The sequence below is a fragment of the Pseudochaenichthys georgianus genome, chromosome 2, assembly GCF_902827115.2.
Source record: "Pseudochaenichthys georgianus chromosome 2, fPseGeo1.2, whole genome shotgun sequence".
Classification (NCBI taxonomy): domain Eukaryota; kingdom Metazoa; phylum Chordata; class Actinopteri; order Perciformes; family Channichthyidae; genus Pseudochaenichthys; species Pseudochaenichthys georgianus.
The window spans coordinates 5580405-5652493 of record NC_047504.1 but is presented as its reverse complement, the minus strand read 5'-3'; the positions used below and the strand labels follow the sequence as shown (position 1 = coordinate 5652493).

Sequence of the window (72089 nt, the reverse complement as noted above, 5' to 3'; positions counted from 1 at the left end):
GCAGTCTGGAAGGTCTACTATTGGCATTCAGCGCCACTTAACTTCCCACCGCAATAGATTTCCTACAGTATGCAAAGACACATACAGAGCGTGTTGCCAAGCCGTCCTCAGAATTGACCCCATCCAGTGGCACTGACCTCACCATTGTCGGCGCTCTCAGCATTCAGATTGTATGCTAATAAGGGCAGCGGATGGAGGGAAGGGGAGTCGGAGACATGCTTTGTTATTAAGTGTACGCAACACTTGAGTCGCTGCTGCTTATTAATGTTCAGGGTCCCAACACTTGAGCGCTTCTATAAATGTAGTTTGTTAGGAAGTATGTCTATAAAGGATGATTGTAAAAAAAAAAAAAGGTTAAAAAGATTAAACAGAAGTTTTGCCGCCAAATTTCACTCACCGCATTCATGTTTGAATACAAGATGCCTCCAGGTGAGTGAGAAAAAAGAGCTACAGGAGATGTGATGGAGGAGAAGAATTACAGAGAGAAAGATGAATGCAGGAGATCAGGACTGTGTGTGTGCATTTGGAAGGAAGCACGGAGGGAGGCAGATCTTTATTCTGTGAGCGTAGGCCGCCGAAGGCTTAGGGCGCTCTGTCCGCAGCACCTGAAAGCCTTATCCACAGGTGAACAATCAGCTTCATGAGCAATGGGCCCTTTAGCCTAAGACCACATCATCCTCCGGCCCGGTCACGCAGACCCGGGGTGCCGCTCGGAGCTTAGGAGATTAAGACGTGGATTTCGTGAATGAGGAAATGTATCATTCATAAAGCAACGTTTCCTAATGGTGTATGATGTCCGCAGCACGTTCTAACCATTTAACCTTTCGCTAAAATTATTCAATTTTCCCCTTAAAAGATTTCACGGGATTTTCACCAAGTCAAACAAATATCTGAAAAGATTTCACTCTTCAAAGAGTTTGTCTCTGGTTGATCTGATTAAATTATGTCAGTTTACAAGTTAATGCCATTAAGCCAATGATGTTCCTATATTATTCTAATCACTCATACACTATACTGCTACCCAAATGTGGATTCATCCGCAGCTGCAAATAGTCCCTCACAAATCCCCCTTCCTGATTGAACTGTTCCTTTTAAAAGCATTAATTTCCCCAAAAGGAGTTTCATTATGTCAATATTTAAAAAACCTGAAGATGTAAAACAGTCATTTTGGATGAAAAGGAGAAAAAATAACTAATTTCTAGGGTTTATTTAGAGATGAACACTCTTCTCTTCTTAGAAAAAAGCACCTTTTTCCTTTTGATGAATTAACTGAATCAATGAATCTTAAATACAGCTTAAAGGGAGGATGTACATTTTCTCCCATTTACACATTATACAGTACATGTCATCATTCAAATTAACCTGGTGTCATCTTAGTCAGTGTTTTAGAGACAGTGGGTTAGCCTTGATTTGAGAGCGCCTGTAATCAAGCTCTGTGTGCGGTTAATTCTATGTTCCATAATAAGCTTACATACATAGGCACACGATGACTCATAACACACACACACACACACACACACACACACACACACACACACACACACACACACACACACACACACACACACACACACACACACACACACACACACACACACACACACACACACACACACACACACACACACACACACACACACACACACACACACACACACACACACACACACACACACACACACACACACACACACACACACACACACACACACACACACACACACACACACACACCTCTGTCTCTCCACCTCGCTGTGAGTCATTAGCCATTCCAGACGCAGGGTGATCAGCAGCCAGCCTGGCCTGAGACAATTAGAGACCCCGGAGGTGGCTTCACATCACAATGAGCCCCGCGGCCATGATTAAAACATCAGCCGCTCGCTATGCAACGCTGACGGGAAGGGAGACGGAGAGAGATCAGAAAAAAAGATGAAGGGACTGAGAGTTTAGTTCTATCAGCTGTCTGTGTTCCTGATTAAAAGAGGGGCTTGTACATCATTTTATGAGCGGGAAGACACCATCAAAAGGGGGGTTGAGCTTCATTTATTCCTCATTGTACATAATATTCCCCACACACATACTGTACACACATCGGGGAATTGGAATCTGGTGATATTTCCGTTTAAACTCGTGAGATATTCACTTGCGAAACAGCTAGTGGATTACTACAGCTGCTATGTTGCTATCTCCTTTGACATTTGTGGCTTTGATTTGTATCTCAGTGAAGGGAGATTTAGATAGCAAATCCCTCAAGTGCTTCATTGAGCCAAGGTGCATACCATTCAAAAAGCATACAAAGACGGTCACAATAACTGGAACAGCACTTGGAATAGACGAGCTTTGAAGTAACCGCATCGTAATTACAAAGGTGTGTTTATGTCATTGAACTTCTTAACTTCTTAACTCCTTTACAGGCCCATATGAATACTACCATCTACATTAAAGGCAAACATCAATTTAAAAGTTACAGTGGCTTTTTATGTGTTGGAATACAAATTCAAAACATAGGTCATGGGAGGGTCCTTTTCAATATTCAGTTCCATGAACTTGATTGTGTTGTAGATCTGTATTTCAATGTCTGGAATAAAGAGAGGCCACACTTCTGTCACAGTATAAGGGCCCTTAGTGCCAGTGATTGACAACATGCTGCACAACAAGTACTGAATACTGAGTTTAATACACTGTAGGCCACACAAGAAGCATTCAATCATCAATCAAGGCTCGTCTTTATTCAGCTGGAAGGCTACATATCTATTTGTTTGCAAGCATAAAAGTCACATTCATCATAAATCTGTATTTGAAATGAAGACTATATGCAATGAGAACAACATTTGTATCACAAGTTTTCTGATTTGAGCAGACTTTGGTTGCACGCATTGGGCGAAATGCAATATCGGAACCCATTGTCGATTTTCTGAAGACGAATTAGCTTTGTGTTAGATTGTAAAACTTGTGAGATATCTTGTCGTAGTCTCAATATACCAACTTCATCGGACATAATTAGAAGTCTTGGCATGGATTTAAGTTAGACCAAATATTTGGTGGCTACAACCTAACACGGGAAATATTGGCCTTTGACTGCGGAGAGTATTGTCACCAGAATGTTAGCCGATGTGTTCTTAGATTGGATCCCCAGTGAACTCTAAGAACCCATTCCTACATGTTTCAATATACAACTCGCTAGTGTCTGTCATTAAATGCATCCCTCGAACTACATTCCTTGACTATTCACTTTGGTAAAAGTCTCAAATCCAATCATGTCTGATAGTCTTCAATGGTAGCCACTGCCGCACGTTCCTATTAGAAACCCTATTCCAGGATGATGGAAGTCCTGGAAAGCTAACCCTAGCCCATACCTGATAATGAAAGTTGTTTCCAGCTGCTCCAGACGCTTTACAAATGCTGGTGTTGTACAAAAGGAAATGTTTAATATGACATTTGAAAACTAAATCCTACATCAGAGTCCATGCATTCACATTCAATTACAATTGTGTCGCTCATGCATAATGCCCGAGCAAATCAATCTCTAGCTGCACTACTATCAGCCACACTTCCAACACTGGCTCCAGTGGAAAGGAAAACCAACCTGGTATTCCCAGTGTGGTCTGCCCCCGTATCCCCAGTCCTCACTGCCTGGGCCGACCCTCATCTCCCCCCTGCCTCCTCTCCAACTCCTGCCACCCCACCCTGCTCCGCCTCCCCTCCAGAGGCCTGGCTGTCCTCTGATCTGGAGCGACACCGCCACTTACCCAAGGCAGCGGTCCTCCCAGAGAAGGTTGAGCTATCCCAGAGTCCCTGTGGTGTGCAGCCCTCTGTCCCTCTGTTCTTATGGTTCAGTCTACATTGAGCAAAGCCACCTGGGAGTTCCTCTCCAGCGCCCGGCTAACGCACAGTGGTCCCACCGAAACCCCCAGCACGTCCGCTGTGTTGTTCTTTCGTGGAACCAGGGAGGAGGTTCAACTTGGGGAAAGATTACAGTCACTGCCGTGACTTTTCTTTATAAATCCTAAGATAAAGCAACACATAATTAGACATAAGTCTGCTGGTTAAACCTAAATGAAGGGAAGAGTAACGCTTGTCCAACACAATTTCGAATCTAATGTGTCCAGGTTGTGGCTGCCGATGCTGTCTGGTCGCATTTGAGATGTTGCCGCATCCCCTCCTGTTCTGACACATGCTATAACGGCTAATTAAATGTGATGGCTGGTATTATTCAATTCGGAAACAGTCGTACCTCAAAGAGCAAAGAAAATTACAAAATTGATTTGATGACAGCTAAATTGCAAGAGAAGGCCTTGATTTAACCAGCCAATGTAAATGAGTCCAATTTAGAATCGTGTAATGCGGCCGGGAGAACGTGGCGGAAAATGATCAGGCCGGCCAGTCACAGATATTAAAATGAATTATATCTAATCGGAATTTTAGTCACGCTACATTAACTAATAGAAAGTTATTAACATTTCAAGAGCGAGAGGAGGAGAGAAAAAAAAAAGCTTTTGCCTGCAAAATTAACAGTGGCTGGGTTGACCCGTGGGCCTGCGGATGTGAGCACTGTAATGACAGCATAATGGCATATTTACATTTAAAACCTCGCCGGCTCATATTCAGATTCGGAATGAGATGTTAAGTCAAGGAATATTTGGTTTGCCCTCGTGGCCTCTCTGCAGAGGGTTCCTGTGATTTCTATAGTTCAGTCTAACTTTTAATTTCCCTCACTATTTCTACTAATCCCTCTTTTTCTCATCCTGTCAATGCACGCTGTTTCATATGATTTCATGTCTTTCTTTGCCAACTCCTTCCCTTGTTCCTGTATTTATTCCCTTCTTTCATGTCTTCATTAGAGTAGATCTATAGAAATATTGCACCTGTGTTTGTCTTTGTCTCTCTCATGACGCGCCCAGCCTGTCATTAGGCTCGAAGTCCATCCCTGACAGCAATTTTACTTCTGGCAACAGAGTTTTGTATTTTAAGTGTTTTACTTTTATATTAATTTTCTTTGCTCACCAATATCAATTCAGTCGTCTTCAAGCCTCTCCGTTTTAAGTTCAAGGTCTGCGGAGAACACAGAGGAGTGCTTAAAGACGCAGTTTCATGATACCTGCCAGGTTTTGCTAATTTTCAAAGTACAGCGAATATCCATAATGAAACCCCCCCCCCCACCAGTCAGCCAAGGACAGCGAGGTATTCAAAGACGTTTCATCACTTATCACACACTGCCCACCGAGCCATTAGTATTCACAACATATTAGAAGTTTCATGGACATCATACAAGACGATTCAGATGAACTCAAAGCATATTCAATCCTTAATAAAGGCATCAAAATCATTCAGCATTCACAAGGTTTATTTTCATGACCGGGGGTTATTCAAATTCCTGTGTTTTTCAGTAAGTGAATAGAACAATTTACAAGCACACAGTGTGAATATGTGTGTGTGCATCTTCGTGTGTTATTGTTTCTGGGTTTCGCCGGAGTTGGGCTGACCTCTGGCTCGACACGTTCGGCGCCAGACATCAGCGCTCCTCTGCTCTCCTCATTTCCACTCCTCTGCTTGTCTGCAAGTGCTCTGTTCATCCGCGGCAAGCGATGAACATTTTACATAGGACCGACTGCCTTTTCTATAATTCAACGCAGTATGGAGGAGAGCAGGAGCTGGTAGAGTAGTGAAGAGATGTACTTAATGTTTGATAAAAACACTGTGGTCGTCGTGGTTTTAAGCGTTAGGGAGGGGTTAGTGTGTGTGTGTGTGTGTGTGTGTGTGTGTGTGTGTGTGTGTGTGTGTGTGTGTGTGTGTGTGTGTGTGTGTGTGTGTGTGTGTGTGTGTAGACACACAAGGGGGGGACTATATCTGGGTTCATGTGTCAGGGTCGAATCATAAAATGTTCCCTTTGCAAGATGGTATTTGAGGAAAACGTGCTCCTCGATGTCCTTTGAGGTTGACACTTTTTAGCTTTTGACATTCATATGATCCATGTGTGTGTGTTGGTGTGGCATGCACAGTAGGATCTGTGTACGCCTTAAAAAATAATAAAAAGCAACAAAGACCGTCTTGAGCTCGACGTCCAGCCAGCAGACCTTCCTCTCAGCACACCATCTGCTCCCCAGGTCACTAGCCCCCCCCCCCCCCTTACACACACACACACACACACACACACACACACACACACACACACACACACACACACACACACACACACACACACACACACACACACACACACACACACACACACACACACACACACACACACACACACACACACACACACACACACACACACACACACACACACACACACACACTGCCTGCGAGCTTGGTAACTGCTTTCAATATGCACTGATGTGTGACGCGCCAAGAGACCAAGCTCTGATTTTCTGTCTACTACAACTTCCCCCAACAGCCATTCTTAAAACACGTCTCTAAACTCTACCGCCCGGCTATTTCGTACATGTGTAAACACCTCACTCTAACCTTGGAAGCACGCATTTAACATTTCATATTCTGTACTAAAATACATCTAAAAAATACAAAAAGTATCTCCATGGAGCCAGGTTACAATAACCCTGTCTCCCACAGAAAGTGAGACTTTTTCAAGAAAAAACATTGTTGTATCCTGATAATATAATAAAAAGTGACTAAAATAATCTCCAAAGATGATAACATGTTTGCTTTTACTAAATTGTATCCTGAAAAGCGGACCCACAGAAAGTTGCTATCAGAAACAATGCCTGATGTGTTTTGGACGTAATCTTGTCTTTGTTTACATTAGCAAGCCTCGCTAACACTCAGAGCTAACCTGTACTGAAGCACATGTGCTATGTGTTTAAAAAGCAGGAAATAAAAAAAGGAACTCACCTTGTGATAAACCCGCAAGAGAAAAAGCATTTGAGCTCCATACTGTTTCAGAAATAATCTTTGATGTGGTTTAGAACAGGATGGCGTTTTATCACAGCAGAATTTAACTTTATCTCCGGTAGAATTCTGATCAGGCATTAGCTCCGCCTCCTCTTTTCTTCTTTTTTCAAGCTAAGGACACAAAATCCACGTTTCTCTAACAGGGCTGCAAAAGAGGTCTATGAGCAGTATGAGGCATGGCTACAATGGGTGATCCGTTTGGTATTTTAAGCAAAAAACTTCACAGACATGTTTTGTATACAGTAGGTACAGTATGGCCCTACAATATATGTTTCCAATATAGCATAATAGGTCCACTTTAAGTCATTAAATATATAGACATACATAAAATAAGTCAATTCTTGATTCAACACAGTGCACAAATACAATCTCATCATCCCTATATGAACTTCTTCGTACTTCGACAATATAAGTTTCCCCAAAAACGTTAAAATAATTGTAATTTGAGAAGAAAAGGACTTGGTCTCAAAGGAGGCGCTGTGTAAGAACACCAAACTTCTTGGTGCTGTGTTTCAGACTGTCAGTTGCTCGGATGATAAATGTGCAGACAGAGATGGAGAGCTCGTGTCAAATGCTCTCATATTCTGCTGCAGTGGTCCAATGCAGAGGAAGAGAAGCAGCCGAGATGTAAAGTGTTAAGTGCAGGTTACAGTGTCCTCCAAGCATGAGTCTACCGGTAAACATCTCTAAGATGTTCAAAGTAAAAATGTGTTTGTGGGATGATGCATCCTGCAGTCTCTAAGGTACGCAATTTAATTGTTGTTTTCTTGATACTTTTAGCCTGTAAAGAAAACTGGAATACCTTATATATCATTTTCTTTTGCTATCGTGCTGTGAGAGTTGGAGATGTATGCAGCGTGTTGTAGCTACTTTATATAATTAGCGGCAAAAAATACTCGATCAAGTCAGTGAGTGTGTGCAGCTGCTGATGTGTCTGTGTAGACTGGGGTTAGCATCAGGGCAGCTTGCATGTTTGTGTGCTAGTTTCGTTAGCACCCCGTGTGCAAAAAAACCGAACAGTTTGTCTCCCCCCACCACTTTACAAATGAAATCAGTGCTGTGAGGCGGTGGATTAATATCATAAGGAAGGCCAGAGTGGGCCATTAGAGTGGTGTAATGTTGCTCCGGGGCCTTGTGATGGATGGCCATCGGCGCTACGGCCCTATTTGCACACAGTCACCTCTGTGGTGGCCGCCATTAGCAGGACATGGGAGGTAAGGGCTAAGGGATGGTGCGAGGTGGAGGTTTTATTACAGAGGTGTGTGTATTTCCCCGTAAATGTTCACATTTCAGTGTATGCAAGCATGTGTTCCTGAAATGGTGTGTGTGGACTCCTCAGCAGACAGATGTTGCGCCCCCCCCCCCCCTCCACTCTATCTAACGTGTCTGTCTCTCTCGGTGGACGCCGGCAGTAGGCAGCAAACACACTGTGTAATTAAGACAAATTAGCCTGGATGGCAGCTTGCAATAACAACAACATATGTTGGGAGGTTTGTGTACAGAAGAATACAATCAAAATCACCATTAGCGAATCACTTATCGTAAACAGAATCACATTTCCCACCTAGGAGCTCTCGTGGATTAATAAGACGCCTTGATTCCTCTTAATTTATTTATCTCATTGCGTCCTCCTTTCATTTACGTCGCTGTTGCCTCTTTCTTTAATGCTTGCTCTCTTTGTTTTCCCTCATCTTGTTTCTCTGCCATGCTCCATAACTCAAGCTTTTTTAGTCTCGCAATGCAAGGATGACTGGCAGACTGACAATTCAGACATAAGTGGACAATGGCAGTTAAGGTGCAGTTGTTCATTCAATTCAGAAATGAATGATTTCTTAATTTTATTTCTTCTTTGGCGCTTCCCTTAGACTTTGCTCTTTTTTGCTTTCCATCTACTTCCACCTCCCATCGAAGTAGGTGCAGTGTCTTGCTGCTGTATCAAATAAAGTCCCAATTCAACTCAATAAAATATATTTAATCTAATGTCACGCTTTCGGTTCCGTTCATAATAGCAGTGATAATCAAAAACTCTCCATCCGTTGTGGATCTTGTACGCTAACATGAGAAACGATTCAGTAAGAAGCTAGTAAGCGTGAGCCAACGCTACAGGTGATTTCTTGTAACTTGGTACTAAAGCTACATTCATTCATTCATTCTTTCCCTCTTTGTTTCTCCACTCTTATTTCCTCCTCCGCCTCTCTGTCTTGCTCTATCGCGCTCCATGTCACTGCCTCTCCTCGCTTTTCTCTCCATCTCCCTAAACATTTCAAAAGAATGAATTACTTTAGGCTGTCACTTGGCCCTGGCCAAGAATTCATTTTTGTGGGTCAAGTGTTTCAAACTGTCATCTCTGACAGGAACCATCTCATACAATAACTACATGGATGGACCTTGACTTGAAGTGCTCCCCCCCCTCCTCCTCCCCCCTCTTCATATGCATGCTAAAAAGATCTCGACTATTGTTGGCGCAGAGAGAGGGAGGGATTGAGAGATGGGAGATAGAGAAAGTGTAGCCCTGAAAAGGGCGGCAAAGCGGAGATCAATACTGGAATAATAGATTCAACTTGACCACATGCAAAGTTATGTGAGGAGAGAAAAGGTTTGGAGCCGAGCGCAGGAGTACAGTCAGGAGAGCATGAATACAGTCACTTGACAACACACGAAGGCCTGTCGCTATGGCAAGGTTCTTCAAGGTGTGATTAACTAAATAAAAGTAAAAGACATACACTTTCATGATTCTTGCTCGAAGTGGTAAAGATGGCGTTGAAGTGAAAATCAAGCCTGTATGTGTGCGCGTGTGCGTGTGTGTGTGTGTGGGGGGGACAGCAGGGCTTCAATGGCATTGGACTTGAACAGACAATCTATTTACAGTGTGCTCAGGGGAGCTTATAAACAAATGTTGAGTAATTTCAGCCAGGAGTAATTACCCTTGCCGCTGACAAGGAGAGTGTGTTAGCACTCCCCTTCACCCTCGGCCCTGTCCAGAAGGCTTCGGGCTGGTGCAGAAACGCACACACACACACACACACACACACACACACACACACACACACACACACACACACACACACACACACACACACACACACACACACACACACACACACACACACACACACACACACACACACACACACACACACGGACATGCACAGATGCACCACGATGTAGAGAAGTTCCTCGCGTACGTGTGGCGTTTGTCCAGCAGTGGATACCAAAAACAGCTCGCATATTTCAGAACGGCTGATGAAATATTCCTGTCTGCTAAAATTGTACACTTGAGTTATTTATCGAGTTTATGGTAACTAGCGGCGGCTGATAACAGGATGCTAACTCTTACACATTTACCGTAAGACTAGGATGTTAACAACAATTTTAAAACTGTTTTTCTATTATAGAGTTATAGAGATTTGTCCAACACAAATGCAAAAAGCCATAGGAGATCTAAAATATTGAGCTTTTGTGACTGTTACCACGCTATCAGGCATACAAATGAGTCTGTCATCAGACAAATCCTGAAAATCACCTTCAAACCTTATTCATCAACACTTCCTAATACTCTTATTCAACTGATAAGCACCCCTTACATCCACAATTGCTGCTAATAAGGAATGAAACAATGTTGTCTTGGACAACAACATTAAAGCTTGTATTTGGCTCCCCTTCATTAGGATTCTGCGAGTGCGGTCATCAGGCCAACAGATCATATTATCGAATAAAACAAACAAGCAATCAAAGTCACATTCATTGCTCCATTGTTTTACATTTTAATCATTTGCAAGACTTAATTACAGGATTGAAATGTAACTAACGAACAGGCAAATTCATTTTCACCTTAACCTTTGAGGGGCCAGATGCGGGCTTTATCCCATCTGATCGATTATGATCTCGCGCCTCAAACGGAATGGATTCCCATGCAAATTCAGCCCGATCAATCGGCATTCCCGCAGAATCAATGAAACAGCTTTTCCACACCTTCGCGAGACAATGGTATGATTAAGAGATGAGCTGCAGAAATAACCCAACAGATTATATTAAATCTAAATAAAGGTGAGGTAGAGGTTTTTAATGTAACCAGTGCCGTGTGTAAAACGACAGCATGTCAAGGCGAGAGAAAAGGAGAAAAACTCCTTCTCAGCTCTTTCAAATCCAAATAGTGGAGCTTTTAAAGCTGCAGCGGAGCCCCTTTCCTCCCTCACCCCTGCCTCTGTTCTCCCTGCCTTTGATTCCTGCTGTGAGGGGGAGATGGGGGAGAGGTGGCTGCTCAGGCGGCGTCTCTTGACAACTGGGCGTTGCATGTGTTACAAAAACTATTAAAGGAGTGAGCAAAAATATGTGGGATACAGAGAGCCTGGAATTAGTCCACCTTATACAAGTTATATAAGAGTTAATTATCATGAGCAATGCCGGTGCAAAGAAGTATTATCGACCTCTTTTAAAGGATATTATGTAACATTTCTGCATACAAATACATGAAAACTAACTAACTATACTTTTAGCTCAGTTTTGTTCTCCATAGTCGAAAGAAGAATATCTGGCTTTTTAGTCGATTAATATTCCACTATATTCACTTGGAGTGGGTTTATCAGACGGTTTTGAAAACAGATGGGGGCTGGGCTGGGGGCTGCAAAACCTGCAAATGAGACCAGTGAGAGTGAAACGAAAGCGAAAAGACGCTTAAACGCACCCAAAAGCTAAGGGGAACTGTGAAGAGTTTCTATTATCATCTATACTTGTTTACACACACAGCCTATATTTAATTGTATTTAGTTAAACTGCCGTATGCTGGGATGTGGACGTTAAAGATGGTGCTATTTCATGTTTACCGTATAGATCTGATTTAATGATAATGAGCCTAATTTAGACCCCATTTACATGCAAACGAAACGCAAACAAACCGAATACAATATCAAAAAAGTCTTCCGTTCACACGAGACCGAGAAAGCGCTGGAGACGCTGTAGTACATATGCCGGGCCTGTAAGTGGCGCTGTACTTCTGCCACAAAATACACCAAAAGCAGCGAAGAAGAACCCGAGCATGGTTGCCCTTCTGTTTATGCCCCACGGTGGATTGAGCAACATGTAGTCCAGGTAATTCTCCATGTCCACTTGTTGCTGATGGTTGTGGTAGAGGAGCTGTAGATTTTGCACTAACATCTGTAGCATGGTCAGACAGTAGCTACTGACCATGCTACAGCAGTGAGCAGCAGAGTTGGGGAGAGGTGGGGCTATGGCTTAATGGTTATCAGGAAATGGTCATATAGGAGACAAGGAGCCGTTTGGCCCCACAGAGCGTTCCGTTTGCAGATATATCCACCTTGGGACCCGTTATCGTTTGCGGGGTCCGTTTCCGCATTTCCGTTACGGCCTCGTGTGAACAAATGGTCTATACGAAAGAGAAAAGTAGCGGATACAACCGTTTGCGTTCTCGTGTAAACAACACCTTAGCCTCTTAGCGACTTCATTCATTGGGAGTTTAGTCGCTACAAAGATTGTATTTGTATGTTGTCTTCTTTGTCTGAAAGAGGTCAAACCAAATCCAACATAATTGACCCAATGCTGTGTCATTGTAGAGTGTAAACTCTTTATCATGTCATTAAAACCCCTAGATTCCAAGCTAATAGTAAGGACATGATACTTTACAGCCCAATTTAAACACAATTAGTTTCATGTATCTCTGCCAACTCGAGCATATGTTTAGAAAACCTTCCCTCATGGTGGAAACTTGCATCAGCTGGGAAATGAAGCTGAGGTCGTCGGAGAGAAAGTCACATTTTCACATTCTACTGAACAATTACAATGTCACACTTCTCTGCTGTGTCCTCCGCAATATACAGAAAAATATCCCCCCCCTTTCCCGCTCATATCATTTGCATTTTAAAACATACTGTAGAATATAATGCAGAGTCCTTTGAAAAACTTTTCCCCAGCTGATATTATAAACTGGGAGGGTGGGGGGGGTTACGTTAAGCGCCATTGTGTAGCATTGTCCGAGGACTGCAGGAAGTTGTGCTTGGCACGAGGCCCAGAAGCAAGGTGAGGACAAACTCCACATCCACGACTCTGCGTATAGTGGTGGTGGGGGGTGGGGGGACGACGACATGTATGAACGGTCCCCACTTTCATCGGTGCCGAGATTTGGAAAGGCTTCACTTTGCACCGTCTCCTTAATTCTCCCTTAATTCATTTGTGCTCCAGATTCACTCGGCTGCTGGGATAACCTGGTAATGATAATGAAGTGGAGGGGGGAGTAAAGAGATAGAAGCAGAGAGGGTGGGGAGAGGGACATGACGGCACATGGCTCCTTCTCCTATCTCCCCTTTGACTGTGTTCCGAATGGATTTAGGGCTTTTCACTCAGTCTTTAAAGAGGAGATGGATCTTATTAGAGCCGATTGCTAGTCATAGGACGTTTTCTGCCTCGGGAACCCACCTTGCTTAACCCTTTCACTGATGCAGGGATTGAAGAATATCCACAGATAGGCATTTTATCAAATATGAATCAGTGTTGACTTCACTTGATCAAAATTGTTTACATTGCCTTATTCAATCCACTTTGAACAAGCGCAAGACTAATACCCAAGGGGCCTGTTTATGTCCAATTTCAAAGGAAAAGTCCAAACGTTCATATATTTTAAAGTAGCACGTCACATACCTTGGCATGTGCTAAAGCACAGTAACTCACGTATTTGCATCCATTCAATTAAACTGAAGCCAGAAGCTACGATAATTCCTTAATAAGTAGGTTTGTTCCTTCAACGAAACCAAGTAGTTCCAATGTTAAGCACATGTTTAAAATGATTTTACAGCATTAGAATGAATGGTCATGCATATGTCAATTTGGGAGTCAGTGAGGTATGAGGACGTGTCAATTTTGTGTAAACTAATTCTTGTTTTCTACAATATCAGTGCACAGCAGCTATAGTGTGTTTCAGCAGTGGTTAGGATTAGGAAAAGGCAATAGTCAGCTCCTCTTTCACAAAGTCACATTTTGGCATTTAGGCTTGTAACCTCTCCAAGGCAACAGCAGTAAGATCCCAGTGCAGAAATACTATTGAATGCCCAACTAAATACAGACTTAAAGGGCCCATGTCATGGCCATTTCTACTGATCATAATTCCATTGTTGAGGTCTACCGAAATAGATTTTAAATTGTGCAATTTTCCAAACTCACATTGGTTTCTCAAACAGCATCTCTGTAAAGTATGTGTATTCACCGGTATTCACTCTCTGTCCTAAACGGCTTGTTGGAGCTCCTGCCCCCCCCCCCCCTCCCCTCCCCTGTGAGCCCAGTGTGCTCTGATTGGTCGGGACGTTTGCGAGGCTCGTTGCTGCGATCTGCTGCGAGGAGTCAACAGGTTTCCGGGTCGGCGATACAGCGAGAACAAGCGAAACTCATCCTGAGCACACACAAACACTCACAGCCGAAGTAAAAACAATAAGTGTGGCTTGATATTGAGTAAGAAAAAGGTTTATAACGCTGTGAGCATGGGTCTGTGGAGAGCATTTCTCCGCCATCCCAAAGTAGTGGCCCGAAAAACGTTTACCCATTTAAACAGTCGTGGTAGATACTTTGTTTGTTTTAAACATCATAAATACACAAACAACAATGAATACCTACAGGTTGTGTACCCGAATCTCCCGCTGGTCCAAACAAAGTAGGAACAGCATCGTTCTTCAGTGCCTTACGCTGTACATATCCGACATGAATCGCTGAAAGGTTTGTGAAGCTTTGTTTCGTGAAATGCTGACAGAGGGTGTGGCCTCTGGGTATCCCCACGTCACAGTACCCAGGAAGTAAACAATGCAAAATGAGAAATCTCCAACGAGGCGTTTTGGGGCAGCATAGACTGTGTTAGAGTTTTACTCGCTACAGGGTGTACTTTGAGGGTTTCTGACTCTGCAGACCGTTTACATGCATACAAACCTTCATAACACACAAGGGGTAATAACCGGAAAAGCATGACATGGGCCCTTTAAAGAAAGGTAAATGCACAGGGTAAGAATCAGATTGTGGTTTCTTGAGAGCTGAGGCACATGCCAGCTCTGATGGTCTGAGAGGGACCGAGAGGAACCGGCCGGAGTCATGTGACTGGTGCAGGTGGAAACTGTTGTTGCTGATTGTGATGAAGCCATTCGTAACAGAGGATTATATGGATATAAACCTATTTTATGAACTGAATTAGATCCACTATCTCACTTTTTAATTTGCCATTATTGGCAAAAACGTGATTTAAACAGAAGTGTTATCAGTCTAATTAAATCTAAATTTAAAAGAACAATTAACTTATTCCACCCAATCAATGTTGTAGCCACCACTGAATCCACTGAATGTCCGGGGCTTTACTTAATTGAGCTGTATGCACGTCTTGGTTAAATAAGTATTCGGAATGGCTTCATTTACTCCTCTGTAACTAATTGATCTTGCCTGAAACAATGGCACCGATAGAGTAGTCCCAGCAGGGCGCAGACCTCCCCTCCAGGAAGGCAAGCGCAAATGCTGCCACTAATTGAAATTATTTCGATTAATACAGAGCCTAATCGAGGCTAAGTATGCGGCATCACACCGCGGGTCATGCAGTCGGAGCGTATTCCCATTCTCCCCGTCTCCTTTTTGTTTTGACACAGCACCTCTTGTGTTTTGACAATCTCGCCCAACTCAATACACAAAGCAACAATTCATCCCGCGGAGAAGAACAAGCAGACATGGGGGAAGAGGGAAAAAAAAGAGCTCGCAGCGGGGCCGATCGATAAACAGAGTCTGCGCTGTGATTTATTTACCGCTGTGTGTTATGTAGAGGCGAGAGGATGGAGAAGAAAAGCCTTCTGATATGGCCACGGGCAGCCGACATAATGGGGCCCTCTCAATCTTCAGTGAGTGGCTTGTTGGATTGTCAGGCAGGTTTCCGCCAGTGTTCAAAAGCGCTATCTGATCAAACCCCCGAGACGTGAGCGACCAGACAGATGATTACTCACTGTAAACGATCCAGGAGGGGGGAAAAAGAGAAATAACTACAGCGGATATTGATGACTCAATAGACTCAGTGACAGACGATTCCATTTGTGTCTGGATTAAGTGTTGACTGTCTCGGATCAATCATAATATAGGCCTCTTATTGAGCATAAAAAGCATGTTTAATGTCATTAAATCCTGATCCTTCTTTCCTGGTAGCTTACACATATCTGGCAGCCTGCCTTCGACAGTACGAGACAGAAAGACAGTGGGGGAGGGGGGGTATGTTGTTGTTGGTGGTGGTAGTGAGGAGGAGGAGGAGGAGGAGGGAAGGCATGGGTGAACAAGGGGAGATGGGAGAATAAAAAAAAGAAACATCGGAGGCAATCATTTCTGGCAGAGCGGTGGTGGTCAGTGTGTGTGTGTGTGTGTGTGTGTGTGTGTGTGTGTGTGTGTGTGTGTGTGTGTGTGTGTGTGTGTGTGTGTGTGTGTGTGTGTGTGTGTGTGTGTGTGTGTGTGTGTGTGTGTGTGTTTTCTCTCTTTTTGTGTAATTTCAGACGCTTTGGACGACGCTCAGCGAGGGCCAATAACAGTTTACAGACTGCTGATGTCATCACATTTTGACAAACTTCTCAATCTGGAGTGACCTTCGCGCTGCTCAAACACACTCACCTCTCTCTGCATCTACTCTACTCCCCCTCATCTCGGAGCACAAGTCGCCGAAAGCAGGGGGTGTTGGGTTTATTACAGGGATTCGAGTACGAGAAATATACCATTTACATAATAGCCTGCTTTTATACAGTAATGAGGAATATAGGCTGTTGGATATCCTCTAAATAAAACTTTGAAAGAAGGCTTTCTGGGGACTACACTAACACGTCTCTTAAATATATCCGCACTATCTGTAATGTTGAATAAATACATAAAGGAATACATAATTAGCATTAGCTTGTTCCTGCCTGTTTTTATGAAAAATGTAAGACTTACAATTGTTTGTAACGTTATAAAGAGACAATTCAGGGGGGGGGGGGGGGGGAGTTGGCTAAAGTGAATCAAAAGCCATGTTAAAGAAGTGACGTTCTACTTCTTACAGCTAATGGTCAGGGTTACCTTCATGACACCCCTCACGTACATGTGTTGGAGCGCTAGCCAATAGAATCTCGAGTGTTTCGTAGTGATGTCACTATGTTACTGAAGTAAACAAAGGGGTCCAATGGAGGCGTGTCAGGCAGGGGGGGAGTGTGTGGGAGAGAAACTCACTTTGGATTTTAGCCTTTGCAGACCGTTGCCATGCACAAAATCCTATTTAACACACTACAGGAAGGGGAAACCACAAGGAGCATAATATGGCCTCTTTCACTTGTGTAGCATACTTTAGCTCACGTAGCTTAACTTACCTATTTCAGCCCAAAGCATGATCTATTATTTAACCCAAAGTTTTAAGCCAAACTAAAATATTAAATGAATGATGTTCTTATTTTGCAAATAGATTTTTACTTCTATCTTTTACCAAGCATGGGCCAACACCGTATACAGGGGCGCCGTAAGGGGGTGAAAAGGTAGGACGATTCTAAGGGCCCGTGACTGACAGGGGCCCCAAACATTTAAACATTAAAAAAAAATGTTTAAGTAACCTTTCATCAATCATCAATAATTAACATTAATATAACGTCATATTGATAATGTACTCACTAAACTTACGATTCATTTAACTTATTTTCTTCCAAAAGTTAATTATCCAAAGCATCAAACACCCCCCTCTATTTACATGTAATGGTTTGGTCCTGCCTTCAAACGCTGTGCGGCACCGGCCCTTTCTAGCAGAGTGAGAGCATGTTAGGAGCAGGGATGCTAGTATTTACGTGTGTACGATGTCTCAACGACTAACAAAGTCAGGCTTTCAAGAAGGAGAGAAAGAGGGACTAAAGGGCGACAGTATGTCATCCAGTTTTTCAAAAGAAAAGGTGGGTGTGGTCCATGAGTGGTGGAAATTAGTCTGTTAGCTAAGTGTAGTCCATTGTAAATAATAATTGTAATGTTTTGCTGACATTAAAGGTGGGGTAGGTAAGTTTGAGAAACCGGCTCGAGATACACTTTTTGTTATATTCCATGGAATGCTCTTAGCATCCCGATAGCAATGAATATCTTAAGTGCTTTAACAAAAAATCCATAAAAAATGTCATCTGTGGAAGCCGTGGCGCTGTAAAAAGTAGGGATGCTCCGATCAATCGGTCACCAATTGAGATCGGCCGATACTCACTCTCTACCGATCGATCGGTGCTCTCTAAACATGCCGATCTCGAGAGCCGATCGCATGACGTAAAATACATGACACTTTTCTCTGTGTGCGGCAAAACAAGCTCGCCAAAATGGCTTCACCGGTCTGGCATTATTTTAAGGTGTAAAGACAGTAAAATAGCGGTATGCAACGTGTGTGAAGCAGAAACCCTGCAGCTCCACCCGCCGGACCGGTAAGCGGAGCGAAACACACAAGAGTTAGACCTAACACACTTAGCTATTTTATCTACCTCTGGAACAAGCTAAACTAGTCATTATAAATATATGTATTCTTCACTGTCGGGTCACTCATTACTGGATCAGTGAGCTGCATGAGATACTGACAGGCTGTCAGGAGAGGGAGAGAGAGAGGGAGAGAGGTAAAGAGAGCGCTCCTGCTCATTTCTCCCGTGTTATTATCCAAAGTGAATGTAAACTTGAATAATGTACATCATTTGAATGTAATAATTAAGTTGATTGTTGTTTGTGGAAGCTCCATGAGCGCCATTAACTGAGTTTTAAACATCACTTTAAATGGAAGATTTAAAGTGATGTTTAAATCTTCCATTTAGGCCCCGCCCACTCGATCGGATCGGTATCGGCCGATACTGATTCCGGCGATTGGCCCCGAAATTGGCGATCGGAGCATCCCTAGTAAAAAGCACGACCAATCATCTGAGCCGGCCCGGCAAAAGTAACTGGATGGCCTACCTGCCTGTCAGCCTTCCATCTGTGCATAAACTTATCTCGTGCCCTCATTGGTCATGTGCGCGTTCGTGTGTGTTAGAGGAGGGGCTCTGTAAGGAAGTGGCAGATTTTTTCCGGTTGTGTATTTTCAAATTCTAGCGCACTCGAGCCGGTTTCTCCAAAATTACCTACCCCACCTTTAAGTACTGTTAATATCTTCACAGAAAATTCAGAGGTTTTTCATTTCACTCCTCTTTTAGCTGACATTTAATAAATGCAGGTACATTTTCAGCAGCTATTCATACTAAATCAGTTGTCCCTCCCCTGGTGCCAGGACCAACAGATCCATCTGTAGGCTCAGCAGCCCTTTCCCCCCATAAGGCTTTGCAGTCTTGCCATGCTGTCCATTGAAAGCCAGTTGGCTAGAAAGCTGGACTTCAGTGACTTTGCCTGTAAGAAGGCTAGGCGCTTAGCTCTTGGTGAGTAAGGCTGAGCCAGGGCTCGTAACAACTGTTAAAGGGCAAGGCTATGGTAACGGTATTGGATCACTACACAGAAGATGCATGATGAGAAAAAGACTGAGAACAGGTAATAGGCTCTGATTTAGCGCCACCATCAGGGCTTTTCATTTCCATTTCTGTTTTGTTGTCCGTTTACACTTTAATACCTGCATATTTTGTAGTTGGTATGTATATTTAATTAAAAAAAGTTATATTTATCTTGATTTTTTAATGTTCCATTAAAAAATGTTATTAAAAAGTCATGTACACCATAAAAGATGACTATTGAGGTCTATTGTCAGGAATGTTAGTGTTATATAAAATAGTGAATTCTACTGTAGTAAAATGTTGCACGTCTGCATGGTGTTATATTTTCACCGCTCAGTGTCAGTAAATATTGTGCAGTTAGTATTGCACTACAAGATAGATGCAAGCCTGTACAGGTAGAGTTATTTAAAGTAAAAGAGTCGGTTGGGTTCTGGAGGTGTGGTTACAGCATTGTGCTTGGTCAACACATCCTCACTCCCAGGTCGGCCTATGTTGACGTTATGTCAAGTCCCCTGCCGGCTTTTTCCAACGCAAGAGGGGGGGCCTTAGCGTCCATTTTCAACGCAAGGGGGGGGGCCTTAGCGTCCATTTTCAACGCAAGGGGGGGGGCCTTAGCGTCCATTTTCAGCTTTCCGGGATGTCCATGTGCTTCTATGGACGCTCATGGAAGCACGGCATTCATTTGTGTCGACTGCCCTTAAAGGCAATGTGAGCGTCCATTCTCATTGGATAGCGGAGAATTGTACACCTGGAAGTAAATATTCCCCTTACTGACGATTGATTTTACAGTGATATCTGCACTACTCATCGACTAAAAAACACCAGATTATCCTTGTTAATTACACAACATTGATTGGTTTAAATTGTGTGCAATGCTTTTGTATTTTTCCCCTTCGATTCGGAGAAACAAATCTTTTTTCGGAGTAAATGATGGCAGAAGACACTACACTACCCAGAATCCCCAGCTATCATTTCTCCCTGCAGAAAAAGAAAACATGGCCGAACTTCGTTTTATTCTGGGTGTAAAATGCCTATTTTAAAGTTAGTTTGGCCATTAAAATGCGTTTTGATGTCATTTGATGCGAGAAATATGAGTTGTTATTTCAGATTATGTGTGCAGTGGATGTACATGATCTTTAGTTTGCTAGTTATTACGAAGATTACTTCAGGAAATTGCGTCCAACGTTTTCATTGTTACCAAGGTGGTTGCTAGGGACGCTGCTATCGATATTATTTCTGTTATGTTGTGTAACTGTTTAATGGTGTTATCTTTATTGCTACCCCCTTCCCCGTCAATGTATAGTGTTGGTCCACAGCGCAAACATATTAGTTAACAAAATCCGCATCTAAAGATACGTTATTTCCCCCTGTGCAATTCCAGTCTCACATCTCACAGCACATCGTCATTAACAAATACCGGAAACAGACCGAAAACATTTAAAGAAAAGAAAATAATACCTCATTCCGAGTGTGCTTGCTTTTCTCTTTGAAAGTCATCACATAAAGGCATTGTAATACACGGTTCGGCTGCATTAAATATTACATATCTGCCGTAGTTCTGTATTTATAGCCCTGATGAGAAGACAAACATGAGGAACTGAAAACGTGACGTGGATCATAAATATATCAGCCATTGAACAACATCTTACATTTCTTTTCACACAATACGTCTCCTTGCCGTATCAACACTAATTCGGCTCACTTTTATATTTGATCCAATTGGTAGATAGGCTGTATTTACACCATAAAGGTGCACAGATGATATAAAGAGACACCTGGTGGTTAAAGCATGTTATTGAATTTCATTATTTTTATTATTAGATATTAATAGGATCCCTATAAAGTATATTCATTACTCGTTATTCTCTACTAATAGTTAATTAAAGACTGTATATAATTACTATTTTGCACATCCCGTTCAAGATTTCAAGATGTTCTAAGGTTTATTGACATATCATATAGGCCTACACAACTATGGTGTAGTTCTGCACTGAATGAAGAACTTGGGTCGCAGGTTCCTCAACAGTGCATTACAAGACATCTATCAATATGTGTGCATACCTCCAGCAATGTTAACTATGTTGAAGCACTTATTTTAACTGATATTATACATAATGTATTATACTCTTATGATGTATGCAGATATTTCATCTCCGGCCTTGTCAGGTATTGAACAATCAATAAATAAAGAACACAGAATTGTTAAATATAAAACACAGAATTTGTGTGATTATACTAAATGATTTTCAAATAAACACCACTGCATATTTAACTGTTACACATGCTGATGTAACGCAAATGTTCCAACTTGGGATCAATAAAGTATATCTTATCTTAAGCTGATCGATGGCTACTGCCATATTTGCAAAATGTGCCTCTGAACCTTGACAAGTGCATGTTTCAGGCTTATCAATTAATGTAATGTAATGTAATGTTATCAATTAACAACAGGAGGGGTCACAAACATAAGTCCAGCTGTTAAATAAAGCTCTTCTGACCTTAGCTGGCGTGTGGGTATATATATTAATACTGCCCATTATGGGCACCAGCAATTTCCACCCATTTATTAATTATATGTTTTAAATGTGAGTGTTTCCTGTCCCCTAAACCTCCAGGGATGTACACAGTTTAATACTGGCAACTTCTTATTATGGGAAATACGAAAACGTCTTTTAAAACTACAACTCCCAGTAGAGACGTGCCATAGAGAACATGTTGCGAAACAGAATAGCCAGCATGTGTAGTTCTGGGGACGGGGTGGGGGAGGGGGGGGACGCGGTGGACCCATTCAAATCCAGTTTTGAACAGTCTGCCGTGGTTCCATCCCATTTCAAGTGCTGTTCGAGGCTCAAACCTCGGAGCACACTCTCCAATCACAGAGCTTGAGGACTATCACGGGGTTTGTCAAACAGAGCACATGGTGTAGTCCAAACGATAGCTGGGGATTCTGGGTAGTGTAGTGTCTTCATTGCCTTTAAGGGCAGTTGACACAAACGAATGCCGTGCTTCCATGAGCGTCCATAGAAGCACATGGACATCCCGGAAAGCTGAAAATGGACGCTAAGGGCCCCCCCCTTGCGTTGAAAATGGACGCTAAGGCCCCCCCCCTCGCGTTGAAAATGGACGCTAAGGCCCCCCCCCTTGCGTTGGAAAAAGCCGGCAGGGGACTTGACATAACGTCAACATAGGCCGACCTGGGAGTGAGGATGTGTTGGCTTGGTTGGCGTGACCTGGGCCTGGTGGTGGGGCCCAATGTGATATATTTTCATGGGGCCCAAAATCCCTGGCGGCGCCCCTGACCGTATATTTGCAAATGCTCCTGATTTCAGATAATGCAAATCACCCACCTGTTAGCCCAGGTGCTGCTGTGATGAACCTGTGGAGGAAGCTGCTCTGTTGATACTCACCCCGTCAGTCAGGCCCTGTCCTCGCCAACCCCACCCCCCGTCAGACCTCCTCCAAATCTCCCCTTTCCGTCCCACCCTCAGCCTCATCCTCCCCCTTCGCCAGAGGCCTTCGCCCTGGGGTCCACCTGACTGACAGCTGTTGATTTGGATCTCTCCATCACGCGGCAGATAAAAGAGGGATTCAGGACTCATTCCTGTTTCCCCCCTGCGCTCCATTCCCTCCAATCCCCGGCGCAAACGCAATTCCCAGACACCGGACTTCTACAGGGCCTCCTAATGAAGTCATTCCCAGCACACATGATTGGGTGAGATTGCCACCACCACCGCACCCCCACCCCCATCGCCGCCGCTGCCGCCACGATCCCCGCTCTCAGGTCTCCCATCCCCCCTCTCTACTGAGTGTACTGATGTGGAAACAGCAAGTGGTTGTGTGCATTTTCCCTCTGCATCCATGCCTGTGTGTGTGTGTGTGTGTGTGTGTGTGTGTGTGTGTGTGTGTGTGTGTGTGTGTGTGTGTGTGTGTGTGTGTGTGTGTGTGTGTGTGTGTGTGTGTGTGTGTGTGTGTGTGTGCGCGTGTGTGTGTGTGTGTGTGTGTGTGTGTGTGTGTGTGTGTGTGTGTGTGTGTGTGTGTGTGTGTGTGTGTGTGTGTGTGTGTGTGTGTGTTCTTAACTAAGCTAACACAGCCTGACTGGCTACTAATTGGATGTCTCCATCGGTAGTTATACACGATGTGGCATTATAGCCGGGAGAAAATCACGTAGGAAAGTGCACCTCCAACACTGTGGTGGAAAATCAGACGGGGATTTTCCTTACAGTAACACATGATGGTGTTGGTACAGGATGTGCTGTTATAAAATCAATCAGGGAGTTATTTCAACCTGTCCATCACTGTCAAAGAAGATGTAAGGCTTTCATGAGTGATGATCTGAAAAAAAGTAGACAGCTAATGAATCTCTTATAATAAAAACTCTGAAAAAACGTGTGTTTGTAGAGGTCTCGTGCACAGCCTAATGCACATCACAGTGCCTGATAGTTCACTCAGCGACACCTCCTCAGTAGGAATCCTCCAGAGACAACCTGGCTGGCTGTCAGTCGGTGGGTCTGCCACTCAGCGCTAACACGACAGCCCATCCCCGAGTGCCTGTGAACACTCCACAAGCGCCGCTGATCTGACAACACACACACAAAATAGTGTTTCTGAAGGTACCCTCCCGTGACTCTCGAAAGGCTCGTTTTAAGTTTCTTTTCTGCGGAGGGAGGTGGGCATCGGAGTGAGGATGACTCACGTCTGACTCCCCGTTAGCATGGGGGCTGCGCGATCAAATGGATCAGGTTTTTGACGCCTTTGAATCCCGATGATGGCTGCACAGGAGCCTCTTAAGAGAGAACCGGATTGATAACAGCCAGCTGTTAAAACTAAAGAACATCTCTGATCTGAAGTGAGTGACACCCTTTTTAGATAAGAGTGAATGAATCACATTATTAATTATTATTTTCCACCAAATCAAAGCTCATTCTCTGATAAGTGTCAATTAATAAGCCGTCCAACATATCATTTGCATGACAATAAATGCACTGCATTATCAATATGCCAACATCATGCATTATTAAAGATGGTCACTATTAACATAATAATATATTAGCATAATCAAGAGCACCATTTGCATAGGAGGTGTTCTTGTAAAGCACACAGAATCTGAATGCATCAGCAATAGGTGAGGCCAATTTAGTTTATACTACATCTTCAGTACAGAGCTTTATGAATTTTCAGTTACATATTTTGTATTCAATTGATCCATCACTTTATGTAGTGGTGGAAAGTGTTTTAGAAGTTCTACTCATGCTATTTTATTATTCTACAGATTCAGATTTGACATAAAAACGGTGATAAAGTTCAATAATATATAGGTTTATACCAATAACAAGAGCCATTCTTCCGGTTGCAGGCCTGAAAATCCAAACAATGAGCTGAAAGACGCAAAACGCTCCCCTTTCACACCAACGCGGAGCTGGAGCTTGAAAAGCACCGGTTTTTCCTGTTCTCCTACGGAATCGTCGTTGAAGTTGATGATTGTAAAGAACTTTTGAATGTAGCATGTAACAACTGTAAAGTTGGTAGTAAAGTCGTCCCATTTCTTCCATTTCGTTTAGACAGAGCAAAACCAAAACGAGTAGCGCTTCAATACAATCGGTCATTGTTGTTGTTGTTGTCGATGTGAGGGGTTTCCGCGCGGTTTGGGTTTATGAAGTAGGCACGCAAATGGTTACGTCATGACGCAAACGATGACGCAATGGCGCAGCACCAGTCGGGCTCTGAGCGGTGTGAACAGAGCGGGAGCTGAACCGATGAACCGGTTCCGAACCAGAAAAGCTCTAGAACGGGAAAAGCCTTGGTGTGAAAAGGGGCATAGTGAAATGTTGATTTGAGGAGTTAAGTTTGGTTTTATGGTTCTTTGTATGTCCACCATTCCATTTTGTTGCGAATTTGAGTCACAGGCAGCACACGCATTATTTTTCACATTTTAAAACAACCCTGTCGAAGGTCGACGCGCTTCGAGTTCCCCTTCAGTTCTCTGCGGGTTCTTCACCTTTAACATACGAGTTGTTTTTCATCATTACTGAGAAAAAACTGTACATATTGCACCCATATAATACCACAACAACGGTTAAATGCAAGATTTTGAGTATTTATACTTATGTTGCAGTAAAGGCGTTAAAGATCAGAAGTGCTTCACCATATTTCCCATATGATTGTCATGTGATTAATTGCAATTGTATGTTAGAATACACAATGGGATTGTTATCATTAAATCAGAAGGTATGGGTTTTCAAGTTATATTCAAAGTGAAGCTATGTGCCCCTGATAAAACAAAGCAAAGGCACTTAGCATGTGTTCTCCTAGTTAAGATTCCCTCTCAGCAGTAATACAATGTTTCTGAGTGTCTGCTGGAAAACAAGTGGAAGGTCAAGAACACGAACAATAGATGTTGATTCCAATTATGTGTAAAGCATTGAACAAGATGCGCTAATGATGGCGTTGTCGGGAGAAAAAAGGTGTTTATGTGCTACTCTTGCAAAGCCTGGAACAGTTTATTAGGCAAAGGCTTTATTTCCACAAAGGCTGATAAGACTTCAAATGATTCGGTGAAAAACAGCCCTGGCATCAGCACAGCAAAGCGGCGCGTGTATTTATCTCTCTCGACGCTGGGAGACAATCAAGACAAAGATGATAGCACATTTTGAAATGCAGCACAGAGGCATAATGAGATTGCAGCCACTTCAGGAACAAAACCAGACAAAATGCTTTTTTTTCATAAATGGCTCCTTGTTTTATTCACTCATACCAAAAAAAAGGCCATCGTTTTCAATTAATGAAGCAGGGAATTGAGTCGTGGGTCCTGCGGGATATGGATTAACCATGATGGCTTCAGGGCCCAATCTCACACTGAGTCTGCGCTGCAGTCTGCATGGAGGAATTTCTCATTCAAGGCCTCCCCCCTCCCCCCAACACCTCATCCTACCTCCATCCATCCATTCCTCCTCCTCCTAAGGTGAGTTGCTTCGGCGAGGACCGCTATTAGTGGTGGGGGGAGATAAAACTGTAAGTGTTGCTCCCAATTAGTGCATCAGTGACCGCTCGGTGCCTCCTCCACGGCGAGGCCTGCGAGGAGGGAGGAAGCGAGGGAGGAGGGGGGAGGGAGGGATGACAGGAAAGGAGAGAATGGCATGAAGACGTTGGAATAAAAGAGCGGGTTATAGATAAAGAGAGGATGAAAGGAGAGGAGGGAGTGAAAAAAAATGGCTTAAGCATTCATTTTGAGCGGCGAGACAGGTCCTATTAACATTTAACAGCGTTTGCGCAACTTGGTGTGGAGGTTAGGATGCAAATGAGGAGGAATTAAAACTGGCCAGAGGTTTGTCATTGATGGATTGCAGTCTGGCGCTGCTCACCACTTCCTAGTGTCCATCACACACGATTACTGTATAATTAAACCTTATTTCTGGACTCTCTGCCGCATAATTACTTGTGTGGGAATGTAACCATCATCTAAAAGCTCCGGCAAAATGCTTTAGCATTTACTCTGGCAGGCTCACAGACCAGTGACAGATAGAGCCATCTGATGATCGGCACGAGAACAGTCACTTTTAATAAGAGGTGGGAAAAAAATATTAGGCGACAGTGTGCTGATTATAGGAAAATTAGGCTTTTAAGTGGTAAAGTCCTTTGTGTTATTTGCATAATTTATTCCGGCTTTACCCCCATGTTCAACCACCTCTGGTTTTTTTTTTCTGCGAGCTGTGGGCAATTTCCTCTCATATTTGAATGGATTGCACATTTAAGACTACTTAAGGAAAATGATCACTTAGCATATTTTAATTGTCGCGCAAAGAGGTGTGAGGCAAAGCTTGTGCAATGAGGGCCCTTTAAAGTGAAGGGGACACAGTGGTGTTGGGGTAGATAACCCCGGGGTGCACACAGACACTGACTCACACACACTAGGAATAAACCTTTAAATTACACTTAAATTAAAAAAAAAAACTTTCCATGAAAATCTGCTCCCTGATTTGTATAATAACTTCAGTGATATTTCCTGTATCATTTCCCCTGCTGAGTATTTCCGAGACCAACTGAATACGGGTTACTTATTTACAGAGCAGCTTGATATAAAGCAAAAAACCCCATCTTTTTACTATCAACTCGGATTTAAAATAACATCTTGCGTCGCAGATGATTTCTGATCATGGCTGTAGCATATTTCAAAGTGGGAAAATAAAGAAAACAGCAGCCCTCGATGCTCTGTAACCTCTTGTGAGGCGTTTGAGTTTCCACGGATAATTATAGAGGCTATACAGCAGCTTCCCACACCTCACTGCCAGCTATATAATGATACCGTGGAAACGCAGTGGGCTAATGCACATCATTTTCATTAAGAGTACTCACATAATCCAAATTCTTTGTGATGGAAAAACGATAATTAATGCTTTAATGTTTTGGTCTTGCCACTCTTACCACAGCAAGAGAAATGAATTGTTACATTTTAATGAGCGAAGCGACAGCGCCGGCTTCCTGCGCAACACGGATGATTTTATAATTGCACACAAGGGTGACTAACTCAAGGCTCATTAAGACCATTTTTCAGCTGGGCTATTTTTTGGCAGGGCAATACATACACTTTAATACTGATAAATAAATTCTGTAATTAATCTTCAGACGTTAATGTGACATAAAATATAAAAAAAGACAAGATATAATCTCCCAAGAAAATGTCTTTAATGAATCGTTTGTTGCTGCTTGTACCTAAGATTACATGAAAATACATTGACTGCAAGTATGGCAACATATTCACACATATAAACAAGTGGTGCATTTGTATTGTATGTATAGGTATGTACAACAGAAACACGTTACACTCTGGTTTAAAGTTGTGCAAGTGTGTTATATATACTAACAATTTATAAAATTCAACACACTAAATAAAAAAAAGAAGAGTGTGCCCACGTATATACACATTCACACGCACACAACCACAGTAGTTCACAAAAGATTAAAGCAAATGTATCGGATTATACATTTCCGGGTCACCTTTAGGGCGACTCTTCCCTCAGTCCTCACAAATCGCTTGTGTGTGTGTGTGTGTTACCTATAGCTCCATCTCACACACTGCAGCCTGCGGGTGCACCATCAGCTAAATGCTTTAAGTACAGTCGTCTGAGGTAGACTGCGCAAAACTTTGTTGTTATTCTCTCCACTTTTATTTATTTTTTTCAATGCTTTTTCTGACATTTGGAAAGACGTTATATGTTTTGTAGCCATGAGGTAGCTTTAAAGAAGAACTCTTAAGGAAAGGGTTTGAAAAAAAGAGAGGTAAAAGCTAGATTTAAAACACAACGAGACAAAAGAAAGGGCCACAAAACACGTATAACAAGCGCAGCGTTGACCGGTGTTTCAAGTCGTGTGTACGGGGGTGGGGGGGAGTGTGTGCTGTTGTTGTGTGCTCTGAAGTGCATTAGTAGGTTTTTCTGTCTAAAGGGACTCTCTCTCCAGAGGATTTGCTGACAGAAGGAATTCTGGTACAGATTGTTTTGAGGGTGCTTTTCTGACGGACCACTCTGCGTTCCCCTTGTGCTGCCGCCACGCTGCCTGGCTGTCTTTCCTTCCCGTCAATTTTGCTGATGCTCAGCAGAACTTCCCCCCCCCCACACATCAGGTGCTGCACTGACGCAGAGAAAGCAACACAGAGCAGGCCTAGACATACAGTAAGTAGGCCTACTTATATTAAAAAAAAATAGAGACGGGTTTACAATAAAAAACTGATGATGAATGAAATCTCCTTCAGGATAAATACCGGACAGACAAAGCAAATACATTTCAACCAAACAATATTACAGAGAATGCTTTAGTGCACGTACATTACACTAGCTTAAGGACTCCTGTGTGGCAGCAGTGGAGCTAAAGGACTCTTACACAAGAAAGGGAAAACAATACATTCCAACACAATGGGCGACAGATAACCTTCAGGGATGAAGGACTTTAAGACCACAATTCCTCACTCATGTTACAAAGCTTTCCACTCAACTGAAGTGTGTATCCAAATGCATTTAGGTGCCAAGAAATGATGTTTCAATTAGTCTTCGATGGTCAGTTTGGATATTTGATTGAAATGTTCTGAATGATTCAAATAGTGTCCATGTGTTTTGTTGGACAATAACATTACAGAGATGTCAATCAATCAGAGTTGCTATTATGAAATTAGATTTCACCTTCAGCAATTTACCCTCTACTTTTCCCCTTCCTGGCTTCCTGGAGTAATGTAGTTAAGATGACAAACATTTCAGAAGAAAGCAAATATGTGTATTCCCTAAAATGTCGATCTTTATATTTTTTGGAGGTGTTTTAGCATCAGGTTCCTCCATGTCAAATAATACGTCTCCCCTCACATACAAGACAGAAGTTAGCTAAACTGATGGAGCCTCCAGCAAAGCCTGCTAACGCCTAGCATCGCATAATATAAACAATGTTGATTATGGTTGTTTTGAATAAATATACAACGACATTGACCCGACACCGGATTTCTCCTAAAACCAGACAGATTTTTGTTTTTTTTAAGCGATGAAAATAAGCTTCAGGATTGGTCAAGTAGAAACAGGTTACTAAAGCACCTGCAGTGAGAAAAGAAAAAGGACATGTCTTTACTCACTATTGATTATGTTCCATAGTTCCAGAAAATATTCAGTACATTCATCGTCACCTCTTTGCTATTTATAATAGCCAGTCGAGGTAAACCTAACACTGCTTCGCTAAACATAAACCCCCTCGGATTCTCCTCTCAGGTCTTAGTGCTTTTCGTCAAGAAATCTTGAGGTACTGTACAATTCACAAACGCTTTCCTGAGTTTTGTTTGTTACGCTTGTTTGTTTAGCAGACACAGGAGAGATAAGTGCGCGTCAGGGCCCAGACTACTGCCGCCCTGATGGATTACTGCTCTTAGCAAGACAATAAAGAATGATTGACCACCACCAATGGCAACTGTCAATCTGTTTTTCAGACTCACCTCTGGAGTTTTAAAGCTCTTAATAATCGTCAGCTCATGCCATGAATGTAGATTGTGAGGCAAATAAACAAAGAAAGAAAATCAGAAAGCACCACTTCAGGCACTTGGATAGCCAACTAAATGTCAAGAACAGGAACGTAACGATATATTTACACAGACACTGGGGCGTCTCTTCTCAAGCCAACTTGCTTGCAATGTGTAAACAATGCCTGGCTTTCTGGAGTGTCAAGCAATCAAATTAAAACTCTTGCTCATTAACTGTAAAACTGCCAGTCGTCTCATCAAACCAGGTCTCTGGGTCGTCTAAACCCTGCTTGTGAGAACTCAGTGAGCTTGTGTTGGCCTTCTGTGTGCCTTTCCCTCCAGCACAATGCTTCTGCCCTGAGGGGAGGAATTGTGTTTGCCTCTTTTTCTCAAGGGCGGAATCTTTCTTTTCACTGGCTGCAGCCGAACATTTTGTTCCACTCAGTGTACGTGTCAATCTCTTTCTGTGATATACTGGCTTGGAATTTACAAAAGACACTCTCAAAGTCCTGGTAGGTGAGGGGCCGGACCTGTCCCCGAGGCATCATACCCGACATGTCCATGCCTTGTGCCGAGACGTGTAACAGTCCCACGAGGGCCTCCTGGCATAGCCGGGCCATGTCCAGTCCGGAGAAGCCCTCGGTGCGCTGGACCAGCAGCGCCAGCTCCTCCACGCTCAGGCAGTATTTGTGCTGAGATTGAGCCAGGAGCTGGCCCACGATGTGGTGGCGGGCTGCGGCGTCTGGCAGGGGCACGAGGACCCTGCGGCCAAAGTACCTGCGCAACCCTTCATCCATGTCCTGGGGTCGGCTTGTGGAGCAGACCACCAACACCTGGTTGCCTCCGTCGTCGCCTGAGCCCATGAGCAGGGAGTCCAGCTGGGCGAGGAGCTCCCCCTTCAGCCGGTTGATGGGACTCTCCTCGCTGAGGTGTGCTGACAGCAGCATGTCCACTTCACTGATGAACAGAACGGAGGGCTGCCGGCAGCGCGCCACCAGGAAGGACGCTCGGATGATTTTCTCTCCCTCTGCCAGCCACTTGGTAGCCAGCGTGGAGCCGTTGAGCTGGAGGAACGGGGCCCCGAGCTGGCTGGCCAGGCAGCGACCCAGCAACGTCCTGCCACTGCCCCTGGGGCCAAACAGCAACACGCAGCGGGGGGCGGGGCCTAAACTGCTGAACATGTCCGGGCGCAGAATGGGCCAGAGGACCTCTTCCTTCAGGGTTGCCTTGGCTAGTTCTAGTCCTGCAATGTCGCTCCAATCCACCGGGGGCCCCTGCTGAACGATCTCAGAGGTCACCATGTCCAGGAGGTGAGGGTCACTGGTTTTTAGCTGCTCTTCAGCAGGCCGGGAGGATGAAGATGATGAGGAGGTAGTCCCTGCTGCTGAGTGGGAGAGGTGGAGACGGTGATCCTCGGCACCTTGCTCACTGAGGGAGGGGGAGGTGAAGCTGCCGAGGGAATCCGTTGAGCGGGAACCCCCTAGGGTGGAGGTGACGTAGGCCGGTGGAGTCAGTGGCCCACCTGCTGCCTGGCTGCTGTACTTCCTCTGCTCAGAGGACATTGTGGACTGCTTCTGGGGATTAAAAGGCTTTTCAGGACCTCTGTCGAATCCACTGTTGGAGCCTCCGTTGGCGCTGCTGCTGTCAGCTATCCGGTACATGGGGCTCTCAGCGGAGCTCCGAGCCTGGCCATAGCCAAAGTTACCGTAAGAGTCCATCTCTCCTTGGCCTGCCATGTAGAAGGCTTTTCTCTTCAGTGAGTTGGAGGAGCTACTGTTAAGAGGGGTGGGGGCAATTGGGGTCAGGTTGTGGCTCTGGTATGGGTATCCAGGTAAAGTGGAAGAGGGGGGAAGGGGTGTAGGGGCAGCGATGCCTGGGGGGAGGTACGATGATGGAGGGGGGGCTCCTCCAGGGCTGTATCCCGGCCCAACGGAGCTCTGGGCCGGGTAGCCTGCTGGGGGGTAATTATAACTAGACAAGTTGGGGGACCCTCCGTTGTACGCTGGGACTAAAGTGGGGTGGGAGGGCGGAGGGGGTGGCTGCAGGAGCCCAGAGCTGTGCAGCGGGGAGGGGAGTGTCGGGGTGGGGGCCGACTGGGAGCTGTAACTACTGTGCAGGTAGGAACTGCTGTACGGGGGGCCGTATTCCTGAGAGGCCATGGAGGAGGAGTGGAGCGCCGTGGCAGAGTGGCTCCCACAGCTGCTGCTGGAGTAGCTGGGCTCGCTCAGGGTGCTGGAGGCCAGGCCCGGGGAGCTGCACATGCCGGACACCACCTCTGAGGCCGCCGCCACCCCCCCCTTTCTGATGGAGACCCCCTCTGGGATGCAGCTCATGGGGTAGACACCATCCTGCCAGGGCTCGGATTCACCTTTCCGTCCGTTCATCACCCCCGGGATCTCGGAATAGGAGCCCGGCATCTCCAGGATACCGGAATACTTCTCGGCATACTTCTTGAGCAGGTTGGAGGCAGTGAGGGCGGAGATGTCGTCGTTGGCCCAGGCGTACTGGTAGGAGGCGGAGCGCTGCAGGTGGCCGGGCACCGCCCTGTAGGCCTCAGCCTTGTGGGCCGGCGAGCGCGTGGTGGAGGAGATGTCGAAATGCTGTTCGGCCCACTGGCTGTGCTCGGGGGTCCACTGCATCTTTAAGCCTGAGAGAAACAGAGACATAGACATCAACACGTGAACACATTGACACACAATAATTAAAATGACAACACCTTCAAATTGCCTAGGATGGTCAATTAAACAGGTGATACTCATCTGGTGCTTTCTTTCTTTCTTACGGATACATATCATGAGATCATTGTATGTCCATCAGCACATGCATTACTCATTTCTCCAGGCCATAAGAAGCACAGAGTGTCGTGGTGTACGGAGGCTTGTGGGATGCAGCCTCATGCACCCCGGCCAGACCAATAAGACGGAGGCATTGAGGGTCACTCTCTAATCCCCGGCTCATCTGAGGTGGCTGGAGATGGGTTTGAAAATGCGCCTTGGCGAGTACCACAAAGCACACACACACACACACACACACACACACACACCCCCCTCTGTTTGTGGTGCTTTCATCGAACACACACACACACACACACACACACACACACACACACACACACACACACACACACACACACACACACACACACACACACACACACACACACACACACACACACACACACACACACACACACACACACACACACACACACACACACACACACACACACAGACAGATCCATGCTCAGACACACAGGCATTTAAAAAAAAAACTATCTCTGCCTGTACTCAGGCGTGCTGACGTGCACACGCGCACACACACACACACACACACACACACACACACACACACACACACGCACACGCACACATCCACTGACCCAGACGGACAAACACAGGCACGCACGCAGGAGCTGTAGCGAGCAATGAATTACAACACATTGTGTCTCGAGCTTAGTTCCTGTCTGCACGGCTCCACCTTGACCTCCTCCCTCTCTACCTCTCTTCTTGCCTCCCTGCTGCCTTGTCTTTGCTGTTTTTGTCGTCCATTTTCCACCTCCCCTCCTTCTCTTTACCTCCTTTTATACTGACTCCATCCATTTCGATATATATCTCTCCCTTTCATTCCCCTTTCTTCTCGGCCACCCCTCCTCTTATTTACTCCCTCTGTGCTCGCTGCGCCTCCTCCCCTCCCTCCTTCCCTTGCTCCATCTCATCTCAGACACACTCACCTGGCTCTCCCCTTTATTGCCTCGGGAGGCTTGAGAGCCACTGTTTCCTTTAATCCCAGCCAATGCCATCTGCAAACACTGAGAGTCACACAGCGACTCCATCGTTGTCTCACTATCAAAGCCGTGGCGCTATCAAAGGCTGGACGGAGCGTAATCACAGCAGCCGCCGCGCGGCAGATTGAACCCTGTTTGATTTGACTTAGTGCACACATATAAAGGATAATATCGGTGTCATTTAGGCTGCTTCCCCTGACTTATTGACTGGCTGCGGCTGCACGTAGAGCTCCACAGTCGGGGGTCTTGTGAGCAATGCCTCCTTCAGAATTGGTTTGTGTGTGTGCTTGTGTGACTAAAGCAGGCATGCACAATAAAATCCATTCATAGGGAAGCAAATCTTCCCTTCCTCCCTTCCATTTATCCGACTGCAACACACACACACACGTTCACACTGCCTTGCTCTCTTTTTCCAAGGCCCTATGTTTGTTTGGTAACAACACAGAGAGGGAGGGGGAAATCCCCAGACCCCTATTTCCTCTCTGATTCTCCTTTCGAGCCATCTCTCGGCAGACGCCAGTGGCTAATTAGCAGAATGGCGATCTGCTAATTGTGTTAATTTACAACATTTTAGCCGAGGGGAGTCTAGAAGGGGCTGGCATGCCTGTCACCTCCCAGTGTAGCGAGCAGGGAACGCCTCAGACAAAGCGCTAAGCGGAGGAAAGTTCTGTATTCGCTGGGAGGCTCCTCTAATATTGAAAAAACATTAAGTGGAAGCAGCGCTATAAAAGGGCAGTATTTCAAGGAGAACATTACAAGGCAGGGATACTGGACACAATGAGGCTTCAGGCACAATAACGGTTCCACAGTCCTGTGTACATAATTATATTTTAATGTGCTTTTAAAGGATTGTATTCTCAGGATATGTTTGATTATTTGTTCGGGAGGCACTAGCAAAATGCTTGCTTGGCAGTGCACATGAAATCTCTATTATTTCTATATTATCACACTAATATGTAGCAGAGGATAGAGAGGAGACAGTGGAAGAATGGTGGCTGGAAACCAGATTGAGCCGCATTCTACAGAAGTATATAGTCTTAGTCTGCTATGAAACTCCTTGAAGCAGCAACAAAGTGTCTTGATTGTGCTGTAGAAATACCCACCATTCTTATATCGTGTAATGGAGCATTCAGCAATCTAATTCTATTGACCACCCCTAGTGATCAAGGTATTATGGGAATGTCGCCAAGCACTTCTCCGTGGCCTTTTCTGCCTCTCTCTAATGTTTGATATAGCAGTTACTACCTTTGTGACAGAGGTGCCATTTAACTGCCGCTAACACAAGAGCAATATCAGTCAAAAATAGTCAATTAAAGCTTTTTTTTTTCTTAACCCGGCTGGTTCAGAGCATTGTTTCTGTCGTATGCTACATTTAGCATTCGGGAAATTCAACATAACGAGTTGATTTAGCGCATCTCTTGGGAGAAATGAAAAGCGCATTGTAAACAACGGAACATATTATGACGTGTTAAGATGGATGTGTGTTTGCGTTGTCATGGTGAATTGTTCTGTTTAAAGTGTCAGATTCCGGTTTAACTTTCCAGTGCAGGGAGGCGTTAAGAGACACGGATGGAGATTACAAAATTCAACGTGGGGGGACAAGGACGACGACTAGGCAAAGAGAGAGCATGCCGTGGAAGAAAAGGGGGGTTGGGGGCATGGCAAACACAAATAAAGCAAGCCTTGAATCCCACACACTCTTCTCCCCACAGTTTGACACTCCATCAAACCGCGTTATGTCCTCCATTTAAAGAAACACGGGTCTTTGTAATTCCATCATTAATAAAGATAACATATATAAAAGAGTGTGTCAGCCTCCATCAGGGCTTTCATCTCTTCCATAATGAGGTTAATGCAGGGACGCAGTGATTACCCCAGCAATGCAAATGAAGGCCAAATGATAACTTGCACTATTTAAATAAGGTAATAGCGATTACTCTACGTTATTCAAATGAGGACGGATACTTTGAACTGAGCGCTTTGAACTCGCTGCTCCTTCTCCAAAACATATGAAAGGGATGGAGGAGGATTGACTTTGGAATCTTTCAGGGTGTATCCTCTAATTCAACGTGATGTAAACCAAGGGCAATGAGCAAAGTCGCTTAATGTGCGCTGCAGGATGGGCGGGGTCCACTCGGAAAATGCTTAAGGTAGGCCGACTTACGGATACTCATTTTGAAAGACCTTGGAAGTCATTTAAAAGTCCTTGGATTCATTGTAGAGGGAAACACTTGAAAGGAAACAATAAGACGACACCTTTCCATTATTGTATGTATATTTTAATACATTTAACAACACATTAATTTCCAAAACCGTTCAAGGCCCTCTTCCTATTTCAAATATGAAAAGAATTCAGTGGAGCCCAATTTGCTCCAGCTGTAAGATGCGTGTTAGCCTTCATCAGCGTGCTTACATGTACAGACGGGGAAAAGACCTTCTTCTCGGGTAGCTGAAGTATTTTCTATTCATTCTTTGTATTTGCTGCACCTCGATGGAGCGTTCAGCGCACCCCTTATTTGATTTCCCCCTCAATCTTTCAAGGGTTTAAAGGGCCTGGGGGAAATGTGCGAAGCATTTGGATGGACACATGCGGTCTGAGTAAGAAAAAGAGCACGTGTGTAGCGGAGAAAGCAGGGAGAGAGATCAGGCACTCAAACAGAAATATTCTCCGCCTTCTGAAGCGTCAAGTCTGCCAGCGCGGTTTCTTTCCCTCATCCAGCCTCCACATAGAGACGCCTAATCATTCTCATTACACTCGGCGTCCATCTGCATCAACAGAGCTGCCTATTACGGAGCGTGTGTGTATGTGCAGTAAACAGCTCTTTAGAGAGAGCTAATGAGCTCTTTTAAGTCTGTCCGCTGTGTGATTCAGCAAGCGGGGTGTCAGAGCAAACTGCCCATTTTGGTAACGTCATAATTAAGCCATGTGTGGAGAAAGAGATGTACAAGTTCCCGAGCCCGCACACACACACACACACGCAAGACGCACACAAGCATGCCCTTCTTTGTCTTTCTAACACAAACAGACACTGAATACCTTCAAAAACAATATCATGTCATATTTGATATAAGCCCGCCTCCGACTGAGTGCAGAAGACAAGTGATAGCTCCATCAAAGGAGACCTGTTTTCACACACCACCGGGGAAATCTAACCAGTTACGCAAATCCTTATCAAATACACCAGAGGGCATCTTTTAACCTCTAAATCTCAAGCGCTGATCACGCGCTGTGTGTGTCTGTATGTTTCACGAGTGTGTGTATTCTCATGTGCGCGGCGGGCCTTGTGTGTGTTTGACAACCTCCGGATGGCCTTGTTAATGAGTCCAGCACACTGTGACTAAGCCACGGGCTACGCTGTACTGGCACACCACCTACAGTACAGAGTCAAATAACGTGATTAGGTCCTCCAAAAGGCAATTCATTAGGAAATTAGTCACGAGCTGGCGCCACACGCACATAATCAAAACTCACGCTGCGACGCGTCCGCTTCAGAGCAACGGTCACCCGGCAACACTTTGAGACTAAAAGAGTAATAAATAAAGAATGTGTACAACTAAATACCTTTCATCAGGCAACAAAACGGTTCTCCAAGCCACAATTCTCATCTGAAAACAACCAGAATCCGCGTCTTTGAAGCAAGCGATTCAAGCGCAGCCAGAGCTCACCATTACATCGCCGCAAAGCAACAACAACAACAACAGATAAGGGAGTAAACAGAGCGAGTTCAAAGTCTAGACGTGGAGCAGTGACCGAGAGATGAGCTGTCACTAACTCAAAGACAGTACGGGGGGAAGAGAGATCGCTGGAAAGATGACAGCTCCGAGCCGCCACATAAGGATATTTGACAAATGACAGCGTCTTTTTAAGAAAATCAAATATTCATTTTAATCTGCGATCTTTGACCTCGAGAGAAGTTATCGCTGCTCCGACCATCAAACGTCTTTGTGGAGCACATATTTCTGGTATGTAAAAATATTAGGGTATATTTAATGATGACTCTAAATTTAGCTCGCAGAAGACGTATAACTCTCCCGACTGTATTCCAGAGGCGTATCATCGTCGCCCCTGCCTGCCAGTATCAGATCTGGCTGCGAGCTGTATAAATTGACACTGTCTAAATTTCCTTTTGCTAGACAGACGATTGAATGGGTGGGTTAAATGGGTAGGGCGCAGTTAAACAAATGCTCCGGATCAAGGAAATTGTGCGTGGCTTCTTTTGTCATTCAGAGAGGAAATTGAGAGATATTCGGCGGGGGCTCGGAGCCGCTAACGCATGGCATTCATCTATAATGCACTCGGCCTGTCCGTCAGCTACTCCATTTCCTGTGACTAGCGCAGCGTGCCTAATCACCCGGCTCCACGCGGGGTTCCTTCCTCAAAGACAGCACACACAGGCACGGTCACACAGGCAGGAGCGAAGACACACACACACGCAGGACACTCAAACACGCTTCAGCCCGCTGAGGCCAACAGATTATTCTTATCTGGGGAGGAAAACATCTGTAAAGACGCTCAGCATCACTGTGCCGGGACCAATCCACACATATATCATCAGTGTGGAGAAACACACATCTGTCCTGTGGGAAGTGAAGTGTGATCGTGGACTTCGTAAAATGACTGTACATGATGTTTCTTTCTTTCTTGTTTGAACCAAACAATGTCTTGTATGTTGCCAACACACAAGACATGTTGAATTAATTGATCAAACAAAGTCACTTGTAATCATCTGTATTGTACAACCCAGGCATCATTTACTAAGGGTTTATATATAATTGTTTAACACATCAAATAATTCTATTTTTAAATCTAAAACGCATTAACAATTTATTAATGTATAAAGCCATTAGTACTCACAACCTATGAAGCCCTACTAATGCATAGTTAATTAAGGGTTTTAAGCTGTAGCTAATGGCTTAGTTAATAGTTCCTATCCATAAAGATTTATAAACAATTGAACATTAAGGGATACTCAATGAATCATCATTTATGTTTTATAAGTTGTTCTTATATCATTATTATGTTGGAATATTAGTGTTTAGTCCATATAACTGATCTAGAAACAACATTTTTAAACCCTTATTCAAGCGTATTTAATGTTTAATACATTGTTTAATTCAATTGTAAAGCTGTATCCTTCACATATGCCGAGCTGAAGTTGCCAGTCGTCCAACTCTGCTTACTTTGTTAGACAAATAAATAAGTTTAAGACTATCATCCCCCTACACTGGTGTCAATTAAAGCTCTACTGTCCTTGTGTGTCCGGTGACACCCCCCCCCCTGCTGTACCCCTACCTGAGGGTCTCAGAGTGGCCCTGAGGTTAACATGGGCCACATACTATCAATACCGCTCTGAAGCCCAGATCCATACATGTGAACCAGCCGCACTTTGTTTACCTGTGTGCTCAGTAATTAAAATAGATTTCTGAGCGGGGGCCTAATCCTTTTAGAAATGACATCGATCTGAAAGCTTCGGTGTAACTTTGTTGCGTTTTTTTTTATCCCCGCCCATTCTCTCGAGAAATGTTCCCCTTTTTGATGGAAACTTCGGAAAGTCCTCGACACGGAGGACGTCATTTAGCGCCAGGCGGGGGGCCGCAGGGGAGGGGTGTCAGGTGGAGATAATAGAGAGGAAGCCTCTAACCTCGCTTAAAGCTGTCTGTCTTCGTAAATAAAATGAGATAATTATTGAGTGAACAACATTATACGCCGACGACACACTCTTTCTTCCACCCCCCCGCTGCCGGCGCAGTTGTAAATCTCAACAAACACGGTGCTTTTGGACATTAAGTGCTCACTAAGCGCAGTGGATGCATCATATTTCAAGAGCAGGCGTTGTGTGGGTGAGGAGCTGGGGAGAATGGAGTGTAATGGTTATCCATTATCTTATACGGCAACAGCGGCAATGATCATTTTCAAGTGACTCATTTCTGGAAGTACCTATCTATTGGCCACTTCGAGGGAAGACTTTGATGGCTAATCCAAAACAACTATTCAGAGGTCATTTGCCACTGCAGCGCCGAGACACTCTGCACAAGAGAACGCTCCAGCCTCCCTCATTATTCAAATACGATCCTCAGGAAGATCCACATCACAAACAGCGGCGCCGCAGCCCGGAGTGGGCGATTGCCTACACGGCACACTGCGGTCCAGAGTGGAAGCATTAACATCAACAAATGGATATATCACAATCCGAGTACGAGTTAGAACGCACAAGAGATACAGGAATTAAACAGTGAGACTGGAGTGTGTATTAACATAGCAATGATTGCACTTGTGGAAAAGCTTCAGAAGATATGTAAGAGAACTTTTATATTATTCAATCGTATTGTGTTTTGTTCCCGCGGTAGATGTATTTTAAGAAGTGTAGGTGTGATGTTTGTTTGTGTGGTCTCGGCTCCACATGAATGGTTACTTAACACCACGTTGATTCCCCCTCAGCAGTTAGAGGAAAACCAGCCGATGCTCAATGATGCATCACCGTGTTTGTTGCCGCCAGGCTGTGTGTACGTGTGTATATTCTGTGTGTGTGGGTGTGTGGGTGTGTGTGTGTGTGTGTGTGTGTGTGTGTGTGTGTGTTATCATCGCTGGCACGTAGACACACAGCCCAGGAGTGACTGCCGGAGTGTCACCATCTGTGGATGCATTTGTGTCTGTCTGCACAAGGCTGAGTGCGTATCAGTGCGTGTGTGTGGGTTTATGTGTGTGTGGGAGGATTGGAGAGGTGTGTGTGTGTGTGTGTGTGTGTGTGTGTGTGTGTGTGTGTGTGTGTGTGTGTGTGTGTGTGTGTGTGTGTGTGTGTGTGTCCTAGCATTACTATACTTGTGGGGACCTACATCTGTTTACACAGTCACGTGTGGGGACTCGCCTCCCTTATGGGGACAAAATGGAGGTCCCCATAAGGGGGATCATTAATTTTAGGGTGAAGACTTGGTTAGGGTTAGGCATGGGTTGGTTATGGTTAAGGTTAGGATAAGTCTCCAGGAAATGCATGTAAGTCAATGTAATGTCCCCTGAAGTGATGTATACATGGTGTGTGTGTGTGTGTGTGTGTGTGTGTGTGTGTGTGTGTGTGTGTGTGTGTGTGTGTGTGTGTGTGTGTGTGTGTGTGTGTACGCGCGTGCAGTCAGACAGTACACTGGACCACAGCTCCATAGTTTGCAACTCGGTGCCAAATGCTAAAAGCTATCAATTTCAACAAGAAATATTCTTCAAAAAAGTTAATCTAAAATGCTTAAAAATATTTGGAATATTTTATTTGTATTAAATGGAATCCAACCCATTTTTTAAAGTTTGATTCCACTAACAGGTGTTACAAGTAAAATAAAAACGTTTTTAAGCAGTAAATGACTCATTGAGAAACTCTTGGCAAGCATGCCAGATTAAAGTTGAGCAGCAGTTGGTGGAGATTAACGCCCGCAGTGAGTGGCACAGTGCGAAAGTGTGTGTGTATGTTGGTGTGCGCGACCTGTGGTGTGTGTGTGGATTACTGAGGAGGCCCTGGCTGGGATAACCTCTACCCCCAGCCTGTGAACTCGCAGGATCCTTCACGGTGCATGTTGGAAGCGTCAAATCCTGCACGCTTCATATAGATTCTGGGAAGATCTGCCAACTCGCTCAAACTTACTGTGGCCCCAAAAAATATGAAGCAGACTCTCCTACTTAAAAGTGTGCAGGAAGGGGAGGTTCATGGTCATGTTTTTAGGGAAAGAAATATGAGTTTCCACCACTTCGGATGTAAAGGTGTATGAGGAGAACATTCTATTGGATTCAACATGGCCGCTTCAACATGCGGTCAACCTCGTCCTCCAGCTGCTTACTCTCCGACTGAACCTCCTTGTGCTGTGTATCTGCAGCGTTAGCAGGAAGGAGCTCTCAGGAACGACAGGGTGGCGTGCACCTGAAGTAGACGCGCGTCTTTAAATCTACTGTGGCTCGCATTATGCTGGAATTCACACAGGTTGTCTAAACAGTCAAACAGCGGATCAATACGCCCATCGATCGGTGGCATTGAGACTGAACTGTTCGTGTCGAGGGAGCAGGAGATTCTCACTCGAGGACGCACGTACACATACATGTGTAGACACGGCGCAGGTGAGGATCTGGTGTGGTGCACAAATATTTGACAGATTTGTGCAGACACTCGTCGGGACACTTCGGCGCCAACACGGCGTCTCATACAAGCAGATTCAGGTCCTGTCTGTCGGAGCGGTCCGCCAGCAGTTTGTCTCAAAGTGAGGGCATCCAGTCAGCTTCAGCAGCTGAATATCAAGCTGGCTGCCGCCGCGTCTCCTCGCGCTCAACTGACACAGTCGATAGCTCTGCATTATTCATGGGAAGGCGGGGGCCGACGAGATGGCCTCTCACTGAGGGCTGGATTTCAACAGTCCCAAACTTTACAGGCGCTGGCGGACGCTTGACACCTCCAACAACTGCTTATCGTCAGCGAAAATGACAACGTGAGGCACGAGAAAGGGCAACTTTAAAGAGGAGGCTCAAGATGGGAGGGGGCATTTGAATTTGGACGCAAATTCAAATGCAAATGTGTTGGTTTTGAATGACATGATCGTGCCTTTTAAATCAAATGGAACAGAGCTAAAATAGCCCGGCTCTGACAGGTAAAGTACATATTATGCCTCTCTTGTCAGCGCCTCTTGTTCGCTATTAAGTCAATAAACACGGATCACAAAGTTAACATGGAAACCTGAAGCGTCTAATAAAAAGAAAAACAAATCATTTCAAATGTTGCTCATCCGTGTTCGCTGATTTCCATGACACAGACTTAAAGACATCAATTAGCTAAACCGTGTCTGTTCAATGAAAGAGGGAAGGAAGACGAAAAACAAGGAATGATTTGGTGCGGATCAAACAAGACGCAAAGAGAACCAGAGGCGATGAGAAACGTCAGGCTGCTTGATATCAGATCTCGGAGGAGAAATGTGATGGGCACCGATGAGCAGACGGCATCTCAGGAGAATTGGACAGAGGAGAGATTTAATGTGATCATAGGGGACGCTCATCTTTCAGGGAACGGGGTAATAATGAGCAATCAATAACGTCCTTAACAGAGTTAGAGCGAGTGGCTGACAGCCTACGTCTGATCTCACATTACCGCACTGTTCTGGGTTTAACATGCGCACGTACGCACACACACACACACGGCCAGCCGTACAGTATGTATGTACATGCAGCATATGGGCCAACACACCAACATATGGACACACATGTCTGTCTCCGTCACACACACACACACACACACACACACACACACACACACACACACACACACACACACACACACACACACACACACACACACACACACACACACACACACACACACACACACACACACACACACACACACACACACACACACACACACACACACACACACACACAGCGTCTTACTCACACTCTCCTCAGGTGACATCCACCCGCATCGTGTCACTCTCTATCGATCAATAGCTGTAATCACATTCACAGGCGATGAACACGGTGGAAGGCTCAGGCGTCTCAGTTTGATTTCACAGGCTAACATTACAGCTGTACTTACAAGGTAATAAAAAACAGGCAGTAATTACTTAGCAGTAAAGTAAATACAGCTCTGGACTCCGTCGTCGGCTGTCGTTATGGGTAGGTGGGTGGCAAACGTGGGCATGGGGCGATATCACTTTTGATATCATGATTATTCTGGGCATACGTTATCAAGTGTCAAACATAGCTGAGAGCTAAGCAAATGATTGCTAATGCATCAAAGATAGCTTACATCAATATAGTAGAACAACTACAAATCCTCTTAAATCGTAATTTCCTACTAAATAATTAAAGGGTATTCAAATAAAAAGCAAGTAGTTTCTGTTCTACATCCCTAGTTATAACCCTGATTCGTTTATTAACAAGACATGGAACTGCCATGATAAGCAGTATTTAAAACGGTGTATTTTGATTGGTTGAACAGATGTCACAACTAAGGCAAGGAAGAAATGGGATGTGAGTTTTTGTCTTGACGTTGGCCCAGACAGATGTAGGTCCTTTAGATCTTTCGACTGACACGTTCTACTAACCTGGTTGTAGTTTGTTTCTGTTGACCTAAGAGGCACTCGTACGTACAGCAGCTGTCCATACTAAGCACGTACGCAACATTTCTCTTCCAACTCCGGCTTGCATCTTCAACCAAACCACAGCGTAAAGAAACCTTTACCACTAAGCGTGTAGAGTGTCGTATGTTAGGTGATAGTGAAGTACTACAGCGAACATTAGAAATGTTTTCCGTACAGTTCTGCCTGATCCAGAGTGAGAAAGACCTCGATAACGGTGTTGCTGTGTGTGTTGGCAACTTAATGTACACGTATCTTCAGTGTAATATTTCTCACAGCAGCCGCGGTTGACTAAATAAATAACGGCAGCTTAATTACTGTGAGACAAGCATAGGATGTGTAATCATCGTCATCCGGACGAAATACACAGGTCCAAAAGACAAATGGTAATCCAGCTTGGGACCTGAAACAGGAATAGGGACGCAGCGATCTGACTTATTTGGAAGGTGGGAATATGATCAGGGAGAGAGGTTGGAGAACAGGGAACATGTTCGATTCAGCAGAGCGAAAAGGACGTGCGGTATTTATTGAAGAGACGAGCTGTGACATAAGATAAGGACAGACTGTTCTGGTGGAAGGGGAATGTCATTCCTCTGAGGTCCCAGGAGGAAGACGAGTGGAAGCAGAGGAACAAAGGGCCAACAGCACCGCCTGAACTCAGACATTTTCATTTTTTGTAAACTTCTCATGATACAGTCAATTTGAAAGCGAAAGCGTTCTGGAGCTTTATTACTACCTGTCTGAAGACTCCTGCATGGGCGGAAGACTGATTGACAGCAAGTCTATAGACGGATTCCTTTTGTAAACAATATCATGCTGTTGCGGATGCTCCAACCCTTGTCAACAACTTGCACTAACAGCTGACCAGAGGGTTTCAGTGTCTCCTAGCAACAGTAAAACGTTCTGGGGCTACGGGGCAAATCTGATGTACACATTTCTAATGGTCTGCTGTCCGGCAGAGCTTCAAACGTAAAGGTTTAATTCTGTAGGTTCCTTTGGGAGATCCAACGGCAGCTTCCTCACGACTTTCAGCGCGTCGTTCATCAGGTTGTTAGTCGCGCTGAAGCGCTCAGACGTGTCTACGGGCCTCTTGTCTTATCAGTCAATCAGCAACAGCGTGCAGGAAATGAGACACACAACAGTGATACCGCCAACAACACTCATCTGTCAAGACACGCAGGCCCAATTACCATACTGTAGCACAAAGAACAGGATGCACTGCGCGCCGGTGAAGTGGATAAATTGAATTGCTGACGTTATACAAGCTAAGTCATTAGTCGCGTCCATATAGGGAAAGCAAAAGCTCGGCGCAACGAGAGGCAGAGGTGTTGTTTTATTTGGTGTAGCTGCGCAAAAGAGGAAGTGATAAACTTCTTACAGTTCGGGCATAAATCTGCATTTTTCTAATCAGGCGTGTGTGTGCTTGTTTCTGATGCAGCCCCCTCATATTACTGTACTTGTTTGCAGCCTCTGTCTGGAGGTAGAAAGAGAAAGGGAGGGTGGGAGGGAGGGGGGAATACAAAAAGAGAAAGACGGAGACAGAATGGGAAACTGAGAGAGAAACAAAGAGTGAAACAAACGGAGACACAGAGATAGGGAGGATGCTGATGTGTGGACTGCATCCCAAGGGATCACTTACTCAGTATAGACACAGTACTGGAGGACAGAACACAGCAAGGGTTCATTGGCCAAAATCTCTCCTCTTTACACACACATACACACTCGCGATCCCTCCAAGCAATATTCCTGTAAGCACTCGTCCACTGAGAATAACCGCATTGACTGAAGTGGAGTCAATGCAAGAGGACGATAGAACGAGGGGAGGAAGATAACATAAATAAAAGGGAGGGATGAGTATGAAGCAGCAGGAGGAGGAGTGTCCACCTGGCCGGCGTCCAGGGGAATTAAACAGTCTGTTTACCGCTCTCAGCGACTCAGCAGCGCCATGTTAGCCTAATGGCACGGACATGAAGCCAATTGATTTGTGGACCAATAGACCTGTCCCACAGCACAGGCAGATTACCTAGATCACTGGCTCCGCATCGAATACACATCGCTTCTCATTCGCGCCCCGAAGGCAGGGGAATGTGAAGAGGGTTTAGTGTGCGTCTGTGAGGGCTCGCACGCATATACGGACACGTGTCCCCCGGATGAGAACATGGAACCCGGGGCCGCTTTGTGTCGCTTGAGGGTTCGTTCTTTACTTCCATATTGTAGCCTTCAGGCCTAAGTTATTCTATATTCTGACTTACGTTATAGGCTATGGGTTTGGGTGATGATAAGCTGGCGAGTTACATCAGGCTGAAACCTTTGGCGTCTAAGTTAAAAGACTATAATGGGATACGCTCTCATTTTAAGTGTACTAACTTTTGTCGTTACACACAACAGATGCCGAGCTATCTGCTAGCTAACGTTCACAAAATAACATGAAGCCTTTGCCAAGAAAATTACGTAGAAAAAGTACATTTTGGCAAAACTGACACGGAGAAAATGAACTTTATAGACAAGAATTGATTTTCTTTTGTTAAAATAACGCACTTAACTGTTTAGCTCTGGTCATTAAAAAAGTAAAAATCTGTTCAAGACTGTTTGCAACGAGCATCCATTTCATGATTCCACAATGTTGCCATACTGTCATACAGATTGAATTGGAAAAGTATCCCTATTAATATCATTATATCAATTTCAGCCATATTACCGAGCTCTAATGGATCCTTCTCATAACAAAATTGGATTAAGTAAAAAAAAAAAGGGATGATTGTCCAGCTAAAAGCGACATTTGTTTTCTGTGATGAAATTGTAGGGATAAAGAGGCACCCAACACCGACTATTATGTGCACAGTTTAAACCTGATGTGAAAATGTGGATGGGGAGTTTAATAAAAGTACCATTTTCCCAGAAGGATCTATCTACTATGCTGTGGCATTAACAGTGCACATTGTTCCAAATAAAAAAAAACTTTCTGCCGGACAATGAAAGACCACACACACTTGAAACTACAGTTGTCCGTGTGTACGGCCGGCGAGTGAGAGTAATTCCACATTCTCCACAGTTTTCACTCATGTCAGTGTCCCAGTTGATAAGCATGAAAATCCATTTATCTACAAAGGGACTCTTCGGTCCGTAGTGGACAATGTCTCTTTCATGGTCCCTTGCAGGCCCTTTTTTAGTCCACAAAGCCACCCAACTGACTCCACCACGTCTGTAATAGGCCACATTCATTTGATATAGACACATCAAGGGAGATATTGCAGTGGTTTCGCTGTGCATCAAGAGAAGTGGGGCCGGTTCACAGAAGCGGCAATATGCTCTGAACATAAAAGAACAATGGACAGATGCAGTTAGGCGAAAAAAGAAAAGATACAGTACAAGGGCCTGGACATGAAATCCAAACATGTATGCTTGGGTGGAACAGACACGGCGTGGCTCACTGTCATTCTCATTCAGCCTTTCTCTCCTTTTGAGAGTGCAGAGATCCAGAATTAGGCCTCTGAGGATGAGGAGGAGGAGCCGTCAGATTACAGATTAGAAGGTGGCGAAGAGGTGGGATTAAACATGCTGTCTTGATGGTAGCCCGACTAATACTGCTCACAGCTTCTGCTAAGGGCGTTGTCATAGCGGGTTGGATTATAGGGAAATGTTTAAAAGGAAAAACGACTCTCCTGGAGATTCTCATCAAAACACTTTCCGATCTGGTCAACGTTATTCATTGCTCATCCGATCCATATTTGTGTAAATGAGGTGCACGGCGCTTTACAGCTCGGGAAACCTCTGAGACTTTGGTATGATGCTACGTCTTAACCACCCTCTGGCTAATGCAGCTAATGAATGAGAGAGCGCTAGCAGGCTAACGGCTCTAATTCTCCTTCACAGGCTATCATGTTGCAGCCCAGAGACGGATCAATACCATTTGCTCAACACACAGGAGGCCTGGGAATCTATAAAAGGGCTTTTATTGAGTAATTAAACACCCATTACTGTCCCGTGCAGCCACACAATAAATTTGATCAGCCTCTCAGGCGCAGATCCAGCCGTGATTAATACTCAGTGCATGTATGACATAAAGGACCACGATGACATTTGGCTGTCTTTGATAGTGCGAGGACGGGGTTCGGATGTTTCAAGGTTGCTCAGCGGGGCCGGACCCAAAGAAAGCTCTGTGTGCAAAAAGAGGTGGCGATGGATTTCTGCTGGTCTGGGATCAGTAGCTGCTGTCTTAAGACCGCTACAAAAAAAAGCATGTACGGCTTTCTGTTCGAAACTCAACATCTAAATGGCCTTAACAAGTTTCACAATCTGCTCCGACAAGAGTGCTATTTTAGACATTTTTCCATCTGACCTTTGGACTGTAACCTTCTAAAGGCTGACAGTAGCATTAAGTTACTACTTAAATGGCATTAAATGTTTCCAAATGCCATTTTCTCATGTTTTAAAACTCGTGAATATTCAAAAGAAGTGACAGGTATAAGCTTTAAACTCATATTGGACACTTAAAGTCGTTATAAAAAGAAATGCGTCAAATTGTAGCTTACATTTTCCTTTAACTGCCCATAATTAGCATTTATTAGCAATAAATAAATACTTTGGACACAAATGTAGTTCTGACAACATATAAGTGTGTTAAAATAGCATTTATTGCCACATTAAATATATGTGTTGTATAAAGATAATACATTACCTTTGAAGTTGGAATATATAAAGATAAATATTGATACATCTTTTTTAAACCTTGTTTAAAGATGTACATTAACAGGAAATATAAGATTAAACTCCCTTTGGATACATTTCAATTTAAAAAATGAATTCTGAGGAGGCGAACGCAGATGCTTGTGTAAAGAAAAAGGAGAATGGCCACACTTTGAAGACATTCGGACAAATACTTCTATTATTGCATGGAAAGGAACAGTAATAAAACGCTTTCAGCAGCACTGTCCCATGCCCAGCCTCTTTACAGTGACTGAAGGCTGAACTGTGTTTTCTCCCCAATTTCCCAACGTCCTTTTCCACACTTGCACAATTCACAAACCTGTTACAATCCCATCCTTGTTGGAGAATATTTAGCGTTGTTGAGCCAACAATATGGCATCTGGGTGATTCTCCTAAATATGAATGGCCCATTCACGAGGCTCAATGGAGTCGCTTGGCAATGGCCCTTCTTCCCCTCCCTCCTCCATACTCAAAACAATATTCAGCGCAGCAGTCTTGGCACTTTTCCTCGAAATCAACAAAAGAGGAACTCGAAGCGGTCCCTGAAACCCTCAAAGCATTAAGCCTCTGTGAGATGCAAGTACTTGGCACAAGCAAAGCGATTTAACGACAATGGACAAATCATACAGTGCTTTGTGAGATTTAGGGGATACAATAGCACTCCGTTTCCAAAGCACACATTAGTAAGCATGTCATTGGGACCCCCTGGGGGATTTGAGCAGCCTAGAGGATTGTGTAGTGAAGAGGATAAATATATGTTACTGGGCACGAAGATGGGCCGGTGCCAACGCCTCCCTCCTTCACGCAACATACTGCGGATTACGAGTGTGTGGAATACATTAATAGAATAATCTTCTGAACTAACCCACAAACTGAACCCATTTGGCTTGTTAAGCGTATACATTGCAACACGTCCAAAATCAATTTAAGCACCATTTAGCCGAGCGCAAGAGGTGCAGATGAGGAGCCTCGCAACAAAATAAAAAGAGAGACGAGAAAACAAAACAAAAAAATATACTTGTTATTAATGTGCGGCGCTTGCAGCCATGCTGACCTCTGAGTGCTAAACAAAACCAACAACGGACAAGCAGACACCCACTCAAAAGTCAATACCATGCGTGCCTCTTCTCCCGCTTGTATGGTTAATGCATGAATGATGCCAGGTAGTGGAGACAGACGGAGAGAGGATCTCATTATACGCTGCATGCTATCATTAGCTATCTGCCACATGTGTCCATCCTGCCAACGCACAAGTACAAGCAACATCCTAATGCTCTCTCTCCGGCTTCCACTGGGCCCGCACACACACCCAGCGCAGGCACACACACACACACACACACACACACACACACACACACACACACACACACACACACACACACACACACACACACACACACACACACACACACACACACACACACACACACACACACACACACACACACACACACACACACACACACACACACACACACACACACACACACACACACACACACACACACACACACACACACACACACACACACACACACACACACACACGATCACAGGTGAGCGTATAACACATTCCTTCCTCAGCAGGCCTCGGCGCATGAACAGATTTTAAGTGGCTTTTCAAGCACAAATACTAAAAGATTCCAAAGCTTTTGTATGGTGGAGATTTGTCTCGGCTTTATATGATTGTAAAATCAATAACTTTGGACTGTCGTGCGGACGACATCGCGAAGAGGTAATCTGGATATTTTTCCAATACACTATTGAGCTTCTGATTCACGGTAAAGATCGATTAGACGATTGGCAGGAAAGTAATCAGCAACTATTCTTAGGAATTGATTACTCCTTTATTAGGTAGAAATAGATTTAAAAAAATGCAAAAATGTTAAGATTCCATCTGAAGAATTATCAGTTGTTCGTGTCTTGTATATGAATAGTGATATGGAAGTGAATATATTTAGGTTTTAAGAGTGTTTGTAGACAAAAGGACACATTCAAAGTCGTCCCCTTGGCTTTAGGAAGTTTGGATTTGTACACTTCTTTTCAACATCACACACACCAAACAGAATTGTCAGGTTTGTCAATAATGACTATAATTGCTAGTTGCAGTCCGACAATAAACGCTGCAGAATTGTTCAGCAATGTATCAACAGCGGTTTGTTTTTGCTCTGGTTACCAGTTTGTGTCCATCTCCCAGAGGCCACAGGCAGCTCAGTGATGCTGTGCCACACGCCCAGCCACTCAACATCCTTTGTGTCCGTCCCCTGGCCGCCTGCCAAACACACACACACACACACACACACACACACACACACACACACACACACACACACACACACACACACACACACACACACACACACACACACACACACACACACACACCACACACACACACACACACACACACACACACACCACACACACACACACACACACACACACACACACACACACACACACACACACACACACACACACACACACACACACACACACACACACACACACACACCCTCCCTCCCTCGCACCCAATGAGCCATTGTTCATTAACGCGCACACCTTTGCCGCCTCGCAGACAAAAGTGTCCGACTTACTCGCGCAAAATGCCTCGCTAATCAAGATGTTCAAGCTGAGGTTGTGAGAGCGGGGGGGGGGGGGTGCAGACGGACACTATCCAGCCCAGGCTCGCTGTTGCCAAAATCAGATCATCCATGCAGAGCCAGAGAGAAGAGCAGCAGAGATTAAAGTCAGATCTCTCTCTCCTAGCTGTCATCTTTGTTGGCCCTTGTGTAAAAAAAAAAATGGCCCTCGCCTGCGTCCTCCATCGCCGGGCCAAATGAGTGGCGAGCTCCTCCGCATATCAATGCACAATTTAGCTTAAGACATGCATGGCAATAACCTAATTAGAAACGGCGCCTTCTCATTTGAAGGCACAATGTTAAGGATAAGCTGTCTTGTCTAGCGAGGTCTAATGGTGCGGAATATTCCAAAGTGGAAGTTACATTTTTTCCCCTTTTTTAATAAGTCCTTAGCATATTTAACGCTTCCACATGCTGAATGTTTTAATATCTGCCGGAGAATCCAGGCCATGGGTGGTGGAGATTGCTGCTAAAGAGTAAAAGGGAGGTGAGCGGGGGTCTGCTTAAAATTCAGAGAAGGGGGCAACGGATTGCAAAGAAGGTAGGAGGGAGAGAGAGAGAAATCTACAGCTTTGATTTGATTAAAACGTATGAAAATGACGCGTTACATAAACCAAAGAAACTTCAAACATTTTAGGGGGTTTGGAGTTCAAAGAAAGTGAGATAATGCTTTTAATGCTGGAATTAACATGGAAATGAATTTAGCTGAATGTCTCTTCAAGGGGGGGGGAATAAGAGGCGGAGATGGGTGGAAATGTGGCGACACTGATCTTAGATCGCGTGTGCTTTTACACCAATTCTTACTTTTTAGACTTGAAAACGACGGTTTCAAATGCATTTAAGATATCAGTGCCGTTACATCACACCCTGAGCTTTGGTTGGAATTCATTTGATCTTTCAAGTGTTTCTTTGATACATAAAAGCATTATCTTGGTGTGAAGAATCCCAGGTTACAACAGGCTCCGAGTAGTAAGCTGTAAGTGTTACCCCCCCCCACGAGTCAGTCTTGTGTGGACACCTCTCGCCTTAAGTACACCCATCAGATTTTGACTGGATAATAGGCAGTGAGCAGTGGGAGAAAGCATGAGGGCAGAATGGATATAATTTGTGTGTGAGGGCGCTCTGTTTTGTGTGTTTCAATTGCAACACGGTAAGAAAAATAATCCCCCAACCGACAACTGTCAGTCACAGCAACACTGCTCCCCTAAATCCTAACCCCCCCCCTTTGAAAGAAGCAGTGTCCCAACGCTGAGGGAAGTGAGGAGGGGAGGATTGAGTGGATCACGGTGTCAAGGATTTTAAGGAATTGGCGTCCACTCATCCACGGATGTCTTTCGGGCAGCGGCGCTACCGACAGCTGCCTGCCGTCTCCGGGAGAGGAACTCAGATCAGCGAGGGGGGGGGGGGGCTGTCAGCGAGCATGCAGGGAAACACACAAAGACTTACACTGCCTTGCTACTGTTACTGACACACACCGTCTACTGGGACGGAGAAGGAGAGGGAGAGGAGGGGAAATAAGTGGACAAGAGCGCAAGGAGACAAGGAGAGAAGGGGGGGATGAGACACAGAGAGATGGAGCGAGTGGAACAGACAGACAGGTCCGAGAGGGATTTGTTCTATTTGCATGTGCCGGGGCTCCCGCGGGGTCCACCTCGGAGAGCATAAAAGATAACACTTAACATATTTGCTAAAAGATGACAACCCTGGCTGGATCTGGTTTGAAGAGGCCCTTTGTCGGGCCGTGCAGACAGGAGAAACCCACTGATACGGACGCCTAACAAATGTCCCCGTGTGTGTGCGTACTTCCGCACATCGCCTTACATCTGGCAGAAGTCCCACGGGGGCGCCGCTGGCTCCGGGATGGTAAAACAGCATTTAATGGTAAACATTACAGACTGATAGAAAGTGTCAGGATAATTTATTTATACGGTCCCACTGGGAGTCGCCGAGCCACCCTCGCCGCACACCGGCTCTCTCTATTCATTTGAGGGAGAAGTATTTAGATAAATAAAGGCAGAGTAAAAGGGTTGCCTGTTTGTAGAGCACTTTTTCTTCTATTCCTATTATCTCCCCTCTCTCTGTCCCCATTAGCAGTATCGGGGGGCCGCGGCAGATGTGAGGCGATACGTTATGTGTATAATGAGGGGGATTATTGCTACTGTCACTGCTACACGCACAGACAGGATGCAGAGGGACGGATCTTAAGCCGGGGACTGTAGCGAACAAATAGACTTAGAGGAATAAACAAACTGCTGGGGAACTACATTATTTACATTACACACAAAGTGACACGTGCACGGTTGCGCCTGGGTTTTCCTCATATCACACACACACACACACACACTCCATATGTTCATCTAGAATCCTCTTCTATAACAAAACAATGACACAATTGACAAATCAATCAAAGGTCACTCAATTAGGAGCAAGTTGAAATGGAAAAGCTGCAGAATGCTATGATATGTCATGTTATGTGTCAAGTGCATATCTGTACGTATGTGCTATGCCATTTAGGATCATTCAAGTACAAATACAAGCTTTATTATTCTAGTGTTTCGTTACAGGGAGTTAGGACAATATGAACACACACCTGCATTTCCAATCACTTCCCATTTGCCTTTTCAAAATACTTATTTGCATGCGCTTTACATCTCTCCTAAAATCATACACACAAATCTATCAAAAGAATATGAACTTAATTGAAATATAAAGCTGCAAAAAATATGAAAATGTATGTGTCAATTGCAAAAAAGTGCGTATATAATATGGTATTTAAGAGGATTTAGGGACAAATCGATGCACTAATATTCTACATTTTCATTAGGGTTTAAGTTTGACAAAATGCACACCCACTCACACAAGCTCCTATCGACAAATCAATCAAAAGTCAGTCACTGAAATGCAATGCAAAAGCTGCAGGTAGTATGTATAGTAGGTCATTAAGGTATACATAGAAGCAATACTTTTCTATATTCTTATCATTTAGATGAACTTTGTCAATATGCACACACACTCATGCATCCCATCACTCCCCATATGTTCATCTAGAATTCTAGAACAATTGAATGAGACAAAATATCCACAAATCAACAGATGGAAAAGCTGCACAAATGTATATTTTTAGGTGGCAATCGTGTGAAAGGGCTAACATGAATATGTAAAATAGGGCATTTAAGATCATTAAGGTAGAAAATGAAACATTATTTTCCTTAGAGATTAAGTTTGACAATATGCACACACACACTTGCATTGCAAAACTCACGCACCCCACCACTCTTTATATTTTCATCTATTGTAGAAATCTCTTCTTTGACAAAAACAGCATCAATTGAATAAGACTCCTTCGCATGTCCTTGTGCAGAATATCTTTTGTGAAATGATATCGACACATCGTTCAGAAGTCAGTGAATTAGGACTGAATTTAAATGGAAAGGCTGCCTGAAATGTCCTTTTATGTGTCAATTGCAAATAAGTGCATATCTGTTGATGTGTGATGTGTCACTTCAGACCATTAAGCTACAAATATAAGCATTATTTTATATTTTCATTACAGTGTGACATTGTGGATCCACACGCTCTTAAAAACAAAACTACAAACATGAAAAAGGAAGTGAGTGCACATGCCGCATGTAACACACACATCAGCAGGAGAGAAACAGCACATGACGTGAGGGTGAATGTGAGCGAGAGAGAGAGAGGGAGAGAGAGAGAGAGCAGAGGGATCAAAGGTGAAAGGTTGAGTCCTCACTAATAACTGCTACAAAAACCAAGAATGTGCAATCGTGGAAGCGAAAGCTCAACAGAAAGCACATTGTGGTCTCGAACGTGATTATTCAACAGAAAACTATCCGCTGCCCGCTTTCACTGGCAACAGGGTGGGATGGATATTTTCTATTTCTAACAATCCACCATTGTTCTTCATGAGAGTCGAAAACACTCCTGCACAGCTCACGTGGAGCGTTATTTTAAATATCTGAAATTTGAATGAACTTCTGCATGCACAAAGTAGTGTATTTTATCATTAACGCTCCTTCGAGAATGCATTATTCCCTCATGACATAATGTAAATACATACCGGTGGAAAAGCCGACTAATAAATAAATCCTCATTATAAATATGCATTATGACTTTGCAACTAATGAGGCCTTGTTACTCAAATCACATCAAATTGTAACAGTCAAATATTAATTTCCATATTTGTACAGTACAGTGAAATCAAAAGAAAATGTGAGTGTGTTGAAAAAGAACTGCTCCCTAATGTCTATTTTACTCATATGCAAAAAGGATTATTAAATAAAAGTTCAACAGCAATATTTTAGTTTTGTTTTCAAATGAAGCCATGAATAATTTAAAAGTATATATATATCAGGCAGTGCTGTGTGCAATGACAAAGGGTTATGTTAGAGTGCTATACAGATGGATAATAAAACCTTGAATTTGAGTAGTGTCCTCTAATAAAATAAATATTGCACCATTCTAAGTAAAGCTGTGAATATACAGAATATGATGAGTGAAATAAATAACAGTAAACACACCAGCTGCTGAAAGTCATCAGTGCATTTCTACACCTTGTAATATATGAATATAATAAGTTGTACCTACCATAGACGCTGCTGCTGCTGATCATCTCGTGCTGGAACAGAGGGAGAGGAGATGAGAGCATTGGAATTAATTTGTGGAAGAAAAAGACTACAAAAAAATCTCCTCTGCTTCAAGCAAAAAACATGACAGACACTTTTTTTTCTCTGGTCCAGCAGCACTGCTCGGATTGCAAACCGTGTGAAAGGTGGGCCCTTGAAGGAGTGCAGCGAGCAATAGGAGAGGCGTCTAACCTACATGCATCTCATTAGAAAGTGGAGCCCGGGATGACAGGTTTAGAGAGAGAGAGAGAGAGAGAGAGAGAGAGAGGGGGGGGGGGGGGGGGGGTGAGGGAAGGAGGGGGTGGAGGAACATCAGATTGTTTGGATATGATGGAGTCAAGTTAAATCTGTTGATAACGCCCTACAATGTGCACTATTTCAACAAAAAGCATGCTGCGGTGACATTGCCTGCACGCATGCATAGGGCAACTTGTTGTAGCCGCACCACAGAGAGGCTGGAATATCCTCCCAGCGCGTGCAACTTATGTTTTTTTCATTTTTAGAGAGTGCCGCACAGCCGATAAAGCATATATAGTGCGGGCTGCGCATTTGCGTATAACGATGTCGCATGTGCGCTGCTTAAAAAATCACATTGAAAAAAACGCACTAAAATGCACGCTTATGTAGTTAAATAACAAAGTGCACATGCATGATTCCGATGAGAAGGTGCACTAGCACTGCAGCCTCTCGGCTCTGACCACTCCGTCTAATTGCAGACGCAGCGGATCCCAGACTATCCGTCCTTACCTGCTTTTTTAGCGACAGGTCGACCTTTCAAGTGCGGGGTTAGGGTCGCATCGATCCCGAGGAGGGGTTCTGCTGATGATCGGGGTGCCGAGGTTAAGCCGGGGTGCGTGCGAGCTGAAACCATCCCAAGTTAACGCAGGAAACACTGACCACAGCCACTGCCATGTTGGAATTTCACCAGCCCCGAACAGCTGCTTCTCACACTGACCAGTCCGCGTCCCACTGCGCATGCGTGCAGAGAAGGAGAAAGAGAGAGAGAAAAAAGATCCTCAATTCCAATTACTGCCCATACGGTTATTATGGGCGTCTAGTTTGTATGGCAGAGTGGTGAAAGGGAGTCCAAATGGTGAGGAAGATGAAGCGAAGAGGGAACAGGGAAGAGTTTAGGAGGCAGCAGAGAGAGGAGAAGCACGACAGGAGAGAGTGCTGCACTTTATAGGCAGTTCAATCCCAGTTTTAAAAGATTAAAGGTGAGACAGCCTGTTTTTCTACTGCACACTTACTTTAGAAGCATTTGCAGACAAGTTGCATCTGTCATCTTCTTGAAATGACATTTGTAATACGTGTTTAATATTTTTTAAATAGTTATTTTATCCCTAGAAAGCTGTTTTAGTAGCACACTATCAAATGCAACTGGTTTAGAAACACTCAAAAAATAAAGAGCCCTAAATAGTGCCCTGAGGCACCCCAGAAGCCCCCTGGCGTAGTTTGGTAGAGTGCACATAGGGGCAAATCTAATACCCCGCCCCCACTCTGCCCGATATGTGACTGCCTCCCTCCCTAGCCCACGACTCTCCCCGTGATAATTATAGCAGCAATATAGAATTAGCAATTGAAGCCCTAATTAGAATGAAAATGTCCCAGTTAGCCAGTTATCAAAGCATCAGCAGGGAGAGCAGGTTTAAACAAGACATCAAAGATGGAATAACTATCAGCTCATTGTTACCCACAAGTCGAGAGTGCACGTAATGAAAATAGTTGTTAATGTGGTTAAATAAATGTCCCTTGTCGGATATATTTTGGCGAATAGTCGATTCTGTGAAAGTGAGTTTCTCCACAAAAAACAACACTTAAAAGTATGTTTGCTTAACAGAGATGTGCTCAGACCTTTTCTCTAATATAAGTCACAAAAAGATGATTGAAAAATGAATAATTGAGGAAACTAAGATAAATGTTAGTGTACCAAAACCATAACAACCAATTAGTCGACTAATTGACTAAGAGAGGGGCAGCCGGAAAAACAGGGTTGGAGAAATGTGGTAAATAAGAATGTGGAGGAAAAGTCTCAAATGTAGAGGGTGAATAACGCACATGAACACGTCCCTATAGTGAAATGCGATCCGTATACCACTGCTGATGAATTTAGAAAGTGGACTGTTTCCTTCCTCAGTCTGTTTATTAGAGCAGCGGCTGCAGCACACTATAAACTCTCCATCACTGAGAGCTACAGCTCCACCTTTCACTCTCCATTCTCCATAATTAATTGTCTTTTTTACAATTCCATCAATTCATTAAATTTGTCAAGCCTGCGATGCAATCAAGGTTTTGTCAGCGTAATGAAAATTGATTGAAAACTCAACTAATCGCTGTGTAATAGAAGTGTTTTTGTTACACAGAGATAATTATTAGCTAGTAATTAGACAAAGCTTTAAATTAGTGTGTTTAATGGTAAAGCGAGGTAAACAGGCCTTTGTAGTACAGTGTGCAGATGAGTTTCAGAGCTCTCCGATTTACGTTCGGGAGGCAAAGGTATCATTCAAGCGTGTTGAATATGCAGTGTTGCTATACAAGTCACACGTTGATATGGAAAATCTTACATGGGACGTTTTCAGATTGGATCTTATGACACATTTTCTGACTTGTGACGTGCGGTGGCGGAGATTTAACTCCAATATAAATCTAAATAGATTTTAACTCATTAGCCATTGGAGAGGTAATGATGTAAGTCTGCCACTAATGAGCTTAAGCTCTTAATTGAATAGGAAGGGGTGGAGAAACACACACACACACACACACACACACACACACACACTGCAATGACGCCCACACAAGCCTTATTGCACAAAAGGATCCACACACAAAGACACACACCTACAAACACAATCCCGCCTCCTGTGTTGGTATGGGCTCCCTTCTCTCTCAGGGTCAACACTGTGTGTGTGTGTGTGTGTGTGTGTGTGTGTGTGTGTTGTGTGTGTGTGTGTGTGGTGTGTGTGTTGTGTTGTGTGTGTGTGTGTGGTTGTGTGTGTGTGTGTGTGTGTGTGTGTGTGTGTTGTGTGTGTGTGTGTGTTTGGAGGGGGGGTATAGTCACATGACCAGCTACATTTCAACTCCAGTGCCTGCGGACTTCAGTGTCGACCCTCATCACTTCACCACAGCTTTATCCCTTCTTACACTATCTGTAAATAAAATAGGAATACAAACTTGATTTTCTTGTAATTCCTCATGTGGTATTTATTAAACCAGAGCATTAATTGATACATCAAAGGACCCATTGAACGTCACACTAATCAAACCCCTACTGCATATGTTCCATATTCCCAGTATTAGAGGGAAAACATGCAACAATCCCCGCCGCTTTGATGTCACCTCTTCCAGACACATTTCATATTTTTATTCATCTCTCCCAAATAATTATCAGCACTTAACCCCGGCGTGTCTGCGAAGACGTAAAAATGTCAAAATCAATTTGGATGAAGTAGAAAGCTTATAGGATAAAAATGTCCATCCTTTATAAACTCGGGCGATACATTCAGAATGTTCCCCTGGTAATACAGGCTATGAAAATGATGATATCCAATTTATTCTATCAAATCAGCTGATATAAACAAGCCCCCAGTGAATGGGGGCAATGTCGGGAAACTCAAAGGAAAATCCAGAGGGAGAAAAGCCCGGATAGCGTTAGCTCAGATAAAGAAGAGGTAAAATAATGTAGGAAAATACAAGAGGGATGAGTCGTCTTTGCTCAGAGGCTACTGTGAGTGTTGGTGTGTGTGTGTGTGTTGTGTGTGTGTGTGTGTGTGTTGGTGTGTGTTGTGGTGTGTGTGTGTGTGTGGTGGTTTGTGTGTGTGTGTGTGTGTGTGTGTGTGTGTGTGTGTTGTGTGTGTGTGGTGTGTGTGTGTGTTGTGGTGTGTTGGCCAATCCCACTTTTATGAGCCCAGACTAACGCCCTGATGGGACACGGCGTGGATTTGAGCAGAAGCCTATTGAGCATAAGCTGCTAAATTTGGCATAAAGGGAATGTGATTTACTGTAAGCTCCAGTGGGCCGAGAGCGACGCAGCCGACGGCGTGTACACACCACACACACACACACACACACACACACACACACACCACACACACACAACACACACCTGAGAGCATAAGACACACACACTAACAATAACTCACTCACTCTGTTACTGTCTCTGGCTCTCTCCCTCATTCTTCCTCGCACACACACACACGCCGGCTCGCCACACACACACGCCGGCTCGCCTCACACTCGCGCAGCCACTCATGCGACTCAGCGGCAGTGACTTTGACAAATAACCAGGAAGTCCTGGTGTTGGCTTAAAAACTCCAACTTGTTCAGTTGCAATTCTGCATTTGTCCTGCTTTAATGGCTGTGGAAGTGGCTTTGGAGGTAATCTGTCAGTGATTGATTAGAGCCCAGCCAAATCCCCTCACTGAACGCATTGGTAGGCTGCAGGCCTGCTGCTGTGTGAGGCAGACAGAGAGGAGAAACACACTCCTGTGTGTGGGAGTGCATGTATACATCCACTCAGCAGCAAATGGCAGGGTTGATTCGTACTGATAAGAAACCAATAATTCATACTAGATCCATTTTTAAATAAGATACCTAAGAGTTACATTTCTCGTGTTGTAAAAAAAGAAATCTTTTCCTTTAAATATATGTGTTTGCTTTTGACAGTATTTACAAAAAATATTGGATGTTTAACCTTTGTCAGATTCAAACAGCATTGGTATTACACCACATATGCATCATTATATATATTTCTATTGTTAGCCAAAAAGTATTAAGGCTTTTAAGAAAAATAAAATGCATAATAATATTATTCAAATACTATACTTATTTGGGAAGGGGAAGTGCTTTGTAAAAACTACACAACAGAGACCAGAATGGAAGCAGAAACCTGACATATTATACTATCATATATAATATTTTTACTGAATCTTGCAACAAGAGCCGGTTTAAAAATCATATTTAATATAGCTGATAAGTGTTGATCATAAATATATATGTAGTACATTCAGTGATGGAAGAAATAGCCCTTTTTTTATAGATACTTCTGTAAAAGTAAAGTTCAAAATAAAAGTGCTCCTTATGGAGGCTGAACAAACTCGTTATAAGTTTATTGCATACAAGTTTTCTGTCTGGTTCAAGAGTACTTCCTCAGCTTCATTATAGTGTAACATCATGTCTTGTGATGAAATGGAGTGTCATGGTGTAAGGATATCATTATTAATGCTCCTTCTGCACGATCACAAATACCTGTTTCTCAAAGATTCTCCCTGGAGCTTTGTCAGAGCCTCGAGGAGTCTTCACTTAGAGGAGAGGATGTTCACATGGAGACGAGACTCTTTGCAGCCTAACGTCCACCTTATCCTCCATCTTGCAAAGAAAAATACATTTGAATGGCTGCACACATTCAATCCATTCTTACACTTCACATGCTGTAACTGAATGAGTCCTCTGATGATACACTTGATGTAATCATCACTTTAAGTAGTTGACACCTGAATTTCGCATGCAGAACAAATGAGTGGTTATCTTGTTTATGATTAAAAGTCATAATGCAATGTTTTTAAATCAAAAGTATTTTATATTCACACTCCAAGCTACCAAGGCTGACCATGTTAATGAAATTCTGTTTGATAGTATTTCTGCAATCGTATTGTGCTTTTTTCTAATCAGTGTGAGCTTGAAAACACTTTTTTGTGTCTTTTCTTTTCTAATCAAAGACCTCTTGCCGAACATGCGGAGGCTCTGACCATGAAAATGTTTAGCATGATTCTTAATATCGCTTAAGTGATAATTATTCTGCTCGCCACAAACCTGACTAACAAAATGGAATTCAATCAGAGCCTGCGCATAATGACAGTCATTATGAAAATAATGAATAAAAAAGACATCCCTGTCTGTATTCAGACCTCTTTTTCTCACACATCTCCATCTCCATTTTTTTTTTTTTTCAACTCTCCATTCTGGCTGGCCGACGGCCGCTTTAATCACATTGTTTATGGTAAACCAAGCGTTGTGCGCTAGCTCTATGCCTGGACTCATTTAATTAACCACTTGAGAGGTGCAGCGTGGGCTACAGTAGTGCAGCGTTGTCTCCTGCGGTGGTGAGTGCACGGTTATTGTTGCTGACCGGTCCATCTCGCAGCAGCTCTCTCTGTTGGCTCTTTGAAACGAGACAATCTCCCTCCGAGTGAGAATGTGCCTTTTTACCACTAATTTGAACCAACTCGGACAAACAGGAGCGATATAATGACAGAAACATCTCCACAGGGTTGTAGAGGAACAGACAAAGCAATAAAATGTCTATTTAAATTTATATTCTACAGATTTATATTTAGAATCATATTTAATTCACTAGATTGAATTAAATCTTCATATGCGCCTATTATCATTACAATCACTTACATTTGATATGTGTTGCACGTGCATTTTCCTAAGCTTCCGCCCGGTAGATGTGTGTGAGGTGGACCATGTCCCTGAGGTTTACTCTTTTGATTCAATAGCGCTCCACATGGATGGACTCAATCAGATACCTCAAACCCAGTGAAGGGTGATGTTCAATGGAGCTGAAGTTACACTACAGCAGCTCCTCTGAGAAAAGAAGGCCTGGTTCTCAGACGATGTTTACATGTAGAGACACTTCTTACCCCTGTAGAAAGCACAAAGAAACCAGCATTTTAAGCAGGTACAGTAAACAAAGACATTATGACTTGCTTTGGCGTTGCTTAATTGTTGTCACTTGGCACGGAAATGTTTTTTATGTCTGCAGTTTCCTACTTCATAATAGTCTTGCATGAGCCTGGAGATTCAAGGCTACACTTAAAATAAAGTGTCTTTGTTTTGTTATTTTTTTCAACTGTCAAATCAATTTTCAATCAAAAATGTCATCAAAGGCACAGAGTTCACATCACGTACTTATCCTAAAATCAGATTTAGAACAGATGTACAGCTTAAAAAAGGATTGTAGGGGTGTCAAGAACGCTGCAGTTGTGCATGTGCAAATCTTTATAGAATTCTGATACGCAGTTCCTGAACAATAACTAGGAGCAAAGAACATGAAATGGCCAACAAGGTTTCTGGCCCTAGAAGCCATTACTCGATGAATACCTTGAAAATAATGAAACTAGGCCAGGGGGATGGAAAACTGCTGTTGGAGTGCACTGAGCCATTGCACATTTCTGTTTGAACCCATAACACTGTGGCCATGTGACAAATGATAGCAAACACAGAGCCTGAGAGAAGATTATATTGTGTTCAGCTGGGTTCAAACTCGAGGTAATTTCTGGTTTGAAGGTTTTCACTGTTCATGTTGTGGTTGTGATCATTAGATAGCCCAGTTCAGCTGGCAACAAACTATTTGCATTTCTGGAAGAAGCTGTCAAGTAACCTTAGGGAAAAGTCAGAATCCTAAATATGAAGTGACAAGATTTGTGAAAAGCAAATTGAGGACATTGCTGGTTTTTCGGTCATTTAAAATAAATATCCAATTGAATTAAACATTTTGACCATGGTTAATGTTTTATCGTAATAAATAGTTGTATTGGTTACAAAATAAGTTTGTACACTGTTAAAAGTTATTATAGTAGGAAGTGTGGTGCTAAGGCAGTGGTTCTCGATTTTTTTCTGTCAGGCCCCCCCTTTGGATAAAAAAAAAAGTCGGGCCCCCCCAACACAAGTCAGGCTCAGTGGCGGCGCCAGAGATTTATTTTGGGGGTGCTGTGGGGTAGCTTGACGTTTCATAGAAGGTGCTCAAACATTTAGGTTTTCCCATTAATGTACCGGTTGCTACAGTGGAATGTTCTACTACAACAATCCCCACGCAAATACACAGTGTGACAGTTACAATGAAGGCTCGATAATCAGCTCGCCGCATATAGGTGTAAGCAAGGATAAAGTGCTATTAAGTGGGGAGTGGACCAAACATAGGGGGGTCCGGGGGCAAGCTCCCCCGGGAAGATTTATTTCTAAATATTGAAGTTAAAAGCATCAATCTGGTGCATTTTGAGAGCAAAATGAAGAGAACTATGGATACATCTCTCAACATCCATATGCAACAGACATGGAAACAGATTTACTTTTTCTTTATGGATATTTTACAAATCACCCTTTTAAACTTTATTCTTTTGTTACTGTCATATAGTATTTCATACCTGTTTTTCATTTATTCTCTTATTTTTTTCTAACTATAATGATCATATAAACGAGTGCCTCGGAAATAATTGTTTACATCAAAACGTTTGAGATCCACTGAACTGATATAACTTAGACTATTATAAGTTATCTATCTAAACACTGAGAGAGTCCTTTAGTTCACTGAGCCTCTCAGTCTGACAGGAGAGGACTCTCCTCCACTTTGTTGTTGAAAAAAACTCATTACTGTATATCCGTTAGCGGGCCCGGCGCCACGAGTGGGCAAAAGGGGGCATTGCCCCCTCAGTTGTATTCTTTGCCCCCTCACTTTGAGCATCATTCATCCACCAAAAAGTACAATAAATGTCACAATTATTAAATAACTTTAAATAGTTATTTCCCCCAACACACGTTACTACACTGAACAAAAATATAAATGCAACACTTTTGTTTTTGCTCCCATTTTTCATGAGATGAACTCAAAGATCTAAAACATTTTCTATATACACAAAATAACCATTTCTCTCAAATATTGTTCACAAATCTGAAGAAATCTGTGATAGTGAGCACTTCTCCTTTGCCGAGATAATCCATCCCACCTCACAGGTGTGGCATATCAAGATGCTGATTAGACAGCATGATTATTGCACAGGTGTGCCTTAGGCTGGCCACAATAAAAGGCCACTCTGAAATGTTCAGTTTCATCACACAGCACAATGCCACAGATGTCGCAAGTTTTGAGGGAGCGTGCAATTGGCATGCTGACAGCAGGAATGTCCACCAGAGCTGTTGCCCGTGAATTGAATGTTAATTTCTCTACTATAAGCCGTCTCCAAAGGCGTTTCAGAGAATTTGGCAGTACATCCAACCGGCCTCACAACCGCAGACCACGTGTAACCGCACCAGCCCAGGACCTCCACATCCAGCATGTTCACCTCCAAGATCGTTTGAGACCAGCCACTCGGACAGCTGCTGCAACAATCGGTTTGCATAACCAAAGAATTTCTGCACAAACTGTCAGAAACCATCTCAGGGAAGCTCATCTGCATGCTCGTCGTCCTCATCGGGGTCTCGACCTGACTCCGGTTCGTCGTCGTAAGCGACTTGAGTGGGCGAATGCTCACATTCGATGGCGTCTGGCACGTTGGAGAGGTGTTCTCTTCACGGATGAATCCCGGTTTTCACTGTTTCAGGGCAGATGGCAGACAGCGTGTGTGGCGTCGTGTGGGTGAGCGGTTTTCTGATGTCAATGTTGTGAATCGAGTGGCCCATGGTGGTGGTGGGGTTATGGTATGGGCAGGCGTATGTTATGGACGACGAACACAGGTGCATTTTATTGATGGCATTGTGAATGCACAGAGATACTGTGACGAGATCCTGAGGCCCATTGTTGTGCCATTCATCCACGACCATCACCTCATGTTGCAGCATGATAATGCACGGCCCCATGTTGCAAGGATCTGTACACAATTCCTGGAGTCTGAAAACATCCCAGTTCTTGCATGGCCAGCATACTCACCAGACATGTCACCCATTGAGCATGTTTGGGATGCTCTGGATCGGCGTATACGACAGCGTGTTCCAGTTCCTGCCAATATCCAGCAACTTCGCATAGCCATTGAAGAGGAATGGACCAACATTCCACAGGCCACAATCAACAACCTGATCAACTCTATGCGAAGGAGATGTGTTGCACTGCGTGAGGCAAATGGTGGTCACACCAGATACTGACTGGTTTTCGGACCCCCCCAGACCCCCCCCAATAAACTGCACGTTTCAGAGTGGCCTTTTATTGTGGCCAGCCTAAGGCACACCTGTGCAATAATCATGCTGTCTAATCAGCATCTTGATATGCCACACCTGTGAGGTGGGATGGATTATCTCGGCAAAGGAGAAGTGCTCACTATCACAGATTTTTTCAGATTTGTGAATATATTTGAGAGAAATGGTTATTTTGTGTATATCGAAAATGTTTTAGATCTTTGAGTTCATCTCATGAAAAATGGGAGCAAAAACAAAAGTGTTGCATTTATATTTTTGTTCAGTGTATGTTTGGATCAGATATGTGGGCAGGCAGTCAAGCAACGTGTAAAAAAGCCTCAACCGCAAGTGAGCTTGTAGTTGTAATGTTAGCGTGTGTGCTTAGCTGTAAACACAGTCGGATGGGTGACCAAAATGTCCCCGTTTTCCGGGCAGAGTCCCCATTTTCGGTAGCTGGTACCCGGTTGAAACTCCCGAAAATGTTCCCGTTTTTTGAACGTACGGTAAAAAAAAATAGAGCAAGGTGAAATCAAATGTTATACGTCAGTAAAAACAGAGTAACAGTGTTGTGCCTGTTTGTAGCGTTAGCGTATTTCTTCTTCTTCTACTTCTTCTTTTTTCTTTAATCGTGAATCGCTTCCACTTGGAGCATATATCGCCACCTACTGTTGATTTATTAAATGTTTATATTAAATCCTTGTCCTCAGACCAGTGTTTTTGAGGAACTTGAAGATCAGCTTGTTTACTTCATTTCTTGATTTACTTTCGTATATTGACTTGAAATCCATGTCCTTGATGTTATGTTGTTTCAGTGCAGTTTTCAGAATGAATCTTTGTCTGTTATAATCCGGGCAGCTAAAAAATACATGTCATTTTTCTCCCCAATTTTCGGCACCCCCCGATGGGTTAGCATTCGCCTATACTGCCTATGCCAAGGGCCGGCCCTGGTGAAAACAATATGACATCAACAAAAAATAAGACAGACAACTACAGATAGCACCACACATGATGGTTACTTGTTATTATTTAGGGCTGCCTGTATGGATCAGGGGCCTATACTACGAAGCTGGTTCAACCTAACCTGGATATGTTTGAGTTAGCCGGTTGGCCTAATCCAAAACATACGCGCTCTCGCTAAACTGTACTACGACGCTGGTTATCAAGTGGATCGCTCAAGCCAGCCGTTTCCTATCTAGTTAGGTGCGCGTTCACATGAAAGGGGTGGTATTTGGAGCATTCGACCAATCACAAACATGGAGAAGCACACTGACAGCGCAGCGTCATACTTCCTGAATGAAAAGTGAACTTTAATACTAGTCAAAAATGAAGAAGTTAAACTTTAAACATCCATGACTTAAACACTTTATCCAGGATCAAAGCCACATAGCTGCACCTGCAAGGTGAATACAGCTGGCAAAAGAAAAAGTGTTTGAATGCGTACATTAACAGGTTTATGATATCACTGCCCCGTCTAAAACACGATCTGACTTTAATTACATTTGTCTCGAGTGTTTCGTCAACTTAATGTGTTGCTTAAAATTAGGGCTGTGCGATTATGGCAAAAATCATAATCACGATTATTTGGGTCAATAATTGATATCACGATTATTTTGACGATTATTCATTGACCATTTATTGAACTTTAAAACAAATAATATTTTACCAATAAACAAGAACAAATATATTGGAGCGCACTTCCAAAACCATACTAAACATATATTATTAATATGATAAATAAAAAATAAATTAGACCGAAATAAATTAAATCAAATATGATGCAGTGCACTGTCACAACCTTCTGAAAACTCCTTAACATATAGCCAACATTTTGGTAAAACATATTCAACATATTCCACTCAGTTAAACGTTGAAGGCTGGCCAACCGTCATGGTCCAGAAGTAACAGGAAATAAATGTTGAACTACAATTTAAGACCAAATAAAAAAATGTAGGCCACCATGGCAAATGCTGGTAGGGCTGCTCATGTCATCTCTTAAAGATGTTTTGCAAGAAACACCAGCCTGTTTACATGGTCTGGTTTCAGAGATGAGCGCAGGCAGGTGATAAGCCACCTGTACTGAAGACCCTCAGCCACCCCCCGACACATGGGGTGACGCCGGCCAATCACAAAACTTTGATGCGTTCAAGTGCATTATTCTGGCACAGGAAGATTATGTTACACGACATTAACGATAAAACAGATTATTGTTGTTCTATTTTTAGACACATCTCGCGATCGACTGGTTGCGCACCCCTGGGCTAGACCATAGGTCCGTTGTGGTAGCAAAGTAGTCAGCTGAAGCCACATCTCTCTCAACTTCCCCACGGCATTTGTCATATAGTGCAGGCAGCGCAGACCTGCTGAAATAATACCGAGACGGCATCGCGTAACGCTTGTCCAACGTGTTGACAAGTTGCTTAAAGCCCTGGTTGCTAACAGTGCTAACTGGGCACATATCTTTAGCGATGTGAAATGTATCTCCAGGTCTCCCTTGAAAAAGAGATCATTGATCTCAATGGGATTTTACCTGGATAAATAAAGGTTTTGAATTTTTTTTTTTTTTAATTGTAAAGACAAAGTACTTGCAAATAGTGGAAATAGTTTTACCCTTCTTTTTAACGAGTTGCTGCTCTTGTTCTGACATCTTCGCTCGCGCTGAACACTCACAACACATGTCACTCGCACGTGGCCGAGTGGGCTTTTAGGGAGGGGCGAAAGCGCACCCAGCAAAATAATCGTATTTTGTCAATTATGCTGTTTTCATAATCGTCGCAAGCCATAATCGTAATCGCGATTCAAATACGATTAATTGCACAGCCCTACTTAAAATAATACTTCTGCATACAGTATGTGACACTGAGTGTTGCACGGCCAGATACGGCTCAGCTGACTCAGATAAGGAGATATATGATACATTATGAAGTGATATGCCGCGGACTGTACTTAATGTACTCTGATCCGGTTACTTATGTTGTGGCCGATATGTAAGTAAGCTTTCTTAACGCTAATGTTATAATAGTCAGATTGCTCTGAAGATGGAGGTGATATTCTATTAATGTTCACGTTCACACAGTCGGTGATTTTTGCCGGCCGTCTTTCCTGCGACGGCAGCTTTTCTGTATTTCCTTTCTCCTGTAATATGACTTGATCGCTTTAAACTCCGCACACTGAGCTCTGATTGGTCAGCAGGCAGTGCTTTCACTGAGTTGATCTCTTAGCCTGCAACCTAACCTGGTCCCGACCAGGTTAGCCGCTAAGCATAAGTTACCATGGAGATCTAGCCTGCTAAAAAGAGAACCAGCTTTGTAGGACCGGAAAGCCGGAGTTTCCCCTGAATTTAGCCGGCTAAGCGAAAATCCTGCTTCGTAGTATACCCCCCAGGTCTTTGCCAAAGCGAGCCCTTTTACTATAATAATAATATGTTATGTATTATATCAACCGTATTGGTACAATGAGCGACATCTAGTGACGGATTTTGGAACATTGATTTGATTTTTCTCATGGCAGTTAGACTCTTTAGACAAACCAGGGGACTTTATTTTTATTTTTAATCTGTGTCTGTCCATTTGGTGTAGTATTTGATCCAATATTACATTTGGTTTATATATTAGTCACTTTCTTATGAAATAAAAAAATCAACCAGATTAATGTTTCTTTAATCCTGACCTGACTAGAGGTAAGTAAATCTGTATAGGAAGGCGAGTTAAGGGATAGAGGAGAAAAGGTTATGGTATAATTACAGAGCCTGTCAATTTATAAATTGAGGAAATCAATATTAGTCTGTTAACCAAAGTGCAGCCATCTATCTCTCAACTATCTACTATCTATTATTAAAGATCAGAGGAAAAGAACAGAACGAGAGGGGTAAATCCGGAATAAAAATAAAGAAGCAAAGAGATTGTAGAGCAGTGAGAAAGAAAAAAGCTCGGTGTGTCAATTCATTACCAGTATTTTTCGTTGTTGTGAAAAAAAAATCGCCCCCTCGAATTTTTTAACAGCCCCCTCAGTAATTTTATCCTGGAGCCGGGCCTGTCCGTTAGCGTAGCTCGCTAGCACCAGAAGCTAACAACAACGATCTCCGGTACTGGTACGCTCTCTCTCGTTCACGCACGCACACAAAATGGCTCGTTCCTCACACACACAGAGCCGAGTTTTAATGAAACACAGAAACCCAGACGTAATACTGTATCATATTATTTTCGAATCAATAATTTTTCAAATTAATTTTTTGGTCTCTCGCGAGAGACCAAGAGGAAAACAAAAAAAGGAAAACAAAAAAATGCCTCATACGCCCCCCACTTTGAGAACCACTGTGCTAAGGTAAACTTTGGAAAAAAGAAAAAGGTCCAACTCCAAAAAATAGTTCAATACAGTGTATTTTTTCATTACATTACATTGCATTTAGCTACAATAAGTACATTCGACCAGGAAGACACAACCTTGAAGAAAACAGAATCAATTTATTATTTACGTATTTAATGATATATTTATCACTCTAAAATACACTGATAGAAAATAATATAAATCACATTATGATGTTAAAACAACTACATATAGCTAGTCTTGTAAAATATGATTTTGGTCTTGCAGTTTTACCTTTTCAAAGGACAGGTAGCTGGGACAGGCTACATGGTAACCCTACAGAACATTAGCTCAGTTAAGCTAAGCTAAAGATGAGTAAAAGCTTAGCTGGCGTTTTACAAAATAAATACAACCTCCAGCTCCCCAAAACCTTACAAGTTAAGATGTTATATCTTGTTTGTTTAATCTCTATAAATAAATGTAAACACGTTTGTGTTTAAGGCTAGCTGATCATCTTGGCCAGCAGACTGTTAGCTTAGTTTAGCATAGCTAAAGACTGTAAGCAGGGGGGAACAGCTGACCTGGCAAAATAAAAACATTACAAACATTTCCCAGCCATTCAAAAGCTAGAAAAATAAGTGTAGCCTATATCTTGTAAGTTAAATCCACACACAAGAAGTGTAAAACAATATTATTTAATTTTGATTAATATTTAATTCTAACAATCTCCTAGCTGCAGCTAATATTTAACACAGAGATTTAGCATCAGAGAGATTTACTGTAAGAGGAAGTAACACATATGCAATAAAAGTGTAGATTTGTCATACCATATCAAAGTAAAACCTAATATCGATTTTCTGGGAATAGGGAAATAAATGTTGTACTTACAGCATGAAGGGTTACCCAGACTATTGCTGCTGTGAGTCACATGTCAATTTGTACCAGTTCTATCTGAGAAATGAACATTGGTTGGGAGAAGACTTCCTGATTGGTCATTTTCAACCAGAAAAGTATGTCTGCGCATGTCCTGACCTCTGCCCGACGTTTCTTCATGCTCTGCTGTATAACAAGACCATCACACAGCACCGACGGGAGACAGGTCTCAGCTGCTGCACTCTTATCAGAATGGGCTGTGCGGAGTGAGACGCCTCAAGGAAGTATCAGTAAACAACGCTAGCCTATAGGGTTCCAGTTGCTATACGCTCAGGCGCTCAATCGCTCATGCAAAATTCAGCACTTTGTATGTAGACTGAGACGCAGCCAAAGCAGAAGGCAAGGGTTATGTTTTAACTGTTGAACCTTCAGAACTCCACTATTCCCTCTCTAATTCTGACGGAAATGTTTGCGCATTTGACCTGAGAGCGGGAAACAGAAATATTAATTGCTGCACTTATACTTGAAGACATTCAAACAGCGTTGGCTATTGCCAGGCTCTAGCTCTAACCAGTTATCTCTTGCAGTCTCTCTCTGTCTTCCTCCCAAGTCCTTTAATGGTGTGATCGCCCTTAACTCCACTGTAAATCTCTCCCCAACGGCTTATGGTTCAAATTAATGGCCCTGCCATAAGTGTTTGAATTTCATGAATTGTAATAATACTTACATCACAAGACACATGAAGTCATGTCTCCCTCTCTACAGTGGAGATATGATACATTTTAGAGGGATGCACAA

At 43.6% G+C, this 72089-nt stretch overlaps 1 protein-coding gene across 2 annotated transcripts; it reads right to left on the bottom strand.

Annotated features, from left to right (window-relative positions):
• Positions 1 to 28038: 28038 nt before the first annotated feature.
• On the bottom strand, positions 28039 to 61565 carry LOC117456596 (fidgetin-like). Of its 2 annotated transcripts, XM_034096530.1 has the most exons (4): positions 61476 to 61565; positions 56979 to 57200; positions 56194 to 56224; positions 28039 to 33007 (listed from the first exon to the last, which is right to left on the bottom strand). In XM_034096530.1, the coding sequence occupies exons 3-4, from the start codon at positions 56216 to 56218 to the stop codon at positions 30771 to 30773; spliced, it is 2262 nt and encodes a 753-aa protein (XP_033952421.1). In that variant the 5' UTR covers positions 56219 to 56224; positions 56979 to 57200; positions 61476 to 61565; the 3' UTR covers positions 28039 to 30770. The 2 variants fall into 2 exon arrangements, with proteins under 2 accessions (XP_033952421.1, XP_033952415.1); XM_034096524.1 differs by lacking the exons at positions 56979 to 57200; positions 61476 to 61565 and having other exon boundaries at positions 56194 to 56337.
• Between the last annotated feature and the right edge of the window lie 10524 nt (positions 61566 to 72089).

What these genes read in the sequence shown, in the direction of transcription:
- LOC117456596 (XM_034096524.1), bottom strand. Translation starts at nt 56,254, where the DNA reads ATGCTCTCATCTCCTCTCCCTCTGTTCCAGCACGAGATGATCAGCAGC. An exon ending in CAGCAGCAGCAGCGTCTATG is followed by an intron (nt 33,008 to 56,193) that starts GTAGGTACAACT and finishes TGTTTCTCTCAG; the next exon opens with GCTTAAAGATGCAGTGGACC.